Source organism: Ruditapes philippinarum, unplaced genomic scaffold, assembly GCF_026571515.1.
Source record: "Ruditapes philippinarum isolate M1 unplaced genomic scaffold, ASM2657151v2 ctg4021_1_1_1_1, whole genome shotgun sequence".
Lineage (NCBI taxonomy): Eukaryota > Metazoa > Mollusca > Bivalvia > Venerida > Veneridae > Ruditapes > Ruditapes philippinarum.
The window spans coordinates 95056-167144 of NW_026867112.1; the positions used below are offsets into that span (position 1 = coordinate 95056).

Here is a 72089-nt window from a genome sequence, read left to right on the forward strand (position 1 = left end):
AAGAGTGATAATTGTGGAGTGTGAGTAACTTAGTTTTGTGATGGGTTGACAGTTGCATAGAAATTATCTCAACTTAAAATGTTGATGATAACAGAATGATGTTATAGTAACCCTACACTTACAACAGAACAGCTTGAGTACATAAAGTGGAGGCCCTCTTTGGTCAAAGGTCAGTGGATTGACCTCAGTTGCTACTAAACTGAGTCTGATATAAATTTTGCAGCTATGTACAAGTCAGTAGAATCAGTATCATTCTTGACAATGTATAATGACTTCTCTATTTCACACACCATGTTTTATAGGTTAGTACTTTCTTACTTTACATACAATAAGGATTTGATATGAATTTTTGGACTTTCAAATTGAAAATGAGGCTATACGGGATCTGAGTTGCCATTGTTTAAGATGTTTTGGAGTCTTTAATTGCGTTCATTGAGTGCCGCCTTTCCTTGTTGATCTTGTTTATCATATTTTAAAATTAAACCAAGGCAATATGGGGTATGATATGCATTTGATATGGATTTTTTGGACTCTGGCAATGTGAACGACATTGATAACTAAGGTTAATTACGGGGTCCAATAGTGATTTGTTTTAAAATATCACATAGTTCAAATGGAGAATGTTCATTGGTTATATATTATAAAGGGAGTGAAATAAAACTTGACGTATTTACATCTGATTTTTTTGATAAGTCAAGTTCAAAAACCCTCTTGTCAAGATAATGTCTAAAAAAACAACAAGCCAAATGGTGACCTTTGTAAGACAATGTTTGTGAGGCTGAAAACACCACAAATACACAAGACAAAACTCCCAAAAATCCAACTTAGTATCTTCTTCAAAAGCTCAGTTATTACCTTTTTTCCCCCAATATTTTTGATTGGCTTATTGTTTGCAATATTTTAGGATTGGGTTATTATATATGCCAACTTGTCTGTGGTGTGTTTAAATTTTCAGAAATGTAGAACATAAAATTTTAAAATATTGCTTGTTGGTTCTAAATACAACATCAAGACTGCAAATTTAAGATTAATTTTTTCATGTTTTTGTTTTTGTTTTTCAAAGATGAGTATTAGTCCATATTTCAGGAACGTTATCAAAGTTTTATGACGTTTAAGTGATGGTTTGATGAGCTCTTTAAACATGATTAATCTGTCAGCTATCAAACAAAACAGCCCTTGAAGCTATGTTTAGCTTTAATTTTTCTTGAAACGTCTTCATGCTGAGCCATTAATGATTCTGTTTTCTCAATCAATAGTTCTCAAGAAATGGAAGTATAGTAAATTATAATGAAGGTTTGGATAGTCTGAAGTTATTAGATAATTTGTTGATGTTTCTGATGAAGACTGGATTTTCAACAGCTTTTATTGACAAAAGATTACGGATGGCAGTAAATAACAGGTTGATAAAACACTCAATGAAATGTCCATCTCATCTCGTATTGATAACAAAATGACATAGAAAATAAGGGAAATATTGTGTCAAGATTGTTTTTTGGTAGGATTTTATATCTCACCAACCCTGTAAAGGTTAGCTAGGTTAATGATGCACTGAGGGCACCTCATCATCATCTGAGGTCTTCCTCGATCCACATTTGAAACTGGAAAGTGGCCATATGTTAAGCTCTATACAGTGTTGTTGCAACATAAAATCACACCTATATGAAAATTTAAAACCTTGTATTGTTAACAGAATATTTCCCTTAATTTTCTTGTTTATTGATGTCATACTCAACATTTTCAAAATGATCATAATTAAATCTTCAAAGTAACAATTATTAGATAGGAAGAATGAAAAAAGAAATCGGAAATTTGTATTGCCAAAAATTCTTTACAATTAAGATTTAATGAAAGAAAAAATTATTTTTTGAGTTATCTTGTTTTCTTATAATTATAATATAATATTTACATGGCTACATGGCAAAAACGGTCAAGGGAAATATTTGCTTTAATATGGGATGTCACTGGAGTAAAATGGTTACAGTCTTACTTGCCTAAGTGACCATGTGTATTAAGCGAATTTTGTCTTATTTGACCACTGTAATTTTCCCTGCTCATTTTTTCGCTATATCTTTAATGTGTTAAGTGACTTTTGCTCAACGCGACCATTGACCACTAATTCAAGTCAGCTAATAGAGATCTATCTTTTCATCAAACGACCACTTTTACCTGTCAAGTTTCTGTGTTTTCATCGAACGCCGCCTCATGCGATCACAAGTGTCAACAATCAAAACACAAAATTTTACATGTGTGAAAAACTTTAATTTCCATACTGTTTTTAACGTTACATATATAATAATGTAAATGATTAGTTAATAAGTATACGAGTGATGTGTATTATCCAATGAAATTGATGGATTCACAAAGTTACGCTCCGTTCCTCCACTTCGCTTCCTGTTGATATTAAGACTGCATCAAATGACTTTGAACTTGATTAGAAGTAAATCATTACAATTAGATGCTGGTTGTTTATTTCAAATGAAAAATACACAACAGAAAACATCTACACTAATTTGAGGTGTAGTGTCAGGGACAAGAAAAAACAAAGGAGAAGCTGAAAATTTCTGGAAAAATGTCAAACATGTGCACAAATTGGATCAAAGCCGTTTATTCAATAAATATCAGAAATTCATATTTTACTTTCATTTTAGTATCTATATTTAGATTAACAGAGCATTATGATTATTACAGGTATTTATAAATGAAGTTGAAAACTCCTGCACCCCAAAGGAAAGATATCAATAAATTTTGACTTTTTCTAATGTTTTTTCTTAAAAGACTGTTTTATTAAGCAACCATTTTTAGCATTTCCCTTGAGTTGTTGCTTAATAAAAGTTTGACTGTATATGGAAACACTGATATAAATAATAAAATGTAAAATTATATGTGATATTATAATTGCATATAATTGATCAATATTTTTTTCAAAGATAATTTAAATTACATGTATGTAAATTATGTTGAATGAAGTTGAAGTTGAATAACAACACAAGTCATGTAACTTAAGTTGTCTCAGTGACAACACAATGTACATTATATTGAATGACAACACAATGTATGACAACACAATGTAGTTTAAATTTAATGACACATGTAACTTACTATAATTGATTGACAAAACATGTAGCTTATATTGAATGACAACACAATGTACATTATATTGAATGACAACACAATGTATGACAACACAATGTAGTTTAAATTTAATGACACATGTAACTTACTATAATTGATTGACAAAACATGTAGCTTATATTGACTGACAACACAATGCTACTAAATTCAATGACAACACAATGTTTCTTATAATTAATGATAACACATGTAGCTTATATTGACTGACAACACAATGCTACTAAATTCAATGACAACACAATGTTTCTTATATTTAATGATAACACATGTAGCTTATATTGAATGACAACACATGTAACTAAAATTGAATGACAATACAATGTTTCTTATAATTAATGATAACACATGTAGCTACTATATTGACTGACAACACAATGCTACTAAATTCAATGACAACACAATGTTTCTTATAATTAATGATAACACATGTAGCTACTATATTGACTGACAACACAATGCTACTAAATTCAATGACAACACAATGTTTCTTATAATTAATGATAACACATGTAGCTACTATATTGACTGACAACACAATGCTACTAAATTCAATGACAACACAATGTTTCTTATAATTAATGATAACACATGTAGCTTATATTGAATGACAACACATGTAACTAAAATTGAATGACAATACAATGCTACTGATATTGAATAACCACAATAGTAACTAAAGCTGGATGACAACATATGTAACTAATAGCTTGAATGGCAACACATGTTTGTAAAGTGGATTGACAACATTTGCATATGTTAAACACTGTAAGAAATCTGCCCTGTAAATGTTTTGTAATTATTGAGTTATTGCCCTTGAGGTGATAAATAATTTAGAAAAAATATCAATATTTATAAGTAACAATTTGAGGGATGGATATAATTTACTAAGTTTAGCTTAATTAAAGCATTATATTTCATGCATTGGTACTATTCCTAGTTCAAAAAGTTAATTTTTTATTTGTTTTTATTTTATATGAGATGAGATGTTTATATTAGTGATGGAAATCGGATGAAATTTGTCTCAATCGATCATCGGTTCAATCGGATGGGACATAATCGATAACTTTTCGATTAAAGTCGCGTTAAAAAGAAATAGGGAAGAAACATTTTACAGTTTTAATCCTATATAGTTATAATTTTAAGAAATACATGTAGATTTAATTTTCCAATTGATGTCAAATAATAACATTCACATCACATTATATATCTATTGTTTACATCACGTATTGATCCTATTCAACTCCAAATAGTCTCTGAGATAATTTTTTTGCGATCGGCGAGGTGTTCCTAAAAGAAAATTAACGTCAGAATTAATTCCCTTTGATACTTTAAACATTTTCGACGACGTCGCGGAACAAATATATGTGAATCGATTATTGTCGCTTTACATAACAGTAACTGATTATCGGCAACTTGCGACAATCGGAACATCACTAGTTTATATGACTGTTTTTTATTGTCACGTAGACCTTGATAAATGTTCAACTTTACCTGAAAAGAAATGATCTACTCATGTATTATGATAAGTATAAAATTGTTCAAGGAAATTGATTTTTTCTTTCACCACTTGTACTGTCTCTTTTGATTAAACAATACCATGTTACTTTCTATCTTTAGCATTTACAAGTTATCTGCAGAAAGTAAATATTCTTTGAGAAGTCCTTCAGGCAGACAAAAGTAGGCAAATAAACACAGCTGGTCTGTCTTATACATGACAATATAACAGTATTTATTTAAATAAATTTCAAAAAAATGTAAAAGAATGGTGTATTTCTTTCAAACTCGGTTTCCTTTTCATGTGTATCAATTTTTGAGTTGAATAATATATGTTTTTTGAGGTCAAAGCTAGGTGTATTGAACTGATACTTGAAGTAATTAGTCCCCTACCGGTTTAACCGGAGGGGACTTTAGGTTTACCCTCCGTCCGTCTGTCCGTCTGTCTGTCTGTCCGTCTGTCTGTCTGTCTGTCTGTCAGTCTGTCAGTCCGTCAGTCCGTCCGTCCACAAAACTGGATCCCGCGATAACGCAAAAAGTACTGAAAATATTTTTATGAAACTTGATATATGGATAGATGGCAGTATGGAGATTATGCACGTCTTTTTTTTTTCTTCCTATGTTGAAAATTCTGGTTGCTATGGCAACAAATAGTCTGAAAATATGGCAAATTTAACACATAAACTGGATCCAGTGATAACTCAAAAAGTACTGAAAATATGTTTATGAAACTTGAAATATGGGTAGATGGCAGTCTGGAGATTATGCACATCTTTTTCTTTTCTTCCTATGTTGAAAATTCTGGTTGCTATGGCAACAAATAGCCTGATTTTCAAGATTTCTGATTTAAATTTTTCAGCTTTTTCACTATATGTTCTTTATTTCTTAAGGTGTTTACTTCAAACTTTAAATATAAGTTTCTGGTCATCAACCACATCATATGTGACAAGGTTTATAACTCTAGCACAAAAAATATCAGTATTACCTCCCTTGAACTTAGATTTTTTAGGGGAAAAAATGTTGTCTTTTTTAGCTCGACTATACGAAGTATATGGAGAGCTGTCCTACTCGCCCCGGCGTCGGCGTCGGCGTCCGCGTCCGCGTCCAGATTTTAGATTAAAGTTTTGGTGCAGTAAAATATTTTTCACTATAACTTTGTCATTTCTTAAGGTATCAACTTCAAACTTCAAATATATGTTCCTTATCATCAACCACATCTTATGTGACAAGGTTCATAGCTCTAGCACCAATATTTTCAGATTTATCTCCCCTTGAACTTAGAATTTTCCTTAAAAAATACTATTTTTTACTGACACTTCTTTATTTCTTAAGGGATCAAACTCATACTTCAAATATATGTACCTTATCATCATCCCCATCTTATGTGACAAGGTTCATAACTCTAGCACCAATATTTTCAGATTTATCTCCCTTTGAACTTAGAATTTTCCATAAAAAATATTATTTTTTACTGTAACTTATTTATTTCTAAAGGGATCAACTTCATACTTCAAATATATTTACGTTATCATCATCCACATCTTATGTGACAAGGTTCATAACTCTAGCACCAGAATTGCAAGAATTATCTCCCCATAAACTTAGATTTATTTACTAGAAAAATGTTATTTTTTATTTCAACTTTTTTATTTTTAAAGGTATCTACCTCAAACTTCAAATACTTATTCCTTATCATCAATTACATTTTATGTGACAATGTTCATTACTCTTGAAGCAATATTTACAGATTTATCTCTCTTTGAACTTAGGATTTTCTTTAAGAAATATAATAACTTCTTTATTTTTTAAGGTATCTACTTCAAACTTCAAATATATATTTCTTATCATTACACAAATGTTGTGTGGCAAGGTCCATAACTCTAGCATGACTATTTCTAGAATTATTCCCCTTGATCTTGGAATTTATGTTAACAAATGTTATTTTTTTACTATAACTTAATACATAATTATACATAATTGATTTTTCTTTCATAGTTTTGTCTTCCTTACTGCGTCCAGTATTTTATTAGTCGAGCTTCGCTGTCTCCTGTGACAGCTCTTGTTAAATAACTTCTTTATTTCCTAATGTATCTACTTCAAACTTCATATATATGTTTCTTATTATCACTCGACATTTTTGAGAAGGTTAAATACTCTAGCAAGACTATTTCCAGAATTATGTCCCCCTTGAACTTAGATTTTTTTTCGAGAAACTGGTATTTTCACTTCAACTTCTTCATTCCTTATAGGATTTACTTTAAAATCCCACATCGTATTAATATGACAAGGTTGTATAAACATAATTTCCTTACTAAGCATGGAAACTTAACACATTACTGTGATATAGACAAACTTATTTTATTATGTTTTGTGGTTGATATTTTCAAATACAGACTTCATCCTCAAATTCATTATAAATGGCAATACACAGGAGTGTATGACAATTAAAGAACTTTTTGAGGGACCGGTAGGGGACTACTGTATTGCCCGCAATACTATCAAATGCTTGTTTAATTTCATGTACTAAGGACTGATTTTGAGTAGGGGCGTAACATTAAATACGGTCAAAACTGTATTGCAATATATTGCCATATGTATTGTCGTGTATATGTTTTGATGTAAGAATGGAGAAACATTATATATTATTATTATATGGATATATTCTTAGTAGAAACTGAATAAAAATGTAAGGACTAATTATAGAAAGTAAAGTGTCACACAATTTGATGAACAAAACTAGTCGCACTTGACCTTTCACATCTGGGCGGCCTATGTAAATTATACGGCTGCTTATTGACTTTAAAGGATATTTTTATCTTACGTTGGCGCCAATAAACTTTGCCAGTAAAAGATTTTATGCGAAATTTGTATGAAATTAGAAGGCAATTCATTGAAAATTATGATTTTTATAAAATACTGGTTTTCCAAATATCGTATCGCGGTACAAAATTACTTTTTTTATATTGCAATATATTGGTAGACCGATAAACCTTTACAACCTTACTGATAAGGATATTAACTTCATAGTCGTTTCCCCAATTCCTCACATGGTGATTTCTCTGTGTTTGTACCATTTATGTGTTGACTTTTGTAAGTCATTCAGATCAGAATTGTACATGCATTTGAAAGCCATCTGTCTTGGTCACGAATGTAAATAGAAATTAAAAAATACCCTAGAAGACTTTTAAGGACTTACTACGGTTAGAATTTTCATTCCAAAGACATTTCTTGTTCAAAGGATATAATACATTCCAAAGGAATTCTCAATGTAGTGATCTTTATCTCATTACACATTGCGAAATCATTCCTAATGTAGTGACATTCTAGGACTTTTTATCGATTAAAATATGAAAATTTCTTTTAGTTAAGTCACATTAAAAGACCTTCTATTAGAAGTTCCAAAGGCTTTTTTAATGTAATGACATTATAAGATACATAGATTAATTTTTTTATTTTATTAGACATTCCAAAGAAATTCTTAATGTAATGACATTCTTTTACTATTGACATTCAAAGTGTCATTTTATTCTATTAGACATTTCAAAGGACTTTTTAATGTAGTGACATTCAAACATTGCAAATGTAGTTTTAATGACTGTATAGACATTGGAAAGGCTTACTTTTCCTTGAGACATTCCAAAGAAATAAATATTAAATAACAATATTGAAAGAGTACCCTTTATTCCATTACACAAATATCAAAGTTATTTTTAATGAAGTGTCATTGAAGTATCATTCCAGTAGACATTTGAATGACATTCTTTTCTTAATGTAGTATTAAATAATATTCAAATGCCTTTTATTTCATGAGCAGATATTTCTACCACCAGTGTGATGATACTTGTATTTTAATTCATTAAGGTCCCTTTAAAAGTTGCCATTAAAATTGCTATTCAAGGAACAATTTTGTTCTTAAAAAAACAAGTATTTTCCAGACAAAATATCATTGCAAATTAGCTGCCTTTGTTACTTAATATGCCTATATCTTCAGATGGCCTGTGCTTTTGTCTCAGTTTGAATTGACATTTATAGCCCATTGTAACCTGGCATCTGATATATAAATCTGTAGGTTTAATAGCAGCTTACATCATGTCTACAAGACATTGAGAAGAGAGAATTATTACATGATTTTGTGAGTCTGTAGACAGACAAGATATTATTAGCCTTCAGAATAATTATAATGAAGGTGATATGCAAGAATGTAAAAATTGCGACTTGTATGGAAATGATATTCAGCAGTTGTTATACAATTTGAGAAATAAAAGGAGAGAAAAATAGAGAAATTTAGTTGTGTTAATGCTGTTTTAAGTTAACCAATGATGGTCATGTAAACATGTTTTACTAGTTCACTAATAATGTTCATATAAACATGTGGGGCGTCCATGGCCGAGAGGTTAAGGTCGTTGACTTCAAACCACTTGCCCCTCACCGCTGTGGGTTTGAATCCCTACAGGGGTTTGGATTCTTTCATGTGAGAAAGCTATCCAGCTAGCTTACGGAACGTTGGTGGTTCTACTCAGGTACCCGTTCGTGACTGAAATAATGCACGGAAGGGCAACTGAGGCCTTCCTCCACCAGTAAAGCTGGAACGTTGTGATATGACCTATACTTTGTCAATGTAACGTAAAACCCAAAACAAACAAAATACTAGTCCACTATAAATGATGGTCATAAAAATATCTTATTAGTTTACCAATCCTGTTTCAGCTCCACATGATCTAAACTTTGTGTTTGTGCTGTAAAATCAATCAAACAAACAAACAAACAAATCATCATTAAAATTTATATCAACATATCATCCTAAATTTCACTAATAACGGTCTTATAAACACATCTTACTTAATTTAACTAATGATTTGAGTCATATTTATAAGCATGTTTTATGAGTAACTACTGATGATAGTCTAACTTGTTCACTTATAATGGTCAATTTAGTACAGTTTAAGTTTGTGAATCCCTCGAACTCAAATCACTGAAATCCCTCCCTCGCTTGAACTCATCGCCCAGTCCCGGCAAAATTCCTATATAATACAGAATGATTATTATTGTTCTACCTCTGATCGCTTGAACATTGATCCCTCGACTCTCGAATCTGATCACTGGTCCCTTCGGGAGAAAAAGACAACAAAAGTTGTGGGTGGACATGTTCTGAACTAGTGACAACCGGCAACATGTTTTTAAATACTTTTCTGGAATTATGGAATATAAAGCGATGAATAAATTAACGCCAGCATATATTTCTAATCTAATTTCGTTATCTCAAAATAAAACTTACTTACTAATATCAACACATAAAAAGACATTATGCATAAACGACCGAAAACAAATTATTTGAAACATACTTTTTTGTGTCGCCTCTACGGAGTAGTGGCGACATATAGGGATCATATGCACTTCTCTGTCGTCTGTCCGTCCGTCCGTCACAAAACTTGTCCGGACTACTACCTCATAAACTACTGGTGCAATTTCATCAAACTTTACAGAAATGAGCAGTACCAAGTCTAGTTTTGTGCATATTGTCAGCAATTTTCCGGTTTCAATATGATTTTTGTCAGAATTACGGCACCCTTTAGAATAATTTTTATTTTTAAAAGTTTTGTTCCGGAGATCTTTCCCTTATACCACTAAATGCAATTTCAATGAACTTAACAGATTGATCTGTAGCTCAAGTCCATGCGCATATTGCACGGGTTTTCCGGGTTGAACGATTTTTGGCTGAATTATGGCCCTTTGATAAAAAGGTGTTTTTTCTGTGTGTTGCCAGATACACCAAAAGCTTGTCCGGACTACTCCTCATAAACTACTGTGGCAATTTTCATCCAAACTTTACAGGAAATGATCAGTACCAAGTCTAGTTGTGCATAATTTGTCAGCATTTCTGGTTCAATGATTTTTGTCAGAGTTATGGCCCTTTAATAATTTTTATTTTTAAGTTTGTCCGGACTACTTCTCTTTACACCACTAATGCAATTTCAAATGAAAACTTTACAGGATTGATCTGTAGCTCAAGTCCTTGCCGCAAATATTGCACGGGTTTTTCCGGGTTGAATGATTTTGGCCGAGTTATGGCCCTGTTGATAAAAGGGTGTTTTTTTCTGTGTGTTGCAGATACACAAAAGCTTGTCTGGACTACTCCTCATAAACTACTGGTGCAATTTTATCCAAAACTTTACAGGAATGATCAGTACCAAGTCTAGTTGTGCAACTGCCCGTCTGTCTGTCCGTCTGTCACAAAATTTGTCCCAACATGAAATTGGCCATCATGAGGCGACACATGTGATCACTGATCGCTCTTGTATTATTCTAGTATGGAGTAATGGAACACTGTTCCTTTAAAAATATTTTTTTTTTCAAGTCTCAAGTTGTTTGAATCACATTTCAAACATTTATTATTATCTAAAGATGAATTATAGAAAATTTACCTATACTATAATATAATATTATGTCTGTGTTCTTTGTTGCTTAAGATTTACTGAATGTTGTAATCTTTATACTTTATTGCTTTAATATGTCCATCGTTATGTTTATGTTTTATTGAAGGCCTTTTGTTGAAAATAAGATTTTGCATTTATGTGTTGTATCTACTGCTTTGATGTATTGTCTTAATAAGTTACCTTCGTAAAATAAAGAGTTTATTATTATTATTATTATTATTATAATTATTATTATTATTATTATTATAACACCTAGTGATCGTAATAAAGGCAATTATCAAAAAATGTGCAAAAGTCAATAAATAAATGACATTTCCGCGGACAGCTTTAATAACAGCTGTGGTTCATGTAACATTAATTGTAATAGTGTGATCTATTTATAGAATGATACTTTTACGTGTGTTTATTTTAGTAAATGACTACAATTAGATGTTGCTGTAAAATGTTTTTTTTAATATTTTATCAATTCATTGTTTAAAATAAAATTTATCCCATAATAAACATGTAGATCTAAATTTGGAATAATGATTGCCCAATCAAACTCAACCAATTACATTATTATGCCCCCGCCATATAATGGCAGGGGCATATAGTGTTACCCTGTTCCGTCATTCCGTCATTCCGTCCTTCCGTTCCATCCACATCATCAGTTTCCGTTCATTATCTTTAATAACCCTTGCACATATTGAACTCAAATTTGACATATGGATATGTCATGAGAAAATACAGGTCAAGTTCGAAATTGGTCATGGTTCGATGATTTTTGGCAGAGTTATGCCCCTTTTACATTTGAAAATAATATGAAAATTTTTCAGTTTCCGTTCATTATCTCCCAAAACGGTTTAAAAACATTCAATTTCAAAAATTGACATATGGATATTGTCATGAGAAAATACAGGTCAAGTTCGAAATTGGTCATGGTTCGATGATTTTTGGCAGAGTTATGCCCCTTTTACTTTGAAAATAATATGAAATTTTCAGTTTCCGTTCATTATCTCCCCAACGGTACAACACATCCAACTCAAACTTGACATATTGAATATGTCATGAGAAAATACAGGTCAAGTTCAAATTTTGTCATGGTTCGATGATTTTTTGGCAGAGTTATGCCCCTTTTACTTTGAAAATAATATGAAATTTTCAGTTTCCATTCATTAACTCCCTAATGGTACAACACATTCAACTCAAACTTGACATATGGATACATCAAAGGAATGCGCAGGTCAAGTTCAAATTTGGTCATGGTTCAATGATTTTTGGCAGAGTTATGCCCCTTTCCACTTTGAAAAATGATATGAAATTTTCAGTTTCCGTTCATTATCTCCCCAATCGTACAACACATTTAGCTCAAAATTGACATATCGATTTACGTCAAAGGAATGCGCAGGCCAAGTTCAAATTTTGGTCATGGTTCGATGATTTTTGGCAGAGTTATGCCCCTTTTACTTTGAAAATAATATGAAATTTTCAGTTTCTGTTTATTATCTCCCCAACAGTAATTAAACATTCAACTCAAATTTGACATATTGATACATCAAAGGAATGCGCAGGTCAATTTCAAATTTGGTCATGGTTGGATGATTTTTGGCAGAGTTATGCCCCTTTCACTTTAAAAATAATATGAAATTTTCAGTTTCCGTTTATTATCTCCCAACAATATTACACACATTCAACTCAAATTTGACATATGGATATGTTTTTTGGAATGCGCAGACCAAGTTCGAATCTGGTCATGGTTCAATGATTTTTGGCAGAGTAATGCCCCTTTCACTTTGAAATGATATGAAATTTACAGTTTCTGTTCATTATCAACCCAACAGTGTTACATATTCAACTCAAAAAATTGACATATGGATATGTCAAAGGAATGCGCAGGTCAAGTTGGAATTTGGTCATGGTTCGATGATTTTTTTGGCAGAGTTATGTCCCTTTCACTTTGAAAATAATATAGATACATCTTAGGAATAAGCAGTTTAAGTTTGAATTTGGTCGTGGTTCAATGATTTTAGACAAACTTATCTTTCCTGAATGTTGGAAAAATTTTGAACTTTCAGTTTCAGCACTCATACTTTTGTGGAAATGTATATAGCCATTATGTTGGCTACAAATATGCAATATGCTATTTTTAAAAGGTTAAGACTGAATAATTTCAGTGCCTTGAACATTGTATAAAAATGGTTAAGACTGAATAATTTCAGTGCCTTGAACATTGTATAAAAATGGTTTGTGTTAACATTGAAAAGTTTTAAGGGCTTTGAACTTAGAATGAAAAAAATAATTTGTGCAAACAAATTTGGAACTAAATATTATAACATTTGAAATTTTGGCTGCATGCGGGGGCATCCGTGGCATGATGACACATTTCTAGTGCATGGATATAGATTAACACAGTGTACCGTTTATACTCATTATATTTACAAGTATTCAACAAACTGATGTACTTACAAACAATTATGTAGACATATTTATCATTTGACCAATGAAAACCCTTAGGACCCTTAGGCTTATTTCCTACTTGATAATAGTTCACTCTCTGTTGGCTCGAACTACCAATTTCTCAAACAAATTTGCACAGGTCCTCCTATTTTGAGCAAATGAAGATTGACTGCAGTTCATTTATGATGACTTAAATGGACATGTCTTACTAATTCACTAATAATGGTTATATAAATTTGTCTTACTGGTTCAGGAATGGTGGTCATATAAAGCATATCTTTCTAGTTCACAAATACTGGTCTATTATAATCATATAAACATGTCTTACTTCTTCACTAATGATGGTCATATAAACATTCCAAGGTACTAAGTATTTGCTTTAAATGTAAATCTATCTCCTATCAGCAGTTTCAGTGATGATGACTTTGATGACTATAGTTTTAATTTTGAACATAATTATTATAAAATCTTTGTGAGCATTAAATATTTTCAATGGCAATATTGCTTTCAGTGTCTAGGACATGGAATTTTCTAGATACACATTTTTTTCCTGACCTGTGAAGAAGTTGACATTTCTAATAGCATGATGTTCATCGTGCATTGTCTGTTGGTATCCACAAATTGTAGTCATCCACAATTCCTCTTTTGTCACATGGTAGATTTTGACTGAATCTCTTGATCTACAAATTTTTTAAAAATGGTTCCAGTCTGATGTATAAGTATTTAACAGGAGCTAAAATATCTCTGAACATCTTCTCCTTAGAAATTATATGTGTTTAGTTTTGATTTAGCTCGGCACCGGAAATTCCATATGTCCGAGATCTCAGCGTCCATGCCGGTCCACTTTAGAAGTCTCATCGGGGACGTCTTTTTCTAGTCGATCTTCCTTATTCTGTTCTTCGTTCGTTGGAGGAAAAGACAATACTGGCAAATCATCATGTTCTGTGACGGCAACAAACAGTTGGTTAACATTAAACAGCTCTTGTTAGTGCCTGACCCTTCCGAGTTAGTCATGACAGGTCAACCAGTCGTCTCTGGTACTTGAGATGACTTGACGTTGACCTGCTGTGTGCCTTCTTCGCGACGTGCACACCTTGGGAGGGTTTGGAGAAGTAGAAATTATAAAGTTGATATTTACCCCTGTAGTCAAAATTTGCTCTGCCCCTGGGATCACTTAGTTTACATAGACTTTTAAAGGAATACTTGATGACAATTCAGTCTTGTCTACTTTAGAAACTTCATGGGCATCACCTTAAAATTCTACAAAATTGATATAAAACATGGGTCACTTTAAAGGTTACCAACAAATGGTTCATGAACTGTTTTTTTAACAGTTTATGAGCATTTTTTTATCCAATTAAACAGCCGTGAACATGCCTGTAATATAATAATTACTAGGATTGCATGGTACATGTATTTATTAGGTTTGCATGGTAATAAATGTACTTAGGTTAAAATATTTCCATCGATAATGTGACCAGTTTCCATTTTATTACATCTACAAGGAATCAGATATTTTCAATGTACCAAACCATGGCATTTAAGTTGTATACAAACTTCTTATCGTAAACTATTTTATTTCCTTCTATAAAACCTACACATGCTGACATAAAAGCCTCCTTGAAATTTATTTTAATTTTATGATGATTTCTTGCCATTGTGTTTCCAGTACATGTGTATTCTATATCTGTATAATACAGTCATGATGGTTATTGTAATATTGACAATAGTGCACATGTTTTCTTCTTAAGTAAAATTTCCCTTCTTAGTATTAAAGCAGTAGATGGCAACACACAGACTTTGCTATCATTGCATTACCAATTGTCTTTGCATTCATGCCATTTAATTTCCAGTTGTTGTTGTCAGATGGGAACCAGTGAATGTATAATTACCAAACTCATATTTTTGTTATCGCTGTGAATTTTTGTTATTTCTCATTTAATTTAATTGTCATTCAAAACAGGAGTGACAGCGTGGCCGAGTGGTTAATGCTTGTGACTAGTAATCTAAGGATTGCTCTGGCCGCATGGGTTTAAACCCTGTCAGGGGCAAGTCGTTGTTTCCTTGAGCAAGAAACTTTACAGTCATTGCTTAGTCCTGGTTGGTTCCAGGAACATATGGGAGAGACTGTTTCAATAAGTTTCTAGCTTCCAACACAATCAAACAAAATTAAACTTTTATATAAACTAAATTAATTAACTGTGTTATCAGTTAATTGTCACCTGATTGCCAGCTTAATGTCAGGAAAGCTATTTCTTTATTGATGGGGAGTTTATTAGAATGGGGCATCAATATGGGACGATACGGTGAAAAATTGACAGTAGTTAAAGAATGTATTGGCTGTAAGAACACATGGCAGTTAATATGAAATGACAGTTCCACTTTATTGACATTATCTTAGTCCTACAAATAACTGTCTTCAGCGACTATATAATATAATAGCTTAGACTGGAATAAATTGGATGAGGAAGTTCATGATACGTAAGGTGTTTAAATGACGTAAGTTTATAATTTTTGTGGTAATATTTAATCAGTTGATAGACAACTGTATATATCTGAATATTGAAAGGATGTAAAGCATGAAGATGCTTCAATCACAGTATTTGTATCCTGCAATGGTTAAGACTTTCCGGTTCAACAGTATTAAAATTCTGTTAAATTAGACCAGACAAATTTTGATTTGCAAACTTGCAAACACTAATTATAAACTGCACGAAAACCAAAAATAAAAAAGTTAATATTCAATCATAATGGATATACAACAATGCAATGATTTATTAAGGGATAAATTATTTATATAGTCATACTGTATATGAGTGTAGGTAATTAGGTAATAATTGTTGAAGAGTTTTGAGTTTAAGTACTAGATATTATAATCGTTGAATCATGAGTGATAATACAAATGTATTAACAAAAAATAATAGCAACGGATCCAGTGATTCAGATTGAAACTTAATTATTTGTCCAAATTATTCAGGGACATATGATTTTATGCCCCTAAGGGTCATCTGTCGGCACTCAGGTGACATTATGGGATGAATGTCCATTGTTTATTCCATACATTAATGTGATAGTTGGGGGGAAAAAGTTGCTTTATATGGGGTGAAAAAATTTTGCTGATGAGGTTTTAGCGATCAAAGAAGATTAACAGAAATATTATACAATAACAACAATTCAGAAAGAATGTCCATCCACACAAAGAGATACTGAGGTGGGTAATTTGGAAACAAAAAGTTTCAGTAAATATTATTTTCAGAAAAGTGACATGGTGCCCACTCTGTAGTTTTTAAACCGATGGATGGAGATTTGACAACTTGGCAGAAATGTAAATAATAAGAAGATGATAAGCAGAACACATGTTTGGGTTTCAAGGTCAAGGTCATCACAATTGAAATATTCAAAGTTTTGTGTTAGCTCTGTATCTCTTGAACAGATGAAGGAAATTGAAACTATTTGGCAGAAATGTTAACCACCATTAGGAGATGATGTGCAGAGCACAGGTTTTGGGCTTTCCCAGATCAAGGTCATTCACAAATGTGAGAAAACCTTAATCAAGTAAAAATTATTGGAAATCATTAAAATAACTGATAGAAGCATGTCAGATGATATGTTCAATATTTATACCCAATATAAAGTAAATGTTTTAAACCAATATTTCATTAAAGTCATTAACTCATGTTTGTATAAAGCTTGAGGTGACTACAAGTAGTATTTGTTCATTTGTTAAAAGTTCTGAAATCATTGGCTAAATGCGTATTTTTATATAATTCAATAGTTTGAATAGTCTGTAACTGCACTTTTTTTATCTAGTCCAAAGTCTAATTCAGGACTGTTTTATCTAGTCCTTTTATGTCTTAAATTACCGTTCTATGTGATCATTTTAAAAAGGATCATCCGTGGTCGGGGGGTTAGAGTCGATGACTTCTAATCCAGTTACCTCTCTGGCGTGGGTTTGATCCCCGGAAGATGCTTTCAATTGGTAGTTTAGCGCGGAGGAAGGTAGTCTAGTACTGGTGTAACTCTCCAGGAACGATGGTTAGAAAACTATCCGCCTATATGACTGAAATACTGTTAAAAAAAAGGCGTAAAAAATGAAAAAAAAAAAACAATATAAAAAAGGAAAAGTTAACATAAATGCTCTTTGTTGAGATGGAAAATATATTTGCCATTGCAAAATGAATTAAGATGAACATTAACCTGCTGGTGGTAATTGATTTCACCAGTGTGTCCAGTGCTGCACCCATGCGTCCTCATGAGTGTTGTAAAGACAAAGGTCATTTAGCACTTCCGTGTGCCTTTTGTTCATGGTCTGCTCTGTTTGCTATTTATTCAGTACATAGTTCAAAATTTGCCCCCAAAAAATGATTAAAGGATAACTTAATCTTCCTATATTACCAGTGCAGCCCACGGTCAGCTGTCACCCTCCCCCTTGTAGTCTGATTATGGTCTGAACTGTTCTGGTAAATATTCAGTTATACATATTTCAAAATTTCCTCGTTTTTTTCCAGATTGAAAGTTGGACATTAGTCTATTTAAGATACTAAGCTTGGAAAGGGTTGAAACAATTTTTATTGTCAGTTTATTTAGGATACAGCTATTTGTTTGCTGATATGTCAGAACTGGAAATAATATACAGAATTCTATCCAGGAAGGGAGTTTTCCAGTCTGCTTTTATGGATGTTACTCAGGTGCTAATCTTAGTCGTGTCCACTTGTACTGGAAGGAGGGGGCGCAAGATTCTTATTAAGTAAAGCTGCAATTATAGTCACAATGACATTTACAGTTAGTAGGTGGGACTTTAAAGCTAATGGGATGGGGGACTATATGAATGAGGGTGCTAATAACTATTTTTTATTAATTATATTGTTGGAAAAATATACAGCAGGCCCAAACTGTTATAAGTAAATTGTTGTAGAGCTTTTATACAACTAGATGTGCTGTTATATTGTCTTCAAGAAGATATCAGTCTCAATTATTGTTGGTTAAATATGGCATCCTTTATAAATATTCAATAGCCATGATATTAGAAAAACAGTCATTGCATAGACTTGATAAACAAGAGTTTATTTATACAGACACAAATATAAGGAATGAGACAATCTATATTATGTATGAACAATTTTTGGTCTTTGATAGTAAACTTTGAAAGACATGCAAAGCTTGATTTTAAATTGCTTAACCAAATTAGCTTAAGAATTTTGTGTAACAAAAATGGCTTTAGAAACAAATACTGTATAAAATTTATTAATTGATTGATTCAAATAATATAAATAATTTGATTGATGGGACAGAAAGTAAATTAGTATATTTTATTGGGTAAAACATCTGTTGTAACTTGATTATATTAATGTCTGTAGCTTATAATGTTTATAATGTATATTCTCTGATAAAAATGATGGGTTATAATTTTTTCCAAACAGGGCTTTAATTAAAATATCAAAAAAAAAAGTTTGATATCTTCAAAATTATTTTGTTTTTACATGTTATTATCAGCTGGATTATACATGTATATACTAGAAGCACAAGCTGCATTATGATTCATGCTAATTTACTTGAATTTTAAATTTTTTAAAGTAAACAAGATGTAAAGGTATAGAAACACACAAATATACAAGTTATGTAGTTAATTAACAGCACATAAAGATTCGGCAACAAACAGCGAACATGAAATAAAGGGAAGCAACTCTTTTACAATGATACTCTGTTATACTCTATAAATGGGTACCATTCAGTAGGCTGACAAACCGTACCTGACTACACTTTGGCGAAGAGCACTGCAAAGGTAGGGCAATATATGCCAGAATGTACAGTCAAATCACACTTTTTTCTGCAACAGTCAAGACACTTTGTTCGGCAACAGTCAAGTCAGACTTTGGTCAATAACAGTCAAGTCAGACTTTGGTCTGCAACAGTAAAGCCAGACTTTGGTCAACAACAGTCAAGTCAGACTTTGGTCAACAACAGTAAAGTCAGACTTTGGTCAACAACAGTAAAGTCAGACTTTGGTCAACAACAGTCAAGTCAGACTTTGGTCAACAACAGTCAAGTCAGGCTTTGGTCAACAACAGTCAAGTCAGACTTTGTTCTGCAACAGTCACGTTACACTTTGCTCTGCAACAGTCAAGTTACACTTTGTTCTGCAACAGTAAAGTTACATTTTGTTCTGCAACAGTGAAGTTACCCTTTGTTCTGCAACAGTCAAGCCAGACTTTGGTCAACAACAGTCAAGTCAGACTTTGGTCAACAACAGTCAAGTCAGACTTTATTCTGCAACATTCAAGTCAGACTTTGGTCAACAACAGTCAAGTCAGACTTTGGTCAACAACAGTCAAGTCAGACTTTGGTCAACAACAGTCAAGTCAGACTTTGTTCTGCAACAGTCAAGTCAGACTTTGGTCAACAACAGTCAAGTCAGACTTTGGTCAACAACAGTCAAGTCAGACTTTGGTCAACAACAGTCAAGTCAGACTTTGGTCAACAACAGTCAAGTCAGACTTTGGTCAACAACAGTCAAGTCAAACTTTGGTCTGCAACAGTCAAGTCAGACTTTGGTCAACAACAGTCAAGTCAGACTTTGGTCAACAACAGTCAAGTCAGACTTTGGTCAAAAACAGTCAAGCCAGACTTTGGTCAACAACAGTCAAGTCAAACTTTGGTCAACAACAGTCAAGCCAGATTTTGGTCAACAACCGTCAAGTCAGACTTTAGTCAACAACAGTCAAGTCAGACTTTGTTCTGCAACAGTCATGTTACACTTTGCTCTGCAACAGTCAAGTTACATTTTGTTCTGCAACAGTAAAGTTACATTTTGTTCTGCAACAGTCAAGTCAGACTTTGTTCTGCAACAGTCAAGTCAGACTTTGGTCAACAACAGTCAAGTCAGACTTTGGTTAACAACAGTCAAGTCAGACTCTGGTCAACAACAGTCAAGTCAGACTTTGGTCAACAACAGCCAAGTCAGACTTTGTTCTGCAAAATTCAAGTCAGACTTTGGTCAACAACAGTCAAGTCAGACTCTGGTCAACAACAGTCAAGTCAGACTTTGGTCAACAACAGTCAAGTCAGACTTTGTTCTGCAAGAGTCATGTTACACTTTGCTCTGCAACCGTCAAGCCAGACTTTTGTCTGCAACAGTCAAGTCATACTTTGGTCAACAACAGTCAAGTCAGACTTTGTTCTGCAACAGTCAAGTTACACTTTGTTCTGCAACAGTCAAGTCAGACTTTATTCTGCAAAATTCAAGTCAGACTTTGGTCAACAACAGTCAAGTCAGACTCTGGTCAACAACAGTCAAGTCAGACTTTGGTCAACAACAGTCAAGTCAGACTTTGTTCTGCAACAGTCATGTTACACTTTGCTCTGCAACAGTCAAGCCAGACTTTTGTCTGCAACAGTCAAGTCATACTTTGGTCAACAACAGTCAAGTCAGACTTTGTTCTGCAACAGTCAAGTTACACTTTGGTCTGCAACAGTCAAGTCAGACTCTGGTCAACAACAGTCAAGCCATACTTTGGTCAACAACAGTCAAGTCATACTTTGGTCAACAACAGTCAAGTTACATTTTGTTCTGCAACAGTCAAGTTACACTTTGTTCTGCAACAGTCAAGTCAGACTTTGGTCAAAAACAGTCCAGTAAGACTTTGGTCAACAACAGTCAAGTCAGACTTTGTTCTGCTACAGTCAAGTCAGACTTTGGTCAAAAACAGTCAAGTTAGACTTTGGTCAACAACAGTCAAGTCACACTTAGTTCTGCAACAGTCAAGACACACCTTGGTCTGCAACAGTCAAGACACTTTGTTTTTGAAACAGCCAAATCACATTTTGTTCTGCAAAGTGTGTCTTGACTGTTGTAGACCAAACCATGACTTGACTGTTGCAGAACCAAGTGTGATTTGACTGTTGCAAAACAAAGTGTGACTTGACTGTTGCATAACAAAATGCAATTTCACTGTTAATGACCAAAGTTTGATTTGACTGATGTAGAGCAATGTCGGACTTGACTAAAGATGCACTTAACTGTTTCAGACTTGTCTTGACGTGACTCAAGATTTTGAATTGATGCAGACCAAAGTGATTACTTCTGACTAGATAATTACAGACTTGACAAATATTGAAGATTTAAATACTATTCATGAATCCATGAATTTATGAACTGCACTTTTTACAACTTTGTCACATTCATGAATTATGAATGAAATATTAATTCCTCTTTGTTTGTTCCTATATTTTACATGCCTTTGTTCTATATTTCTATATTTACACTTGCAAGAGTAGTTTGAAGGGCATTGCCCAACTGACAGCTCTTGTTCTGTCAAGTACTTGGTTATTAATGCTGTTAACTGATACTCAGACCTTAAACCATATATTTCCATTAAACGGAAACTTGTATACTGACAGTGCCATCCCTACTTATTTTAAGACAAGCTTGTCTGTTCTGGAAATAACCAAAGATAGAAAGCTCTTCCTGGAACATGTTACCTAATTTTAAGATGGTGCCAGTTAATGGACATTAGTTTCAGACTTCCAGGAAAATAAAGCAATTAAAGTTGACAGACAAAAAGCAATGGCAAGGGAACATAAATGCATAAGATTTTATCAAGATGATGACATCGGATTATTTAATGATGCAAACACTGTGAGGCTTCTACATTTCTCTATGAACACATGCACAGCTTTGAAATTGCCTGAAGTAATTAGATTTAGCTAAGGGAAGACAGTTTGCACTGATTCTGTCAGGTTTTAAGATATATTGAACATCAAAGATGAATGAAGCCAGTTTCATGTATGCAAAAGATTTATATACATGTATATCAGTAAACACTGACTTTCACATATCAGTTCATCAATATATATTAAAGCATATTTTTAACCAGGTTTTCTGAAAGAAAATAATGTCAGTGGGCAGGTTCAAGTGGAGTGCAGGTTGTTGTAAACATTATTAATGGCCCATTTTTTTCAGGCTTTGTCATTTCATCATATTTTTTATCAAAAAATCAGTGTTTCATATCGCACTTGTTATATACACATTTGTGACCAGTAAATAATATGACTTTTTTGGGATTCAAGACCAGAGAGCAGCATTATATAATGAAGGACTCTGTTGAGTTCCTGATAGGAAAGCCTGATGTTTATTTCTGTAATACAGATATCATATTGGATCTAGAATCCGGATCATTCTGTGTAGTAACTGTCGGATATGAAGTACTTGTTTTTTTCTAAATCACCGTGTTGCTAATTGAACATATTTTAATCAATTACATGTTAAAAAATTTGTGATCAGTTTCCATATTTGGCTATTTCTTTATAAATTTTGATAATTTAGTGGACAATACTTTAGCAGTTCTGGACATTATAAATGTAATTGTACTGAATGACAGTCTGGGAGCCATATGGAAAGGGGGAAAACAGATATGTCTCTTTGAATGGCAAAGTTACATGGTTGATTAAACTTCAGGGACCAGGCTGGTTTTATGTAGAGAAAAGAGAAGATGATGACAGGAAATTACAAAATTATTAGTTCCAGCCAGTGACTATCCTAGGCTGCCATGCACTGTCGTATTTCACTCACAAACGTTATCAATACTAGGATATTAACCACCTAAAAGCATAAGTATTGGTTGGGAAATGTCTTCTTTTTTCCCTTCAAGTCAATAGATTATAGATAGAGGATTATAAGGTGTTTTTTCCTCTGTCTTTGATCATAGTGTATTATAGATTAGAACAGACTCACATTATATTTGTATTTTGTTTGCGAACAAGTTAAAGGGGACTGTGTAACTGTTGATAATAAAATTTAGCCAAAAGCTGTTTAAGTGGACAGGTTAAGTGCTGCTATTTTTTTTAGTGGGCTTGTGTAATTATGGTATGATTGTGAATAGTTCTAAGTTTTTTTGGACTATATCTTTATTGGACCTATAGTTTATATAAAAGTGGATTTAAAGTTTTTGTGGATTACTTTTTTAGTTGCATTACATGCTTATACATGTATTTATAATGGCTTATAACTTTTAGACTCACAGAGTTTTGGACTGGTTTTCAGTTGACTAAAAATGCAATTAATAGTAGACTGAAGATGGATTATAAGTATATAGTTTTAATGAATGAGTTTGTTATTATGTGGATTATAATTATTTACTTCATGAGAATGATTTAGTTAAATATTGAAAATGTAAATGTTTTAAATTATATTTTTTTATGGACCACATTTTTGTGGACTTATTTCATTTATTGTAATGTTAATAGTAGCCAGATTTTTTATTAAGGGTGGCTTTAATTATCCCCCGCCGAAAAGGCGGCGGGGGATATAGTAATAGTCTCCGTCCGTCCGACCTTCTGTCTGTCCGTCCGTCCTTCCGCACTCACAGGACAGTAATTATGTGGCTAGAGGGACAATAGGTAACTGTTCTTTCTCTTTGATGTCATTCATTCCGTAATGCTTTTATGTGGCTATTTTCTTTTGTGTGGCTAAAAAGAACAATAGAGAGAACAATAGAGTAGCCACATTATTACACATTTTTGTCCGGAGCATATCTCTAAATGTATTTGAGTTATCAACTTGAAACTTCATAGGTGGATAGACCTCATTGAGGAGGAGTGCAGTGCACAAGAATGATAACTCTACCCTGCATAATTTTTGAGTTATTGCCCTTTGTTATTTTTCAAAATTGATTTTTGTCTAGAGCATAACTCAAAAAGCCTATGAGATATCAACATGAAACTTCATAGGTGCATAGATCTCACTCAGGAGGTGTGCAGTGCACAAGAATGATAACTCTACCTTTCATAACTTTTGAGTTATTGCCCTTTGTTATTTTTCATACTTAATTTTTCACCTGAGTGGAGCATAACTCAAAAAGTGTTTGAGATATCAACATGAAATGTCATAGGTGGATAGATCTTATTGAGGAAAAATGCTGTGCGCAAGAATGATAACTCTTCCCTGTACAATTTTTGAGTTATTGCCCTTTGTTCTTTTTCATGCTATTTTGTCCAGTGAGCTTATCTCAAAAAGTATTTGAGGTATCAACTTGAAACTTCATAGCTGGATGGATCTCATTGAGGAGGAGTGCAGTGCACAAGAGTATTAACTCTACCCTGCATAATTTTTTAGTTATTGCCCTTTGTTATTTTTCAAAATTAATTTTTGTCCAGAACATAACTCAAAAAGCCTTTGAGATATCAACATGAAACTTCATAGGTGCATAGATCTCTCTCAGGAGGTGTGCAGTGCAAAATAATGATAACTCTTCCTTTCAGAATTTTTGAGTTATTGCCCTTTGTTATTTTTCATACCTAATTTTTCACCCGAGTGGAGCATAACTCAAAAGTGTTTGAGATGTCAACATGAAATGTCATAGGTGGATAGATATTATTGAGGAGGAATGCTGTGCACAAGAATGATAACTCTTCCCTATACAATTTTTGAGTTATTCCTCTTTGTTCTTTTTCATAATATGTTGTCTGGAGCTTATCTCAAAAGGTATTTGAGGTATCAACTTGAAACTTCATAGCTGGATGGATCTCATTGAGGAGGAGTGCAGTGCACAAGAACGATAACTCTACCCTGCATAATTGTTTAGTTATTGCCCTTTGTTATTTTTCAAAATTAATTTTTGTCCAGAGCATAACTCAAAAGGCCTTTGAGATATCATTATGAAACTTCATAGGTGCATAGATCTAACTCAGGAGGTTTGCATTGCACAAGAATGATAACTCTACCTTTTATAATTTTTGAGTTATTGCCCTTTGTTATTTTTCATACTTAATTTTTCAATTCAATTTTTTTCTTAAAAGTATTTGAGGTATCAACTTGAAACTTCATAGGTAGATAGATTTTACTGAGGAGGGATGCAGCACACAAGAATGATAACCTACCCTGCATTGTTTTTCAGTAATTGCCCTTTGTTATTTTCAGCCATCAGTATTCACATAGGTTTCAAATCTGTAATCACTATAGCCATCAGTTTTCATTACCAAAAGACCTTAAAATGGAGTTATTCTGCTCTACTACATATACATTCTTCCAATGAGCAAACACATTCGGCAGGGGATGGCCATGTTGACATGGCTCTTGTTTTATTGGTCAGGCAACTGGCTTTATCGGACTGAAAAGGAGTGTTCTCACAGTGTATGTCAGTTTCAATATAATAACCAACAGTTTCATGCAGTAAGTGACTTGAAGATTAACTTTCCATATTGATATTTTATACACTGTCAAACCTGTTAACAAAGACCACCCTCAGAAAAAAATGAAAATTTTATTGACCGACGGCTTATCAAGAGTCATTTTTGTCAATATTATGAATCAGTGGTTTTAATCACTCATACTAACTTGACTTAAACTAGTTTTGCAGTAACTAATTTGATCAGTTTGACTTAGTTTACTTGAAATTTAAATATAATTATTAATACAAGGAAGTAATAATGTTCAAAATATTTTCAGGGATAAAGGGGTATTTGATTAGTTTTCAGAATTTATGAAAAAGTCCTTTTAGGTGAAATATTGACTTAGCTGAATTTTGCGCTGAGCCATGACGAATCATGTTGTTGGTTTCAATTCCAGTTGCCTTTGCTGTTGCAGTTTGAAAACTTTAACTTTGAGTTTCACTTGATTTTTGCTATAATTGGCTATTATAACTTTATTATTTATGTTTGGATTATCTTCATACTAGGACACATTACAATCCATTGGACAAGACCTTAAAGTAAACCATATCGACAGTAACATGATCAATGACCATTACTTTGAGAATCAAATTATTAAATTTTGCTTTTTTTTTGGCTCTAACTTTATTTTTGACTGGCATGTCTTTATACTAAGGCACAAGTAGGTCATTAAGGACAATGTTTTAAAGAAGATCAACTCAATTTGACCTTTATTCATAGATGACCTTAACCTTATGGTCAAATAATTGTAATTTAACTGTAATTGGCTGTAACTTTGGAAGTAATGAATGGATTGTCTTTATACAGCAATCCTTTGCAAAAGACATTAAAGAAGGTTTAATTGAACTTGACATTGACCTTAATTTGACCTTGACACAAAAGGTCAAATTAGTGAATTTTCCTACAGTTGGCAATAACTTTGATGTTTATTTATGGATTTGATGAACAAAAGAACACATAACAAAACTGACATGTTTAGTAATTCAAATATGACATTGACCTATAAATGACCTTGACTATCAATGTCAAATATTGAATTTAGCTTAGAGTGTCATAACTTTGTAACTGAATATATGGATATGATTTCTACTTGGACAAAAGAACTTTGATGACAAAACAAACTTAAATATAACCTTAACCTTTGAATGACTGACCATCAGTGTCATAATATTATGAGATTTGAGTTATATTTAATTGTACAAGAAATAAAGTGTTCTAGGTATATTTTTAATACAATATTCTTCCTCTGATGATGATTTTGACTAAAGAATGTTTTATTACAAGGTAAAACTATATATAAACAATGAAAAGTTTGAAGTTCCAAATAAAAAAAGTAAGTTGCTGCATGTGCAGTGTCCCCGCATGGGAATTCAACAGGGCAGCATTTTGGGCCCTAAATTCTGTGCCATTATAGTGGTTGCATAAATGTTTCAGGTGTAGCAAGCATTATTTTTGTAAGCTATATAATTGCAGGTCATTCGAGTTATTGATATGATCGAGGAAAATGTACTGACATAGGTTTGAAAAATTAATGAGATTCAGAATTCACATGTGTTTCACTGTTATCAACAGTTTTAACACATTTACTAGAGATGTATATTAATCACTTCTCCCACAATTTATAGGCCATGGCCTTTTTGAGACTACTACACTATGTAGATGAAATGAATTAGCTTCCTTCTACAAAAACCATGTGTGGTGTCTTTGAGATGCTTTCCATTGAAATTTAAGTCTAATGTTTCATATATATGAATACAGATCCATTAATCACCATAGAAAAAAGGGGTGAAGATAATTACAGATGTATGGTAACACTACCTCTATGGTACTGCCAGAACAATTCCATCCATCACTATGACAGGAGAATGATTTATTCATGGTGGTAGAGAGTTCGGTCAATTTAGAAATTTAATATCAGCTAATAAATGACAGTACTGCAATTGTGATGCTCTGAGAGATGTAACAAATTTTACATTTGAATAACAATTTTTATAAAGTGAACCCAATTTTCCATGACTGTGTTATCAATAAAATGTTATGAACTATTATGTGGAGCCAATACAAAATACCAACTGTTTAGATCTAAGTCTGTCACTTGTAGCTGCAGACTTACCTGGCACTATGCATAATTATACTGGTGGCATTTAAGGGTGCTTAATTAACTTTTGCTTCCAGCAGGTTTCAGGGCTTTAAGAACCTATGTATAAAATTAATGGTTAATTACATCCAGGCACTTATTAGGATTGTTGTTTTGGACATAAGGATTGTTGTATTGGACATTAGGATTGTAAAATGTATTGGACATTAGGTTTGTTGTTTTGGACATTAGGATTGTTGTTTTGGCCATTCACTGATATCAATTTTGATTGCATTGTTGTAGAGTTTAAATTCGAATGTAAAGACAGCCGTTCTAACAGAAAGACAGTCAATAAAAATGTGTTGATCTTAACCTTTAGAAGAGAGGTTATTTTCATGACATTATTTAATTTTTGATACTTTACAGTAAATTGCAATTTTTTGTTTAAATTCTTGTGGAAATGGTTTGTATACAATTAAGTTAAAAGATTAAGACAGATACCCCATTTGTATTAAAATGTTAAAGATAATTTATTGGCAGGGGGCTATCAGGCAAGGGGACAGGGTCTGACCCTCAATTTAAGTGTCTGTTAAATAAATTTTTAAATGTTAAATATGTTGAACTTTGAATATGTTGAGCACAGAGAAATAATTTTCATGACATCATTGAATTTTGACTTTCCCTTGTCATTTTGTAACTGTATATTAACATTCCTTTCCTAATATTGAGTACATATTATGTAATAAATGTACTAATGATTGCCCCATCTCAGTTTAAACATCTGTTTGATATGGAGCATAGTAAAATGAATATTTCATTAGGAAAATACTATTGCTAGAATAGCAACAGCTGTATGATGTAAGTTTATTCACACATTGACAAAAAATGTGTTGGAAACATGACAGTATTTGAGTGTCTGTTTACATGATGCTAATAAATTGTGAATTAATTGATAAGCAAAAGGTCAGTAAAACTGTGATATAAGTACTTGTATAATTATGTGCAGTAGTTTCAAATTGCTACTGAACAGGATCTGGTTCAAGTATATCATTCCTTCTGAATGTGATAAAATGTAATTTTGAAAAATTCTACAGAAAGTGAACTTCAATTTTTTAATTGCGTGTTTGCACAATTATTATAGATATATTCACTCTGTTTCTTATTAAGAAAAAAAAAGAGATTTTTTTCCAGAAAACATTTGTATGGGTTCCTCGCTAGAATTAGGGTGCTCTACAATTTAAGTTGCAGCAAAATATTAAACCAGATAACAGACTTTTGTATTCGTTAAATTCTGCCCGGGGCACCATGAAAAGCAGAGCTCTAGAGTAGTTGTTTGGTGGCAGTTACAATGTAGGTGTGATCAAAAACCTTAGAATTGTCACACCTGGGGTGATCTGCCCCCCCATCCCTCCTCCCACTTCCCTTAAAAAAAAAGAATAATAATTAAACAAGAACCGGTTGAACCGGGTGATGCTCCCCGAGAAGGTTCTGGACACAGGAAAGTATAAAAAAAATGAACAAAGGGCAAAAACTCCAAAATTAGGCAAAGCGGAGTTATGTTTTTTTGCACTGCACTTCTATTCAATGAGATCTATTTATCTATGAAGTTTCCTGATGATATCAGAGTTATGTCCCGGGTAAAAGTCAAAGTGTAAAAATGAACAAAGGGCAATAACTCCAAAATTAGACCAGGCTTTGTTTAGGTTCTTTAAGCATTGCAGTTCTATCCAATTATATCTAGTTACCTACAAAGTTTCATGTTGATATCTCTAATAGTTTTAAAGTAATGTCCAGGACAAAAGTCAAAAAGTAAAAATATACAAAGGGCAATTACTTCAAAATAAGGCAAGTCAGAGTAATGATTCTTAAGCAATGCACTTCCACCCAATGAGACCTATCTATCTACAAAGATTCATGTTGATATCTCTTATAATTTTAGAGTAATGTCTCAGACAAAGTTCAAAGTGTCAAAATGAACAAAGGGCAATAACTCCAAAAGTAGGCAAGACAGTGTTACAGTTCTTGTGCACTGCAAACTTACTCAATGAGATCTATCTACCTACAAAGTTTCATGTTGATATCTCTTATACATTAAGAGTTATGTCCCGGACAAAGTTCAAAGTGTAAAAATAAACAAAGGGGGATAATTCAAAAAGTAGGCAAAGCAGAGTTAAGGTTCTTGTTTACTGCACACCTACTCAATGAGATCTATCTACCTACAAAGTTTCATGTTGATACCTCTTATACTTTTAGAGTTATGTCCCGGACAAAGTTCAAAGTGTAAAATAATCAAAGGGGGATAATTCAAAAATTAGACAAGGCAGAGTTACGGTTCTTGTGCACTTCACACCTACTCAATGAGATCTATCTACCTACAAAGTTTCATGATGATACCTCTTATACTTTTAGAGTTATGTCCCGGACAAAGTTCAAAGTGTAAAATAAACAAAGGGGAATAATTCAAAAATCAGGCAAGGCAGAGTTACGGTTCTTGTGCACTGCACACCTACTCAATGAGATCTATCTACCTACAAAGTTTCATGTTGATACCTCTTATACTTTAAGAGTAATGTCCCGTACAAAGTTCAAAGTGTAAAATAAACAAAGGGGGATAATTCACAAATTAGGCAAGGCAGAGTTACGGTTCTTGTGCACTGCACACTTACTCAATGAGATCTATCGACCTACAAAGTTTCATGTTGATACCTCTTATACTTTTAGAGTTATGTCCCGGACAAATTTCAAAGTGTAAAATAAACAAAGGGGGGTAATTCAAAAATTAGGCAAGGCAGAGTTACGGTTCTTGTGCACTGCACACCTACTCAATGAGATCTATCTACCTACAAAGTTTCATGTTGATACCTCTTATACTTTTAGAGTTATGTCCCAGACAAAGTTCAAAGTGTAAAATAAACAAAGGGGGATAATTCAAAAATTAGGCAAGGCAGAGTTACGGTTCTTGTGCACTTCACACCTACTCAATGAGATCTATCGACCTACAAAGTTTCATGTTGATACCTCTTGTTGTTTCAAACTTATGCCCCGGACAAGAAAAGGGGACGGACGGATGGACGGAAAGACGGATGGACGGACAAGGTGGCGACTATATGCTCCCCCGAAATTTTTTCGGGGAGCATAAAAAAAATGTAATAATGAATAATCAATTGCATACAATAACACAGCCCACCTTCATTTGTATAGGAAACTTCGTAACATGATTGCTAATTGTTTTTCCTTCTCTCAGACATGTTGTATTTCCAAGACAAAGGCATTAATCAGATTTGTTTGTTAGATTGTGTGCAAGTTTTTTCTGAGCCAATAGTGTCATTGACGCTTGGAATAGTGGATTTCTTTAATTGAATATTGATAAAGAATGACAGTTTTATTTCTGTCCGTTTTGATCTGTTTTTATTTAGCTCACCTATTTTTGTGCCCCCCTTCAAAGAAGAGGCTGTATATTGTTTTGCTAATGTCGGTCGGTTGATCTGTCCGTCAATAGACCACATGGATTCCACTGATTATCTTAAAAACAATTTATCACAAAGTCTTCATATTTCTCATATTGATTGGTCATATGTAGTAGATTAACCTCTATTGATTTTGGGGTCACTATAGTTCAAAGGTCAAGCTCACAGGGGCCTTAAATGTCAGAATGGTTTCCGCTGATTATCTTGAAAACGATTTATCACAAAGTCTTCATATTTCACATATTGACTATTCATAACTAATAGATGACCCATATTGATTTTGGGGTCACTAGTTCAAAGGTCAAGGTCACAGGTGCCTTAAATGTCAAAATGGTTTTGAAAATTATTTGTAACAAACTCTTCATATTTCACATATTGATTGTCATATGTAGTACATGACCCTATTGATTTTGGGGTCACTAGTTCAAATGTCACGGTCACAGGGGTCCTAAATGTCAGAATGGTTTCTGCACATTATCTAGAAAACTATTTATTAAAGAGTCTTCATATTTCACATATTGATTGGTCATATGTAGAAGATGACCCTTTTTTTTACGGGTCACTATTGCAAAGGTCAGGGTCACAGGGGCCTTAAATGTCAGATTGGTTTCCGCTCATTATCTTGATAATTATTTATCACAAAGTCTTCATATTTCACATATTGATAAGTCATAATCGGGTCAATAATTCAAAGGTCAAGGTCTTTTTATTTCACATATTGATTGGTTATAACTAGTAGTCATTATTTTTCTTTTTTCCATAACTGAACACTTCCATGTACCCATTTATGGCAAAATTACCAAGGGCTAGAAAGGGGAGCATAATTGTCGTTTGACATCTCTTGTTGTTTATTTAAACCTTGACCTTTGAATTAGTGACCCAATTATGACTATAATCAATATGTGAAATATGAAGACTTTGTGATAAATAATTATCAAGATAATGAGGGGAAATATTCAGAATTTCACCTTTACTTATGTAAATTTTATGCTCAATAATGCTACTTTTAATTTGGTACTGTCTTTGAAACTGAAAAAAAAAACAACCAAAAAAAATCTCAAAACATTAAAAAAACAAGTGAAAACCCTAAAGAAAGATCAAAACAACAGTTTGAGTCTGTAACTAATGGAAAGTAAGTACTTAGTTAGTGCAAGCTACCATCCATGTCCCAGTAGCATTGGCTACAAAGATCAGGTGGAATTATGAAAAGAAAAATGTCAGAGGATGCAGACTGTTTGATTCAGTATGAGATCTCGAGTTTTGATGTACATGCCTTGTTCTAGACTGGTGACAGACTGACAAGTCAGTATTGCTGACTTAAAGCTTTTGTCCAGCATATGGTTGTTTAAACTTTTTATGTGAATGTTACCTTGGTTAAGTTAAACCCTTTTTCAGGTCAAAAAGTCAAAGGTTAAAATATCACTGGGAACTGTAATAACAGACCTTTAGATCAATTAGCTTTGATGTAGGAACTTCAAACATTGTATGTAGGAGGTCTACCTTCCACACCCATTTTTAGGTGAAAAGTTTTTATTGAAAGGTTACATCTTTATGTAGAAATTGTTAAGTACTCATGATATAGCACTGAGAAATGTGATGCACACTGCTTAAATTCTCAGATAGCTGACATGTTAACTGTTGCAACAATTAATTATTTAAAAAAAAAAAAAGGAAAAAAAAAATTATTATTATGTCAGAGCATTATTCCTGTTACTCACCTTCAGGCGTTTAGGTTTAAAATTTAAGTTAAACCTGATTTTCTTCAGGAAAGTACAAAAGTTATATTGCGATCTCTTTAAGTCATAAAGTGGAGAAATATAGAAATTTATTCGCTTGTGGCTCTGACAATATTCCATACTAGCATGAGGTATTGAGTTTTTACAAGAAACAGCCTTTAACCTTTGAAATTAAATATACAAGTAAATTACAGAACAAATAGTGTGTATATATATCATGTGAGCGGAAGAAATATTGACTGAAAACGTGAAATTTATATAGAAATTATAGATCTACATTAGAGACTATCAGGTTTCAGCTTTGAAAAAGAGGAAAACAGAGTTTTAACACATCAAAGCATTATAATTATAATTATCAAAGAAAAAAAAATTGTGAATGAAAATTGAAACCACTTACCTAACATATCCTGCAGTGACTGCAATTGACTGCTTTCCTTTTATAAAGTTATTATAGTTGTTAATGACCTGAACTTTGAACAAAGAATTCATCAAAGATTTGGAATTAATTATGGAGAGAAGACTTAATTTTAAAGCTTGAAATAGAACAATTGTGGTCTTGGAATAAAGGGATTTTTAATACAGTAACAAAGAATTCAATAGAATAAATACTGAATGCTATGGAATAGCTAGGATTGTCAAACATAGCATATGTGAAAGTGTTTCAAAATTTTACAAAATTAAAAAAAGTGTTGTTATAGTTTTTAATGTAAAAGTCTACAGGTTGCATGTGTAATTCAGAAGAACAGTATATATAGTCACATGCAGTCAAGATAGATTCTGATCCAATAAAGCAATGTATTCAAAGCTGCCGAGCGAAATAAAAAATAGTGAAAATTGTTCATAGATAATGGAGTTATTTCAACAATAGAAGATGATCATTCTACTTATAAAGTGATAATAATGGGCTGCGTGTTTAACATAAACCATTATACAACATATGTGGATTTTCCAGCCATGAATCCTCGGTTACTGATAAAAGCAAGGTAACATTACATTGTACATTTTTTATTGCTGTTATAATTATGATTATCTCTTACTATATATGTCACAAAGTAGACAGAGAATAAATATTTCTGGTCAAAATTGTGGAATATTGTTCTTTGAAATAACATAAATGGATATCAGGTATTTGAAATAAAGTTTGTTTGATTTATTATAGTTAAATATTTGTTTGATAATTACTTTAATCAAATGCTCAAGGGATTTACTTGTAACAACTTGATAAATCATACCTTTTAAAGGCTTTATGGTGGTTTCTCAAAACAAAGTGTTTATCAAGAATTTGTTTAAACAGTAGTGTGTCAAAAAAGTTTTATCACAGAGTTTCTAATAAAATTAATTGTTTCAAAGAGTGTACAAAGAGTTTCTCAAAAAAAATGTTTTATCAAAAAGTTTCTCACTAGAATTTAAATCAGAGTTTATCAATAAAACTTAAATCAAAGAGTTCATCGATAAAGTTTCATTCAAGCCAGTGAGTTTCTCAATAAAATTTAAATCAAAGACTAATGCAATTTTAATGTTCTGTAGCTCAAGTCCTATTGCGCATATTTCACGGGTTACTAATGCAATTTTAATGTTCTGTAGCTCAAGTCCTATTGCGCATATTTCACGGGTTTTCCGGTTGAATGATTTTTGGCCGAGTCATGGCCCTTTAATAAAAATTTGGTTTTTATTTGTTTGAGTCGTCAGACCAAACAAATAATGGTAGCGAAATTTCAGAGCCTAATGCTGTCAATTGCAAATGCCTAAAGTAGTGCACTTTTTTGAAGCGGTTACTTCCCTTTATATGTACACTAACGCCAAAAAATTCAGGGGAGATCAATGCGTAAAGATTGTCAAATGACAGGCGCATTAATTTTCAAGCAAAGTTGTTCCCAAATGGTCGAAGATTTCTAATATTGTTTCATTCTTTATAGATATACATGCTTACAGTAAGCTCCATGATTATTTACATCTGTGTTAAACAACAGGTTTAGCGTCGAAATAATAAGAGTTACAAACAAAATGGTTTTCTTCAGACCGTGAACAATTAACTTCAACGTGGCCGAGGGGTTTGCACGCTCGCTTATGAATCGAGAGGTCTGGAGTTCAAATCCCAGTTGAGGCTACTCAATTATCATGTCACTTGTTATTGCACTGGCCTGCCTGTATAAGCTTGCCATTATTGTGCCATTTGTTATTTTGCTCGCCTGACTGTATAAGCTTGCCATTATCAATGCTATAGCTTTGACAAAGTTTAGATTGGTACATTTTATAGCAATATTGTGATGAAGTTTTGTCTGTTGGTTACATAAATACCGTATAAGTGGTTTTTTCTGCGGGCTCCAAATTCTGCGGTTTTTCCAAATTTTGGCATGTTTTAATTTCTGCGGACTTTATTTCTGCGGCACATTCTTTGAACAAAACGTGATTTAATTTCTGCGACTCCTCTTATCAAAGTCTAAGTCACATAACTCTATTTTATTTGCATGTACATATTCGCATTTGTTTATCGTCGTCACCACAAAACTGTACAGTAATTACAAACAATTATATTGTTTACTTGCAAACAAATATAATACGCAACAATAGAAAGGTATGCATCTTTTGATCAGCGTGAAATGACGTGTGAAAAATATACCCCGGTAGTATCTTTAATTTAATAAATCAGATGTCAATTAAAGTATACGACGATTATCTAGCAGTATAACAGTTGAAATGGTTTGAATGATTTAGTGATAAACAAATCTTTAGCATATCTGCAAACACTATATATGCTGTTTAAATTTCTTTTTTCTTAAGTTAGCATAATTAACAATAAGTACATCCTTACAAACACAGAATACATACTTAGCAGACAGCAGTTTTATTCAACTTGAAAACCCGCTAACCGTTATAATCCGTTAGTCGTTATTACTGTAGACGAAACAGATCATAATGTAGTACACATATAGTACCAGGTTAAAAAACAAAAACATGGAGAAATATTCTGCGGTTTTTATTTCTGCGGTGCTGAAACTGACCGCAGAAAACGCAGAAATAAAGTCACCGCAGAAAAAACCACTTATACGGTACCTTGTCCTTTGATGATATTTTTTTCATTCCTTTTATCTTAGGAACATGAAATAAATGCAAGACATTTAATGGATGCTGCATTTCATGTTGTGTTAATTAAACCACTTGCAGTATCTAGTTAAATCTTGAAAAAAAAAAGAAATCTTAATATGGGAATAACGAAGCTAATGAGATTTCCTTGTTACGGCTGATTGATGGATGTTAAATTATACGATTCTGCAAAATTTGAAAAGCGTTTATAATTTGTTTATCTCCTGAATTTTACCAAGCCTTGAATTTGGTATTTGATTTTGGTATCACCCATTTTTGTCACAGTTCAAGGGATTGCAGTGTGAAAGCAATGAACATTGGGTAGCGTCAATTTATAAGTTCAGAGCCTGCTATTATAAGAATATTCACATGCAGACTAACTTGAGAGATAGGTTTAAAGTATATTGAATATTGCAGCTAATGCAATCAATAATTTAATTATATCAAAAATTGGAATAGCATGCATATCCTATTTGACTTAAAGCTTGCATGTTTTTTAAAAGTAACTTTCAGTTGCCAAGACTCAAAAGAAGTCAAACAAACTTTAAATGTGCATAACTTAAAAGATTAAAAGACTCTTGACATACCTAAGGAGGTTATAATGACTTATTGGTTGACACATGTGGAAAAAATATCAGCATCCGAGAGATGTTTTCAGGGGAAAATTAACTCCCTTGTGAAGTATTGATACCAAATAGCTTCCGTATAAATCATGGTATAATCTCAAGTGGTAATAGGTCTTTTGAATAAGATGCTATAGACTTTGCCTCAGTAAGTTTTTTTTTCCTGAATGGCACGGAATTTTCACCCTATCATCAGGGTTATATATATTTAAGGCCAAGATTTCCAATTCAAAATAACCTTTTTTCCCTCAATTCCAAAATAAAAAATAACTATTTAAACTTCTGAAAAATTAAATTGTTTTGACTAAATGTTTCTTAGAAACTTTGACAAACTATGTGATCATGCACATGTATAAAACTGAAGTGTCATGGTGAAAGGCAGTTTTCAAAGTTTTTCAACATTTCCCAGGGGCTTATTCGTAAAGGCCCCAGAATGGAGTAATTTGCATACCTTTTGTACTTTCCTTATATAAATTGTAAATTTGTAAATTATATCTGCTGCTTTATCCTCCAAAATAATAAACTTTTAGTTTGAGTGTCTCCTCTATGCGTTCCCTCAGGTGACTATAAAATGAGCCGTGCCATGAAAAAACCAACATAATGGGTTTGCGACCAGCATGGATCCAGACCAGCCTGCGCATCCGCGCAGTCTGATCAGGATCCATGCTGTTTGCTATCAGTTTCTCTACTTATGTTATAGGGTTTGTAAGCAAACAACATGGATCCTGATCAGACTGCGCGGATGCGCAGGCTGGTCTGGATCCATGCTGGTCGCAAATGCATTATGTTGGTTTTGTCATGGCGCGGCTCAATTTAATGTTAACCCTTATAGTCTTCTAGTTGCCAAGCAAGATCAGCTGGCACATCTGTGCTGAATGATCATAATCTACACTAACTGGATACTCTATACTTATATTGAATGGTTGTGTCCAGATTTAAAGATGGACAAGTCTATTAAGGATATTGTAGGTAATTAAAGGTTAAAACATGCACACATAACGACTTTGTCAACATTGTTGTTTATGTAGGAAACATTGAGAGGAAACTATTAAAGCCCTGACACTGAGATATACAAGTGCCCTTAAATTATGAACATTTGTGAATCCCAATTCTCCAACTTCCCATGAAAGCAAAAAAAGAAGCCATAATTTACAGTGTTGATATTGTCTTCAAGTCCATTTTTTTATGATCTTACTCCTACATAATCCTATGTGTACAATAATGGCAAATTTGGTTGTTTGACACTTTCCTGTGAAAAGACTAATTTGAATTTAGAGTGATTAGTTTTAACAGTATTGCAACACCTACACAATGTCATGCTAATCTCTGAGCTGGTTGTTTTCTTAATTTAAATGAATGAATTACTTGTCTAAAGTTATATTAGATTATATTTTACCACTAATAACATTATACATGGCTACGCAACAAATTACACTTTCTCATATGATCATTAACCAGGTTTTACTAAGGAAAAAACTTGTTATTAGATTGAGGTATGGTGGCGGGCGGACGGGCGTAAACAATTTCTTCTGTGCTCAACTCCTCCTACATTTCTCAAGGGATTTTGACCAAACTTTTACAGAAGTTTTGTCATCATAAGTGCCCTGGTGCATATTGTTAGGGGTTTTGTGATTGGATAATATTTGACCTTAAATTATGGCCCTTTGTTTTTTTTCCTTAAACAGAATATAAAGTGAGCACTTCTTCTCTGCGCAATTCCTCCTACAATTTATTCATGATTTTATACATTGCACATAGTTACATTGTTTGTTGCTTGTATTTCAACATATTTATCTACAATTGTGATAATTGAAAACCTGCAGTGCCATGTTCCATGTGTTGGATCTTTTTTTTATGTTCCTGAAGGGAGGCATATTAAAATTGCACCATCCATCTGTCCATCCGTCTCTCCGTGCGTAACACTTTTGTGCCCGCTCCATAACTTTTAAACCGCTGAAAATATTCTAAAATAACTTGGCACAAGTGATCACCAAAATGACATGATGTGAAGAGCACAAAAATTAGGTTGCTACCCCCAAGGTCAAGGTCATACTTATAGGTCAAATGTTAAAAAATAAAAAGTCTACATTTCCTGTCCGCACCATAAGTTTTAAACCGCCGAAATTTTTTTGAAAAAAAAAACTCGGAACAAGTGATCACCATTATAACAACATGTGCAAAGGGCAATAACTGAATTGCTACCACTAAGTTCAAGGTCACACTTACAGGTCAAATGCTAGAAAGTCTACATTTCCTGTCTGTCCATAACATTTAAACTGCTGCAATGTTTTTATGATAACTTGGCAGAAATGATCACCATTATGACACCATTGGCAGAGCACAATAATCAGATCACAACCCTGAAGGTCAGGGTCACACTCAAAGGTCCAATGTAAAAACATCTATCAGCTCTATAACTTATTGACAATTTAAAGGTTTTAAAATTACTTGGCACAAATGATCCCCACCATGACACCATGACACAATCTGCAGAGCTCAACACCCAAGGTCATTAAGGTTATATGTTCTCCATAACTTTTTGACTTTATGGAAGATTTTAAATGACTTGGTACAAATAATTGCCATCGTGAGACCATGTGCTTATGATTTGCATGACACAACATTAAGGTCATGGTTGGTAAAAGGTCAAGAAGTACACATTCATGTTCAGTGCAGAAGTTGATTTAGCTGTCCTATATATATACAGACTGCTTTGTACATATTATTCTGATGTGTTTAAATTACTTTTTGATAGCTAAAAGTCTTCTTAAAACCAAATTTCAAAACATAAAACTTATAGCTAATCCCCTGTCTGCCAGCTTATCCTAATAGTTATAGCATCTAAGTAGTGCAGGGGTCACTGGTTTGATCCTCTGGTGGGGGCGTAATTTCTCTATGACAATATTATTGGTATAATGGTCATTTGTCTCTCACAGCTGATTCAGAAGTCATGTGGCATAAATAGTTGCCCACATTCAGGTAGCTTACAGAGAAATTGGTAATTAATTGTTAGTTATCCAGGAATGCTTATTTGGACTGGACTGACCTCTGAGATACAAGATATTACGATTATTACCCCCCCATAAAAGTGTTAAAATCATTGTTAAAAACAAATATTAGCTGTCCTTAGTATAATGTAATTATAAATACAATATTTATGCTTAAATGTTTGGCTTGTTCAAGAATTATCTTATGAGGCTATATATCATTGTTTTGTTAATTACTGTTAATACTGATATAAATGACTTCAAGAAGTAAAGGGCGCTCATGGCATTTACCAAGGTAATAATGAAGAAAAATGGATGAGAAAGTAATAATTTGTAAATAATTTACTTACCAGACTTTATCTAGCTATATACAATATAGTACTGCAATTGCCTGCTTTATAATTGTAAAGCAGGCAATTGCAGTCTGTAAAGGAAAGTGGTAGGTCTCTTTGGGCATTGAGCTCTAAAGGAGCAAGACTTTAGACTTTTTTCAGCAATGTGGTGTCATTCAGACTCCTTTAATAATTCAGTAAGAAGGGCATAAGGTGTATAAACTTGGAGCTCAGGAGTTTTAGAGCAGCTGGTATAAGGCAAGCAGTTTTGTCAGTCATTTCTCTCTTTAGCTGGCCTTGCTTGGTTGTATCAGCAATGGGACAAGGTAAAGTGTGTTTGAGTGTTATAGATATCATGCAACCAAAGGCATGCATATTTTCAGAAATTTTCTTCAATGGTTCTCAGTTATAATGAGAAATTTACATCTTAGGACCTACATTTGTGAGTTACAGTCCTTTGGGAGACATATGTCTTTCCGTGAACATTACTTTGATGTGATTATGTCTTAAATGGCAGTCATTCTAACACCACAGTTAAGAAAGTAACTGAGAAAGAAGAACTGCACTATGATCCAGTTATGCAAGTATAATTAAGGCAGGGTAATGCAGACTAATATAACAAGGGAAGTCACTCTAAACATACTAAAATTTATTTAAATTTACTTATTAAAGTATGTCAGCAACGGCTGTTTATGATTTCTTCACAAAATTAAATTTGAAATATTTCTTACTTTACATATTATAATAGCATCTAGAAGAAGGAAATTAAGTTTGAAACTTGATTAAGATTTTCAAATACGTTATAGACTTGATTAAAATTTAAATGTTAAGCTTTTCTCTGTTAGAACTCCTACGCTTTAATAAATTACATTGAGTCCCAGGTGTAACGGTGTAGGTGTATTTACTTTAATAAATAAAGATTTATTAGCATCATCTTCCTAGTAATTTAGTACCACAGTTTCTCTTTTCAAGGAAATTTATAATCACAAACATTGTGAGATTGTTGCCATGCATTATGATGAAGTTCTGTTTTCTGACCTATATTCACAGAAATACTCTTTGAATGTTCTAAACTCAGGTGCTTTTTATTTTGTGTTTCAAGATCAAAGCAATGGAATTAAAGTTGTTTATAGGAATATATGTAGGAAAATTGTTACAGTAAACCTTTCACATCAAATGACTTAAATTGAGTTCTGTTTTTCTATTATATATATATATATAATAAATATATTATATATATTTTACTTAATGCATTTTAGCTAGCTTCAATGAAATTTATGTAACAATAGACCAGTAAACACAATGCCCAATTTGTCATTTTTAGCTCACCTGTCACAAAGTGACATTGTGAGCTTTTGTGATTGCTTTTCGTCTGGCGTCCAGTTGTCCATCTGGCGTCCGTCCGTAAACTTTTCTTTAAACAACATCTCCACATAAACTGCTCAAACTTCACAAGAATGTTCCTTTGGTTGTCAACTTTTTCAAAGAATTTAATTCCAAGCAGAACTCTCTCTAGTTGCCATGGCAACTGAAAGAAAAAACTTAAAATATCTTCTAAAATAAATCTGTCCTGGGCTTGAGTCGTTGAACGTTTCCAACCTCCGGCATGGCCCTGCAAGACATTTCCATTCATTTGGAATCCAGTTCATTCCACATCCTGGAGACAACGCTCTGGGATACCCCAAGGACATGGGCAACATGTCTTTGTGAACAGCCAGCCTCCAACATTCCAATACCCCTGTTCATCTCATCTTCACTAATACAACGTCTAACCTGTCGATTTGCCATAGTTTGTTAATTTCAAACACAGTTTTACAATAAAACGCGAGAAGTCTTGCTGGTAACGTACACATTTAAGTGAAAGCACATGGCCATAAAAGACCAAATTTCCATGGATATGCTTTTCCACGTGCTTATTGTGCAAGGTGTACATGACAAAATGATAACTTAAGTACACAATTATAAGGTCCCTGTACAGGTGTAACGTTAGCAGGAATATGATTTTAATATGATGATAATAGGACTGAAACATAAAGGTGATCCTTGGCAAATTTTGAGTTGTATAGTTGAGCATGCTATCGTACTGACACCTCTTGTTTTTGAAACCCTAACAGAGAAATCATCGTACACAATAAATACATCAATAACCTTACCCCTCTAGTTCCCCAGAGTTTTTATGTAACATAATTGTCAAAACTTTACAGATAAAGATGTGGACAAAGTGAGAACCTCCTGTTTTCTGCCAGGACTTCAACAGCCAAAAGATATTTCATTTGTCTCAGCTGTTGTTAGAGTCACAACTAATTTTACACCTACTCTTCTAGTGGCATGAATTATTAAATTCTTCCTCAAGGTTTATTTATATCTTTTTCTTTCTTAAAGCAACAATCACTATAAAGCAATCAGGTAAAATGATATTAAAGTCTCTTTATTAATTTTGAGCTATTTCTGTTTATTTTTTGTTGTGAGAAAATGTGGGGTTTAACATTGTACTTTAGAGAGCATCATGTGTTTGAATGTCGGTCACCTAGTTGATTGCTCACTTTAAGTGCCTTCTTGTATCCCAGTTGGTTGGCCTTTTAGGGCCTTAGTTGGTTGGCCATCATTTAGGGCCTTTGTTGAGCTCATATTTAGTTGGCCTTTTAACATTGGTTCATCTTTTAAGGCCTTCATTGGTTTGACCTCTTTTAGCTCATACTTTAAAGTTGGCCTTTTAGCTCATGGTTGGCCTACTGTTAACTCTTACCTGATTGTGTTCCTTTAAGGGTCCTAGTTGATTAACTTATATTAGAATCCTTGTTGATGGACCTTCTTTTAGGGCTATAGTAGGTTGGCTGGCTTTTTGGTTGTTCTCCTGTTGGGCCCTAGCTTGTTGGCCTACTTTTATGATCCTAGTTAACTGATCTGCTTTTAAAAGGTCCTTGTTTGATACCTGCCCTGGTTTTAGAATGCAGGTTGGTTGGTCTGGTATAAAAGTCAAAGTTTAATGGCCAGCTTTTTGGTTTCTTTTTGATTGGTCTGCTTTAAAGATCAATATGTCAAAAGCATGGGTAACCCTTGCCCAGACAATTAAAGTAATATTCTTGAGTGATAATGGAAGGCATTTATCCTTTTTTCTCAAACAGATTTCCCTGATGTGTGAACTCATAATTGCTTATAATTTAAAGTATGTTAATCTTATTTTGGTGTATATAGGTGGTATAGAAACAATTCTAAATATAGCAATCACTCTGATTTTACTTGGTACAGTTTCAGATCAGTTATTTTAACCTTTGTCCAAATTAATTTGTATTTCAGTGGACTTGTTCAACTTTTAATTGTCATTGTGTACAAGGGATATAGGGTGACCATCATAATGCCACAAGCATTCAAGGGTTTATTCTGTTTTCACTCTCTTTAATGTTCAATGGGAATCACTTTTTGATGATTAAAAGTTTAGTCAAAGATCTGATACAGTTTTATATGAGGCTTGGATATTTGAGACATAACTGTGATATTGTATGATGATATATCATAATGAAATCTATTTGCCTCATGGAAAGTGGTCCCTTGTGCCTGAAGGGTTGCCTTTAATGGTTGAGGCATAAGAATGGAAGCCAACATTTATCCCAGCGTGATTGTAAGAGACAACTAAATGGGTTCGAATTACTGGAGTCTCTGACAAACTCACCGTCTCTTAATTCTCCGGGAGGGGAGTTGGTTTTGACCCCTGGCATTCCTTTAAAGTTTGTAATGTGGAAGCTTTTTTGTACCAAACACATACTTTCACACATTGAATCCTTATGGTTATAATTTTTATGATTTTAATTCAAATTAAACCAGATTAGTTATTTACTATACTTGACAATGTTTGTTTTGATCTTGCAGACCAAGTGAAAGAACAGGGGAAGATTTAGATATCATCTATTCTAGATTGAAGGATATAAAGGTATTTGAAAAGTTCCATCCCATGTTACTACAACAGATCTGTTACTATGGTTATTATGAAGATCTGGAAAAAGGTGTCACCTGTAAGTTATATTTTATTTTTATTTCCTTGCAGAACTTTAGAGGATAATTGTTTGTTTTCAGTAGATTCAACAAATACAGTCATATCAGTCCCCATGTTACCATTGGGGGCATAAGATATTTCAAAAACATAAGAATATGGTACATGTATAAGTTAATAAACTTATAAACACACAGTTGCTAAAAATAGAAAATTGGTTTCCTGTCCATAACTAGAGTTTGGAATTAGATATTTGCTTGACATTGCTTTTGGATCCCTCAGGGTCATTTAGTTCACTGTTACTAAAAATAGAAAATTGGTTTCCGGTCATGAGATGTTTCAATGAAACTTAGGTTATAGCAAACTTATGTGATGACCTTGTTTTGCTATTGCATTTGGGCCCTTTGGGTCAAGGTATCTGTTACAAAACTAGTGTTTGGAGTGAGATATTTCAGTGAAACTTGGTGATTGAAGAATTTTTTTGCTCGCTTTGGATTGCTTTTTCCCCCCAAAGGTTAAGTTTAAGGTCACATTATTTAACTTCAATTTCTGATCAATAACTGGAGGTTGGAATAAGATATTTCAATGAAACTTGGTGTATAGCAAGCTTATGTGAAGACCTTCCTTTGATGTGTTTTTGGGTGCCTTAAGGGTCAAGGTTATGTTTACTAAAAAAATAGCACATTGATTTCCAGTCAATAACTAGATTTAGGAATCAGCGATACTTTAATTAAGCTTTCCTTTTTGAAAGCCACACTTTGGATTGGTTTTTAGTCCCATAGGATCAACTTCAAGGTCATTTTTACTAAAAATCGAAAATTGGTTTCAGTTTGATAAGTAAAGTTAATAGATTAAAAAAAAATACCTTACTAAATGTTATAGCAAGCTTATGTGAAGACCTCATTTGGGATTGCTTAGGCCCAGCTCCCCTAGGATCAAGGAATATAATATTATTATGCTCCCCGAAAAATTTCGGGGGAGCATATAGTCGCCGCCTTGTCCGTCCGTCCATCTGTCCGTCTGTCCGTCCCCTTTTCTTGTCCGGGACATAACTTTAACAATAGGTATCAACCTGAAAATTTGTAGATAGATAGATCTCATTGAGTAGGTGTGCAGTGCACAAGACCCGTAACTCTGCCATGCCTAATTTTTTAATTATTCCCCTTTGTTTATTTCTTTGAACTTTGTCCGGGACATAACTCTTAAAGTATAAGAGGTATCAACATGAAACTTTGTAGGTAGATAGATCTCATTGAGTAGGTGTGCAGTGCACAAGAACCGTAACTCTGCCTTGCCTAATTTTTGCATTATTCCCCTTTGTTTATTTTTACATTTTGAACTTTGTCCAGGACATAACTGTAAAACTATAAGAGGTATCAACATGAAACTTTGTAGGTAGATAAATCTCATTGAGTAGGTGTGCAGTGCATAAGAACCGTAACTCTGCCTTGCCTAATTTTTTAATTATCCCCCTTTGTTTATTTTCACACTTTGAACTTTGTCCAGGACAAACCTCTAAAACTATAAGAGGTATCAACATGAAACTTTGTAGGTAGATAGATCTCATTAAGTAGGTTTGCAGTGCACAAGAACTGTAACACTGTCTTGCCTTCTTTTGGAATTATTGCCCTTTGTTCATTTTGACACTTTGAACTTTGTCCGGGACATTACTCTAAAATTATAAGAGATATCAACATGAAACTTTGTAGATAGATAGGTCTCATTGGGTGGAAGTGCAGTGCTTAAGAATCATTACTCTGCCTTGCCTTATTTTGAAGTTATTACCCTTTGTTTATTTTTACTTTTTGACTTTTGTCTTGGACATAACTTTAAAACTATTAGAGATATCAACATGAAACTTTGTAGGTAGCTAGATATAATTGGATAGAACTGCAATGCTTAAAGAACCTAAACAAAGCCTGGTCTAATTTTGGAGTTATTGCGCTTTGTTCATTTTTACACTTTGAATTTTACCTGGGACATAACTCTGATATCATCAGGAAACTTTATAGATTGATAGATCTCATTGAATAGAAGTGCAGTGCAAAAAACATAACTCCGCCTTGCCTAATTTTGGAGTTTTTGCCCTTTGTTCATTTTTTTTATACATTCCTGCGTCCAGAACCTTCTCGGGGAGCATCACCCAGTTCAACCGGTTCTTGTTTTTTCGATCTGCTGTTATTACAAAAAGCTTACTTATATCTTTAATTTGTTTCTTCATTATTTATCATTTACATTGCACATAGTTACATTGTATGTTGCTTGTATTTTTATTCTGACAACAACAAAACTTTCCACAATGGTGATAATTGAACACCTGGTTTTGTGGCAATGCAACATTTCTTGTTTATTTCTCTTTCAGTGTTTAGACAAGGTGACATAGGGACAAATTGGTATACTGTGCTGTCAGGATCATTAGAAGTACAAATTTCTGAATCCGGCGATCTTGCGGTTAGTGTTTGTAAATCATGAGAATCCAAAAGATTAGTGTTTCAATTCATTTATATATTTGGGTTTAAAAGGAGCTTAACTGAGGTCAAAAACCTAAAAAAAAGTAAAGTTTGAAATTTCTACATAGATTAAATGAAGCACTTAATATAGAAAAATCTGCTGAAGCGCTTAATATAGAAAAAATCTGCTGAAGCGCTTAATATAGAAAAATCTGCTGAAGCGCTTAATATAGAAAAATCTGCTGAAGCGCTTAATATAGAAAATCTGCAAATGATGATGAAGAAAAATTCTCAGAAATATCAATATTTTTTGCAACTAAAAGCTTGGTTTGAGTGAAAAGCAATGCAACGTTTTTCATTTTTTCGATCATTTTGTGCCATAAAAATGATTATTCTGGTAATACTGGTAGAGAGAATGATCAGAAAACTTACACACAAGTTATTGGTGCCGACCTATATTAAGTGGAACACAAAAGTCTGTCATCTGAAAAAAACAAACTTGAGTCGAGTCACTTTAAGTTACATCAACACTAAGTGAGCCGCGTCACGACAAAACCAACATAGTGCGTTTGCGACCAGCATGGATCCAGACCAGCCTGGGCATCCGCGCAGTCTGATCAGGTTCCATGCTGTTCGCTTACCAACTCTATTACAAGTAGAGAAACTGATAGCGAACAACATAGATTCTGATCAGACTGTGCGGATGCGCTGGTCGCAAATGCACTATGTTGGTTTTGTTGTGACGTGGCTCAAATGATCATTGTTGCTCTAGGATGCAAACAAAACAGTTGTATAGTAAGGGGCAGGCGAACCCCAGTAGATTCCCTTAGCATGATTGTTAAGTTGTATACATTGTCACATGTTCGTGACACGTTAATGAGTAAGAAATATACCAATGAAAGTAAAACCTTACATAAACAATATGTTTACATGACCATAAATAACTGAACAAAACAGTGAGTACTATTGCTGTTTACATTAATATCAGGTTTGTAGTACTTTTATCATAACTGGGTTCACAGTACTTTTGAGACCATGTGTTTGACAGCTGTCACAATTTTTAATTAATTTCTTGTCCCATATATGGTCAGTTGACTATCTAGTACATTACCCTATATAAAGTAAGCATATTTTTTGTAGCACAAATGGAACTTAAAGAGAAACAAAAATAGTACTGTTGTAAATTGTACACTGTTCTAAAGACTCCCTGCATGCTCTTGTTTTAAAGGTGTGGAGGATGCCAAATACAAATATTTGGAGCCAATCCAAATGCCAAACATCAAAAGTGGAAGTTCTTTAATTATTTGTCCTTGTTTGCAAATATAATGTTATGTTTGTACATGCATACCGTAGTTTGATAGAAGTTGAAATACCATTATCGTCTTTAGAAATTTGTTGGCTTTTGTGTAATTATTTGCTATAATTGTGATGTACAGGACAACCTCTGTACAGCAACCATCTATCTGAGACAAATATATTGGTTCCATACTGCAGAGAGATCTTAAAAAAAAATAGAACAAGCAAATTTTCTTGTCCGAAGAACGAATCCCAACATGTCAATATCCCACACCTCATTGACATAATGTACCCTGACCTGGGTAATTATCTTTGTTTACAGGAATCTGTGACATGACCAGTAGGGCCTGGATAACTATATCTGTTTACAGGAATCTGTGACATTATGTACAGAAGGACCAATTATCTTTGTTTACAGGAATCTGTGACATTATGTACACTAGAACCAATTATCTCTGTTTACAGGAATCTGTAACATTATGTACACAATGACCAATTATCTCTGTTGACATTATGCACACAAGGACCAATTATCTGTTTACAGGAATTTGTGACATAATGTACATAAGGACCAATTATATGTTTACAGGAATCTGTGACATTATGTACACAAGGACCAATTAAATGTTTACAGGAATCTGTGACATTATGTACACAAGGACCAATTATCTGTTTATAGGAATTTGTGACATAATGTACACAAGGACCAATTATCTTTGTTTACAGGAATCTGTGACATTATGTACACTAGAACCAATTATTTTTTGTTTACAGGAATCTGTAATATTATGTACACAATGACCAATTAATTTTGTTGACATTATGTACACCACGACCAATTATTTGTTTACAGGAATTTGTGACATTATGTACACAATTACCAATTATCTGTCTACATGAATCTGTGACATTATGTACAATTGGACCAATTATCTCTATAACAGGAATCTGTGACATTATGTTCACTAGGACCATTTATCTCTATTACAGGAATCTGTGACATTATGTACATTAGGACCTGGGACTTCATTCGGAGAGTCTGTACTTACTAACCGACCACGTCATGCTACAATTATAACCAGGGACAACACTGAATTGATCCGTGTCGAACAGAAGGATTTTAAGATTCTCTGGGAGGTATATTAATATGTTTTTATATCCATTTATCTATATATACATGTATAATTATATAACATGCATATTGGGTTTTTTGATGGGTTATATGATAGATATAGTACCTGATGAAGCCACTAGGCAATTAACCAGTTATAACCTGTCAAAAATCAGTCTAAGAAATGTCATGTAGCAGAATTTCTTCTGTTAGGGAAAATTGAAGATTAATTTATTCATAAATTTACAGCATCAGTGTATATAAATTATAATAATTGTGATAATTGTAAGTATGATTATCAAATGAAAATTGATGTTACAGATTTAAGTATTTAAACTTTAAGTGCCAATTATATAAATATTACATATTTGATTCCACTACTTTAACATGCAAAAATAAGACAAGGCTTTTGTACAATGATGTCAGTTTGGCACCAATTTGATTAAAATGAAAATTTGCCTTCTTAGTGTCAAAAGTTACAGAACATTCTTGAAAGATTAATAGGAAAATACAATTTTTTTGAAAGCAGTGATTTTTATGTGGAGGGTGGGGGTCAGAGGGGAAACAATTTCCAGCCTAGAATTAAAGCAATTGATGTAATATTTGTTTTTATTCTCCCTATATTTAGTTTATTGCTGAGTTAGCCTCCTGCTAGTTAATTGAAAAGTTATTTATGCAGACATAACAGCCTGTCAAATGTGTCAGTTACACTTATTGGAACACTTATACAACTAAAATAAAAACAAAAACCTATTAATATGTTTTATGAATTTTCAAAATAGATTTAGCTGATCATAAGAAAAAAAGGGCTGTTAAAAAGTTTGTGAAATGTCATAACGTCCTTAAATTTGATGAATATTTTTACTTCAAATTTGGTCAAAGTCAACATGCCATACCATAGGCACATATCACCTAATTCTTATAATCTATCAATTATTTAATATACTGAAATTTATATGTGGCACAAGTAATGCATTTTCCCCAGGCTCTTTTCCTTGGGTTATTTCAGAATTATTAAATTATTGTAATATTAACTCTAAATTATTATAATAATAAAGTTTATGCAGTGCTTCAAGTAGCATGAGAATTTTAGAAAATGGAAAATATTGACTCCAAGACAATTGGTGTGATGGAAGAATAGCTGAACTTGTCAATAAAATTAATGGTGTCTATCCTGATATAACATTTTAAGTCAGAATTGAATAGTATTACTTTATCATATGCTTACATCCGCCCTCCTCATGTGTCCATTGATGCTGATATAACTCTAAGAGACAACTCAAAATTAAGATCACCTCACTTTAAAGACAGTCACATTACTTGGGAACTTCTGCATATAAATTATTACATAAATTGGTTGGAATTTTTGATAACATGATAAAATTCCATGGACTTTTTGAACAGTCCCCATGTGAACTTCATTTATAACTGTGTTTCAATTACCCACGGCATGTTGCGTTTCTACAAAAGATTTCATGAGTTTCCAAGATTTATTTTACAGATATGTCACGAAAAATGATTAATCTTACTTTAAATTTTTTTTTATCAAAAAATACAACCATGGCAAGTTGCTTTTCTTTGCAATTGTCATGTAGCTACATTCACATAATTTGAATTCTCATCATGTAAGTTAAGTAACTTATCTATTCAAATGATAATTACATTTACAAAGGAGATAATTTCAGTGTGGCGTTAATGAGATTATTTTTGAGACTGTCACAAAATGCTTGTGAAGGTAGATGTGCTGTAAATCTTTAAGATAACTGCTAGTCAGAACTGTCATTAGCATTCACTAGTTGTTCTATATATAGAAATATTATCCAAGGAGATTCTCACGCTAGACGATGATTAAAGAAATTAGGACTGGTTAAGTAACACATGTAGTGTAAACAAATGTGCCATAGCGTTACGATGACATATTTTGAAAAGTTTCGATTTTCTTTGAGAAAGGTAATGATTTTAATTTTCTTTGTAATTCAGATTTCTTTATATAACAATTTTCTTTTAATATGTTTCAATTTTCAATATTATATGTTTTTATATATTTTACAATTTTCTTTCTGAAAAAGGGAACAATAGTGATTTTTTCTTAATGATTTTCCTATTTTTTTTTTATCTAAAGAATTTTTTTAAAAGTATGATTATGGTGTTGGGTAGTTATAAAGGGGGGTAATCATTCTTAATAAAGGACCTTGATTGACAGAAGATTGCCTTCAAGTAATTAGTTATACATCAGCTCTAAAATTAAGATATAGCCTTCATAAAACCAAATAATTACTTTAAAAATATTGCTGATTATATTTAAGCCTGCTAATTGCAACAAAATTAACCAATGCAAAAAGTTCTGATTACCTTTTCACTAATTGCGTCAGCTACGTGTTTTTATAAATTTTCCTTCAAGTGATGAATGGTTTTATCCAGCATGTGAGATGGACAAGTCCATGTTATGTTTTTAGGATCTGTAGCATGGTATAAAGGGTTAAATGAATAAAGTTTGTTGATGATAAAAGGTTCAAGCTTTGAAATGTGAACTATAAAAAGTTTTATGCTTTACTTAACATAATACTATAAAGATTTTTGACAGAAAAACAAATAACATTTAAATATATTTTAGAAGCAAAAACTAATTTATTATTATAGATTCAAAACAAAATTGATTAAATTTAAAAGCAGAGAGAAGTTTTGATGATTTTCAGCTGCAACCTTCACCTACCCAATTATTTACGCTTTTTAGATGCAAAAAAAAAAAGATTTTAAAATCAGAGTAAAATAAATAATTCAATGTGAATCCACCAAGCAATTGAATGATTCAAAATGGATGCAAAAACTAATAACTATTTAGTTTAAGTGACATAGTCAGGACATTTGGGAATTTATGTACTGTACCGTATTTATTATTAAAAAGACTTTACTAGATATGGCATAATTGCAGGTCATATGTCAAATATATAGCAAAAAAGTTGCTACACGTATCTATGATGTATAATTTAATTTTTAACTACAACCTCGTGTAGAAGGCATAATAAATTACTACAAAAATTCAATAAAACTTTTAACTAGTATTAAAATAATTCACAGTGAATTTATAAATAAAATAAATGTTGTGAGTTGCATTCATAATTAATTGATAACCTATATCAACATCTAAATTTATTTAATTGACTGATATAGTCCAGATTTAAATATTTGAGACTGTCCATTACATTTTTAAAGGGGTTACCTATGCACACTTAAATGTTTTGAATTGAATTCAGTCTGGCTTGCCTTTATATATACTAGTGGTTACAGTTGCAGGTAATGTATGTTCCCTGCTGCTATTATTATACATGTAGAATCAATATGAAATTTGATGAAGAGTTGATATACAAATATATATTGACAAGTCAGGTGAATGCACCATAGTTCAAACCAAGTTTAAAATATATCACCTTAATAACTTAGAAGTGTGTGTGTAGTTATACTGTAGTGAGATATGGACTTTTTCTTTAAAAAGGTTGGTAATGAAATATAATAATAATAATGAGAAAAATCAAATTACAGTTGAGTTTTTTAAACACGACATATTACACTTACCTGTGAAATGAAATATGTAATAATGAGAGAAAAAAACATACAGAAAAATATTTTTTAATGTACTTCTTGACTTTTACATACAACATATTTATATGAGACAAAAAAAATAAATATAATCACTTGATATATATGTAAGTCTTTTGTATTGGTATAATTATGTCACCCTAAGTTTCCTTTAAGGACAAATTTAGAGTGAAGTTAAAAAGTTATTTTCTCTGTAACTTAACCACTTAAGTCTTATATAGGGCCAGCAACATGTTACCAATGCAGTTTGACCAATAAACACCCATATAGTGTGACCAATGAACACCCATGTAATACGACCAATGAACACCCATATAGTGTGACCAATGAACACCCATGTAGTACGACCAGTGAACAATCATGCAGTATGACCATTCACCCATGCATTGTAATCAGTGAACACTCGCACAGTGTTACCAGTGAATACCAATGAGGTATGACCAGTGAACACCCATATAGTATGACTAGTGAACACTAATGCTTTATGACCAGTGACCACTTTTGCTTTATGACCAGTGAACACTAATGCAGTATGACCAGTGAACCTCCATGCAGTATGACCAGTGAACACCCATGCAGTATGACCAGTTAACACCCATGCAGTATGACCAGTAAACACCCATATATCATGTAAAAAATGAAAACACATGCAGTATGACAAATGAACACCTATGCTGTATGACCGGTGAACACCTATGCAGAATGACCAGTGAATACTTAAGCAATTTGACCTGTAAACTTCCATGCAGTATGTCCAGTGAACCTGCATGCTGTATGACCAGTGAACACAATGCAGTATGACCTGTGAACACCCATGCAGTATGACCAGGGAACACCCATATAGTATGTCAAATGAACACACATGCAGTATGACAAATGAACACCCATGCAGTATGACCAGTGAATACTTATACATTTTGACCTGTAAACTTCCATGCAGTATGTTCAGTGAACCTGCATGCAGTATGACCAGTTAACACCCATGCAGTATGACCAGTAAACACCCATGCTGTATGTTCAGTGAACACCTATGCTGTATGTCCAGTAAACACCCATATAGTATGTTAAAAAAGAAAACACATGCAGTATGACAAATGAACACCCATGCAGTATGACCAGTGAACACTTATACATTTTGACCTGTAAACTTCCATGCAGTATGTCCAGTGAACCTGCATGCTGTATGACCAGTGAACACCCATGCAGTATGACCAGTGAACACCCATGCAGTATGACAAGTGAACATCCATGCAGTATGACCAGTGAATTTTCATGCAGTATGAGCTTGCTCAGGGTGAGCTTTTAGGATTGTTGAATATCTATCGTCTGTCCACATTTGTTTGTTAACACTCTAGCGGTCACATTTTTGCCTCAATCATCATCAAACTTTGTTAAGATGCTTGTCTAGTTAATTGCTCGGATGGTCATCTGGATGAAAAACTAGGTCACAGGAGCTAAAAATAGAAAAAAAGTCTTCTTCACACTCTGGCTACTGTTTTGATCCAAATATCCTGGAAATTTGTCTGAAAATTAGTTTTGATGATTTCTAGGTCAAATTTGAATATGGGTCACCTGGGTTCAAAAACTAGGTCACACTGCTCAAATATGGAAAAACCTTGTTAACACTCTAGTGGTCACACTTTTTGTGTCGCCTCTACGGAGTAGTTGCGACATATAGGGATGACTTCTCCCTCGTCTGTCTGTCTGTCCATCTGTCCGTCCGTCCGTCACAAAACTTGTCCGGACTACTCCTCATAAACTACTGGTGCAATTTCATCCAAACTTTACAGGAATGATCAGTACCAAGCCTAGTTGTGCATATTGTCAGCATTTTCCCGTTCAATGATTTTTGTTTGAGTTATGGCCCTTTAATAATTTTTATTTTTAAAGTTTGTCCGGACTACTTCTCTTATACCACTAATGCAATTTCAATGAAACTTTACAGGATTGATCTGTAGCTCAAGTCCTTGCGCATATTGCACGGGTTTTCCGGTTGAATGATTTTTGGCCGAGTTATGGCCCTTTAATAAAAAGGTGTTTTTTTTTCTGTGTGTTGCCAGATACGCAAAAGCTTGTCCGGACTACTCCTCATAAACTACTGGTGCAATTTTATCCAAACTTTACAGGAATGTTCAGTACCAAGTCTAGTTGTGCACTGTCCGTCTGTCTGTCCGTCTGTCTGTCACAAAATTTGTCCCAACATGAAATTGGCCATCATGAGGCGACACATGTGATTACTGATCGCCCTTGTTACTCATTTTCTGTCATGAAACTTGGTCAGGATGCTTGTCTAGGTAATTGCTTGGATGAGTTCAATGGGCCAGGTGAGCAGTCTAGGGTCATCTTGACCTCTAGTTTAATTTTCCATTCTACAAAAAAGCAAAAACAAAATAAAAAATGATAGAGGATTTATTTTCATCTAGTTGTATGAAAATAAATATAAATTTCATGAGGTGCAGTACGAGACTTAATATAAATGTTTATAATAAACAAGATAAAAATAAACCTTTTTTTATGAAAAAATTAATTTTTTTTTATTGAAACATCTAAATATTTAACCCCTTAAATTTAGTTTTTTGGGTGTTAAACCCACAAGACACCGGGAAAAAATTTTTGAAAATATGTTTAGTCATTAAAAAAAAAGTTATGGAATATAAGAATATTCATTTTAAATACACAGAATGAATTTTCAAACTGTTCTTACTCAAATATCTATCAAAACTATGCAAAGCCAATTTTTAACCATAGAACGCCCATTTTGAACTAATCAATCTCCAATCTATATTATATAAGATTTGATATATGAATAACACTTGGGATTGTAAAAAAATATATAAAAAGTAGGGCCACCTAAAATTCTGTATGCATATAAATATGATTTTATAAAACATATCAGAAATAAACCTGAATGGTAAATGAATTGATGTTGATTTAAAAATTACTTCCTTGAAAGTCATTAAAATTGTTGCCTAAAGTCTAAATCATAAACATTTAATAGAATTCTATTTATAAGTATCAACCATTATATATGTTTATTTTCATTAACTCATGTTTATTAATATTAATGATTTTTCTAAATATAGATAAACATTGCCATAATTAAAAGGGGGCTCAAATTGTTGGACATGGTAGAAGTTTGTTTATGTAAATATTATTAATTAAGTGCTCCTTTTAATATCACTATATTGTCCTGATCCTTCTGTCCTTCATTATACTATTGGCCTTCCTTTGATCCTACATAATTATGTTACCCTTCTTTTCATCCCTCTACATTTTGTTGCCTTCATTTCACCCTTCATCACTTTGTTGTTCATTCTTCCATCCATCAACACTATACAACGACGATTGTACTTCCCTCCACCCTTCATCACAACAATTGTCCTTCCTTCCATCTTTCATCACAACAATTGTCCTTCCTTCCATCCTTCATCACAACAATTGTCCTTCCTTCCATCTCTCATCACAACAATTGCCCTTTCTTCAATCTTTCATCACAACAATTTGTCCTTCCTTCCATCTTTCATCACAACAATTGTCCTTCCTTCCTTCCTTCATCACAACAATTGTCCTCCCTTCCTTCCTTCATCACAAAAATTGTCCTTCCTTCCATCTTTCATCACAACAATTGTCCTTCCTTCCATCTTTCATTACAACAATTGCCCTTTCTTCAATCTTTCATCATAACAATTTGTCCTTCCTTCTATCTTTCATCACAACAATTTTGCTTCCTTCCATCCTTAATCACAACAATTGTCCTTCCTTCCATCTTTCATTACAACAATTGTCCTTCCTTCCATTCTTCATCACAACAATTGTCCTTCCTTCCATCCTTCATCACAACAATTGTCCTTCCTTCCATTCTTCATCACAACAATTGTCCTTTCTTCCATTCTTCATCACAACAATTGTCCTTCCTTCCATTCTTCATCACAACAATTGTCCTTCCTTCCATTCTTCATCACAACAATTGTCCTTCCTTCCATCCTTCATCACAACAATTGTCCTTCCTTCCATCCATCATCACAACAATTGCCCTTTCTTCAATCTTTCATCACAAAAATTGTCCTTCCTTCCATCTTTCATCACAACAATTGTCCTTCCTTCCATCCTTCATCACAACAATTGTCCTTCCTTCCATTCTTCATCACAACAATTGTCCTTCCTTCCATTCTTCATCACAACACTTGTCCTTCCTTCCATTCTTCATCACAACAATTGTCCTTTCTTCCATTCTTCATCACAACAATTGTCCTTCCTTCCATTCTTTCATCACAACAGTTGTCCTTCCTTCCATTCTTCAACACAACAATTGTCCTTTCTTCCATTCTTCATCACAACAATTGTCCTTCCTTCCATTCTTCATCACAACAATTGTCCTTCCTTCCATTCTTCATCACAACAATTGTCCTTCCTTCCATTCTTCATCACAACAATTGTCCTTCCTTCCATTCTTCATCACAACAATTGTCCTTCCTTCCATTCTTCATCACAACAATTGTCCTTCCTTCCATTCTTCATCACAACAATTGTCCTTCCTTCCATCCTTAATCACAACAATTGTCCTTCCTTCCATTCTTCATCACAATTGTCCTTCCTTCCATCCTTCATCACAACAATTGCCCTCCCATCAATCCTTCATTACAAAAATGTCCTTCCTTCAATCCTTCATCACATTTATAATTGTCCTTCATTCCATCCTTTATTATGGGATTATAGTTACAAGATTGCCATCCCTTCTGACATTACTTTAGTGTTTATACTTCTACCAAATTGTCCTTCTTCCATCATTTCTAAATATACTACACATCATTATTCTCATAATAATCTCCAGGACATGTATATTTTATAAGTACCTTTTTAGCTTTTGGTTGAAATTGTTGTTCTTTTATTTATAGATAAATATGTATGGTACAAATATATAAAGTTATATCATAAATATGGAGTATATCATTTGGAATACTTACATTTTAGTGTTTCAATATCATAATCCCTAATGCTACTAATGGACTGTTTCAGTTGAAAGCTGGACAAGTCCATTATGCCATGTTTTAAAGAATATACCTTTTAACAGGAAAAAAATAAATAGATGAGTATAATATAAAAAGTATGACAAAATAGTTTAAGAATGTCATCATTTTTTTTTATCATAAACAAACACTTCTACAATAATCATTTGTTATCATCGATTGAATTTTAAAACAATTAAGATATAAATGTCTACAATGTCTACAAATTACTACCGCTGACTTAATTTGTATCAATATTTACTTTTATTCTTAAGAAGCACTCCAATCTTTTTTGTAAAGTATACATTTTACATCTAAATCCGGTTATAAATTTCTATGCAAACAATTGAATTTATCTCATAGAAAAAAATCTTTTACATACAAGTGCGAAATAAGGTAAAACCGGGTATAGAAAATCTCCGTGCAAATATTTGTAAAAGGCAATCGTAAATAGATTGCTTTTGATTAATATTGAAGACATCCTGGCTGTAAAATTACAAATGTAATTAAATTGGATTTATCAAGGGAGACAAAAAAATGGTGAAGTTGTAAATAAAGTAAGGGATGATTATGTTTATGTTTTTGGTGTTTGACGGAATTGGAGAAAAAAGTATGTTAATTGTAAATTAGCTGTGAACAAAAGGAAGGAAATGTTTAGCATGGCGTACTGCCTCGCAGCAAATCTCTCACATATGTTCGGTGATGTTAAACCATCAAAGGTTGGTGATGTTTTCTAATGCTATATTTTATAATATATTGATGCAATGTTTATCAATAGTAAATTAAATGTTTTTTTCAGTGAATGTATTAAACTCAGGATGATAAGATATTAAGAAACCATTATGTGTGGTCGAGATTTTATTGGCGACCTACATGCTTTGAACCTTATCGTTAATCAAGATGAAATGGCAATGTCAAATTAAATGTCAAAAATACAATGTCAAAAATCTAATTTATAGGCTCATAAATAAATGCAATATTTCCAACAATTTAAATTTATATAAATCTAAGAATAGTTTATTTCTGTTTCACATTTGGGAAGGAACTTGGAATACTTTCAGTGGAAGTAATTTTTCAAGAGTAAAGTAAAAGCTTACAGTGATGATTGTAGGCCTAAGGTTATAATTACAAACCATGTGAGTGTGAAATCACAGATTGTGACAATAATGAATAACAGAACTTAGTGCACAACAGCTGTAGCTCCTTCATATCAGTCATATATTAGTTACAATTTTTTAGCGCCAAGCTCTTGATAATTACTTATTTTGCTCACACAAATTTGAAATTTATATTCCTGAATCTTTCTTTGGTAAGAAGGAAGAGAATTTATGACTAAATAAATTGTGGACATCAAATGGTTAATTGAAATCATAATGTCTGCATTATGTTACATCAGTGATAGACAGTCTCATAAATACTGGTTTTGTTTAAGAAAAAAACTTTAAATTATTTAAAATTAATCTTGAATTTTTAGCAAAAGATATTATTCCACAGTAATTTAAAAAACAAATTGTAAAATTTAAATCTTACTTGACTGAAAATTACCCCCTGCTAATCGGATAATACATATTTTGGGAATTTACCCCCAAAAAATGTCCAGATAAAAAAAAGGACATCCCGCTTTTAAAAATTCACAAAGTGGAGGGGTTAAAATTTTAAAAATCTCATTTAATTTAGTTTTTGTAAGTGCCCCCGAAAAATACATTGAAGGCACCTTAAAAACTTCCTTACCAGTAAGCTGGAAATCCCCAAAATTACCCCTTTTCTTTTTTGGGGCGACATAAACCAACAAAAAAAAAAATTTCTATAATGCATGTGGGGGACCATTTTACAAAAAAATAAGAAATTTTATTTTTTTACAAAATGAAAAAACTTCAAACATAATATAAAATTAGGGTTAAATGGAAAAATCTAATGAGCAAAAAGACTAAATATCAAAATTAAGCATATCATGCTGAATTCCTGAAATGGACTTGTCCAGTTTCTATTTTATTTAGTGATCTGTCCATTATGAAAACATAATCAAAAGTTTTGAAATGATGATAGTGCAGCATCGTTGTCTTTGTCATCATGCAAAAACTTTAATGTAGCTTATTACTCAAACAAAGTAACGATATGAAACATGGAATACTTGCTTACAATGACAAGAGACAGTTGTAAGACAAGGGACATTATTCTGAAAGCTAGATATTTTTTAGAAGAGTTCTGCCACTTTTTATCTTAGACTTTTTTTCAAAAGTGGTTATTTTAACAGACTACGTAGTGTTTACACTGCATGCCCTTGTTGTATTTTGATATAGAAATTCCTTAAACTTTGAATGGACTGATCCAAATAGAAGCAGGGCAAATTCATTATTCAGCATGCACAACATTTTTATCATCAGAACAATCTTGAAACATTCATAAAATTTGGAGGCATGTTGCTGAAAATAATGAATCATTGAAAAATAACATATTCCTGACAGCTTTAACCTTGGCAATTATAACATGTCAAGTAAATTTATTCATATAATTATATGTCAGAAAAAAAAATCTTAAAGGCATATAATGTTATGAACATTGAAGCAAAAATATGTCAAGTGATAAAATCTGAAGAAAAATCCATTAAACAATAATGCCAGGGAAAGTTTACTTTCTGTAATGCTTTTAAAATTATAAGTAGCTCCACTTCAATTTTTTTTTAATCACAGTTTGACATGAAAATTTATTTTCATTTTAAGTGTCATTTCTTATGGCAAGTCAGACAGCTATCTTCTAAAATATTAAAGAAATTTATTGCACAAGTCACTTTATGATATTGATTAATTTGTAGATCATGATTGAACTTCAAAATATCATCTAATCACAAATAGATTAATATAAACATTTCAAGGGGGACAACTTCTCTTATTATGTTATAAGAGTGATCTCCCTTTTCCAATTTTTTGATATTTACCATGTGTCATGTGCATTGTTGCACATGACAGCTGTAATTCTTAGTAGTTCTAAACTTCATCTCAGTGGTAAAATATTTCAAGGGGTGCGTTGCATAAAGAATCGTAGGATGTAAGTGCAAAACTAAAGACCTAATTTCTTTATGGATCATTTATTCCAGTACATTTCTTAAGTGTTGAAGTTTATAGTGATCGTTAGGAGAGGGGATTGAGACATGTTTCCAATACCAATAATAGGTCTGCACTCTGAATCCAGTAATGGATGGTTTATTTAATGACCAGGGTCCATAGTTAAACCCGTATCTTTTACAGTGAGTGTTTGCTATTATGAGGTTATTATATGTTGATAAGTACAATACTGAATTCTATTGGACGAGTATGCAGCTGTCAAATCTATATTGGATGAGGCACTAGTCGAGTCTGATACACAATGTAGATTTTGTGTACAAGTCCAATAGAATCAAAATTGTACTCAACAATGTATAATGACCTCTTTTTTTGACATTTTTTGTAAAATTTTGACAGAACTAAATTGTTAAGAAATTTATATAAATTTTTTGATCCTGAAAATTGAAATAAAGCAAAAATTAGGAGTATGATATGCATTAAATTTTGATATTTTTAGTTTGGACTCTGGAAATGAGAACAGTGCTATATTGGGGTGTGATATGCATTTGATATAAACTTTTGGACTCAGTGTGAAATAAATAATATTTATAATAGAAAACTGCTCATTAAAAAACCTCCTAATTTTATGGCACATGTTATTGGCATGGGACCAAGCCCTACCCCAGGGTACCACTCCCCTAGGACCCTCTATACTACCCAAATAAATAATATACTTCAACCCATTCAAAATACATGTCAGTACAAATTAAATCAGACAATTCTAATAAAAATATAATTATATACTGTACTTTTGTGCAGAGCCATTAAATAAGAAGCTGATATTATATATAAATATCATAAATGGACTTGTCTGTTTTTCATTCTGGACTAAACCATTCATCATTTTAGGGAGAGTTTTGAAATATGCACTGACTGAATAACAAACATTTATTTGCTGACCATGATCAGATTTCATGGAAGTGCCATCTTGTGGTCTACACTGGTCATATGGGTAGTATCAGTTGTCCACAGCAATATAAGAGTTAATATTACAAGATAATTTTTTTATGAGCCGTGTCATGACAAAACAAACATAGTGCGTTTGCGACCAGAATGGATCCAGACCAGCCTGCACATCCGCGCAGTCTGATCAGGAACCATGCTGTTCGCTATAAGTTTCTCTACTTGTAATTGGGTTTGTAAGCGAACAGCATGGATCCTGATCAGACTGGGCGGATGCGCAGACTGGTCTGGATCCATGCTGGTCGCAAACGCACTATGTTGGTTTTGTCATGACACGGCTCATATTTTCTTTATAGAAATCTCTGAGCTGACAAGTTTTTGTTGACAGTCTTATATATTTACCTACTGAAGAATATTTTCTTAGATTTTTCTTATTTCAAGAGAATTATAGTCCTTTTATTATATTCCTCCAACATGACAGATGCTGTGTTTAATATAGATATATCATGTCGGAAAGTGAATCTCAAATAAATGAAAAACAGCAGGTATAACTTTCTCTTAAGGTCAGTCACCAGACTTCAGAGAAAGATGAAAAACAAAACAAGGTGTTATTAATGTTTTTTTCATTATGGAATATCATCTCACAGAAACTCATAAAAGCACTGTGTAATATGATAGAGAATGGAAAGACTAGGAAATATTAAATCAGACATTAAACCCTGATGTACAGGAAATTACAAAAGCTGATGCATTTTTCTTAATGGGTGATTTTTTTTTCATGTTACTCTATATATGTATCTATATAACACTCACATTTACTGGTTTTGACTATAATTATTTGATGACAAACTTTTTTTTATTGAAAAAAAAAACAAACAAAAAAAACATCTTTTTCTTTTAATATTCAAAATGTATTGTTATAATCATTATACACGGACAAACTTTGAAAACATATCATTTGGGTGTTTGCTTTTTTATATGCAAAAATCTTTAAAAATCGAATATGCTCTCCTCTATAAAAAAAAGCAAATACCCTACTGATCATGCCTTTTCAAAGTCTGTCAGTGTATTATAAAATCATTTTATAAAATCATTGAAATAAGACTGTATCTTTTGTTTGTGATTTAAGTAGCACGGATCATGTAAGTTGTTAAAATCACATGTTTTGCATGTTATGCTACTTAAAATTGAATGAAGTTGAGGTTTAATAAAAGGGAAGTAATTCATATGAATTATATTAATTATGATAAAGTTACTGACATGATTATGTACAAGTCATTTTCTGTTATTTGTGTTGTTGGTATAAATGTCTTATATATTTATATATTTACTCATTTGATATTTTCAGTATTTCTGTATCATATAAATTTTCATTGACATAATCTTTTATGATGTTAGATTTTCAACAGGACAAGGGAAGTAACTGCAGAGAGCATAACACAATAAGCGTTGAAGAGTTGCACAACTTCACTATATAGCATAACACATTTTTGTTTACAGGTCTTTTCTTTAATTGGATACCAGCATACATGTATTATTTACTCTTTAGGGTTTTGTAAACTTGATATTTGCATTCTTTGTAACTTTTAATAAATAAATGTATTATCCTACTCCAGATTTAGGTCAACTTGATTGCTGAGAATGGATAAACAGACCTCTAAGATTTGTCTCCTTTGTTGTTTTTACAGGGCAATTAATGTTTTAACAACTACATGATCTGTTAAAACCTTCATCTTTGTATTAAGTTAATCTTAATCTATGCAGTGTTAAGGAACTTTAAGCCCTTAAAGTTGTCTCCTGTATGAAATTCAAGGGAAAAAAAAGAGTTTTTTTAATGGTTTTAACTCTGAATTTGTATAATTCTGAAAACTTTTATTTAAAAACTAGCTGCTCAAATTTTTGAAAAGTAAAAAGCTACAACAACATGAAGTCAACCAAGCATTTTCACTTTTAATTAATTTTTTTTTTCAAAATGCCTTTCTTTAAAGAAAAAAGAATAATATTAGAATGAGTAAATAATCATATCACATTATATAATTAACATTTTATTGACAAAAACAACAAAACTTATAATAAAAAACAATGGTTTTAAAATAATTCATTTAGCAATATTGTACAATTCAAGAAAATATGTTTCTTTATAGACCTATTATTAACAATTTATTATTTAGAGTTGCAGATTGACCATGACAATATTATGCCAAGTTAGATGCTTCTGTTAGACATATGCTAAATGTCATTTCCGTTTTATATTATATATATATGTATATTATTTGTACTGAAGAAGCCTGGAGTATAGTTGAATCATGTTTGTTATAGAATTTTTTTTTTTAATTCAACAGGAAAAACTTGTTTATAATTACTCAACATCATACAAAAACAATGCAACTTTTAACTTCCTTGAGGAAAAAGATTAAAGTCCAGTATGATACAATGATGAAACTTTGTCATGTATTAGCTTAAACAATCTGTCTATATAATTGCCTTGAAAAATACTTGAAGTTATGATAATTACAAAAATATTTTTTTATAAAGATTTTGTTATTTATAGAAAATAACACTGCACTCCCACTTTGACAGTTTACATTTTTAAAGGCAAAAATAGCCACAGGTGTCAAATTTACATTAACATAGAGCAGTCTTTTTCATTATTCATCAAAACATATTTATATTTATTTCCCTGTCAGACGAGTAAAAAAAGTATATGGATCAAACATTTTACATTAAGTGTCTTAAATGAAAGTAAAAGTTGAATGAATGTTCATCGAAGTGAAAAAATTTATATCTTTCACATGTTTGAAATATTAAGACTAGTATAATATTATCACACTACTATATGAAGAATTAGGCTAGGTAACTCCAAAGCGGAGTTAACCACGCGACCTAGATCGGTTAATATACACTATATCAACACTGAGATAGAGTGCGATATTGGGGCAGTTTAAAAACCCATGTGCTATTTATTTTCAAAATAAATAGACAATGGGGATTATGCACAGGAAATTTAACGATTGTTTTGAAAGGAAATTATATGAAAGAAAGAGACTGCATTTAACAACAGTGAATCAGACCTTTTGAATTAAACAGCAGCTATTGTATTTGTATGATATTACAGCTGCCACACAGTCAATTTGTATGGATTTTAAACGTTTTACTATCAAATTTCATCAGAACGGCATGTAAATATTGAAAATTGTAAATTTTGGCGGATAATTGCAGAAAATTTGAAATTGTTGATGAAAGGCTGTTTCTGCAGACTGAGATTTTGGATTTTTTAAATTCATCTGGAACAGAAGAGGGCTTCAGTAAACAAATATCTATGGATTATATATACAGTTAAAACAAAGGTAAGTGTAAAATTTAATTTAAATTTTTGTTATGCATTTTATGAATTGTAATAATTGTTTTGTGTAGTTTTTTAAGAAAGAAAAACGAATAAGTTTTGATGTGGAAATGAAGGGTGCAGACTAAGAATAATATGGTGACTATAGGATGTTATGATTTAAACTTCTTACAATTTAATATATTTCTGTGTATGCTGGGATTTTTGAAACTGGCGTCATATATAAAACACAGAATAACAAAAAACAAAACATTCCTACAGCTGTGTGAAATATTTGCTGTATGTTTAATGGACAAGATTTAAAAACAGAGAAAAATTGACAAATCAGATATTCTCTTCTTTTTTAAAAAAAAAAAACAACTTCTAATTTGAAGTTTAAGTTTATTATACTAGTGCAAGATACTAGCAGGAGTAAAAATGACCATTGTCTGTAGTTTTTCATTTAAATATCTTGAGTTTAAAATGACACTTTGTTCAAGTGTTTAATGTAAGTCTTATCACAGTTCCTTTACATATCATCTTTATTGTTCATCATTTATAATATAAACATCTAATATATGTTGACAACTGGCCCATCTTTTGTATCTGTCTGTCTTTTGTTAAGTAAAATACACTCCAAAAAAAGACATTATGCTTTAATTAAGTAGATGTTGTCAGGTAAATTGAGATAACAAATGAGCCGCGTCATGACAAAACCAACATAATGGGTTTGCGAGACCAGCCTGCGCATCCGCGCAGTCTGCATGATCAGGATCCGTGCTGTTCGCTTACAGACCCTATAACAAGTAGTGAAACTGATAGCGAACAGCATGGATCCTGATCAGACTGCGCCGATGCGCAGGCTGGTCTGGATCCATGCTGGTCGCAAACCCATTATGTTGGTTTTGTCGTGACGCGGCTCAAATAAATTATAGATTTTCTCAGATGATAATGAAAAAATGTTGAATCTTTTTATTCTCTCAAAATGTTATTGAACAATGGCTAGATATCCAAATTGTTATAAAAAAAATTTTTTATGATCTGTAAGGTCAAGAGTCCCAAGGATTTAGTATTGTAACTTGTTTGTTTAATTGTTTTTCTGGTTTTAATGCTGATTTTATTGAATCATATCATTCTCTCATAATATTATAGAACAATGACTCAGTATCCAAATTGCTTGTTAATCAATTTTTTTTCTGATGGATGATCATTAAGCCAAAGAGTTCCAAGGATTTAATTAGTATTATTACTTGTTTGTATAATTGTCTTTCCCAGGGTTTAATGCTAATTTTGACACATATTTGGTCAAATTTCGACAAACAGTTCAGCCAACTGGCTTTCCTTGATAACTTACCTGTAATTAACAATTTTCTACCCTGGTGACCATACAAATAATCATTGAACTCAATATGATATTCCATCTTAAATTGTCTTGGAGAAATTATATCTAGTCTGAAGCTCGAACCTGAATCCGATGTTCTCCCTATTGTCAGCTAACAATTATGACCAGGCAGGTTATTTAAAGGGGCTCTGCTGTCAGGTTCAAAAGCCTTTAAACATGTATAAGACTTCATCTGGGGCAATTAAACCAGAAAAATACACAACAGATAAAAAAGAAATATACTCAAAATTAAATGGAAATACTTTATTGGATTATTAGCAAAACTATAAGTTAAAAGCTGTATTCAAATTTTGGTAAGTTTGAAAAAAACAGGGTTACTTAATGCAAATTATCTTAAATTTTGTACTAAGTCAAAAGGAACACAAATCAAGGGAAAAAAAACAAACAACATTTTCAGGCAGTTCCCTCATCACGAAAAACCTCAGGGGACTGTTCCTTAAACGGTAAACCACTCTAAGGTTGGTTTTGTTGCAATGATAGACATACTGTGTTGGAAATTGTCTGTTTTAGAAAAAAGTCAGTAGAAATAAATATTAAGTTTTCAACAGTATAGGCAGAATGTAAGATTGCTCATTCAGATAGTTATGCTAAACAAGATTGTTTCAAGTTGAAAAAGTGTGTACTATACAATTGTTTTGAAAGAAGTTTCTAATAGAGGTGAATTTTAGAAAAGTTGTTAATTCCAATAATATTGGATGTGACACTTGGCAGCTGTAGCAAAATAATGTAAGATTGAAAATTTTTCCAAGGTCATATTCTATATACTGACCTTTGAGAGTAGGACTTTTACTATTAAGTCTATTAAAAGTATTTTATGTTCTTGTCTTTATTTTTGCTATACAACTTATGTTTTGACTGGCTTGAATCATTCACACCTCAAGTCGTAAGTTTAAATCCCACATTTAACTTTCAATTCTTTGATCTGTAATTCTATATACTGACCTTTGAGAGTAGGACTTTTATTAAGTCTATTAAAAGTATTTTATGTTCTTGTCTTTATTTTTGCTATACAACTTATGTTTTGACTGGCTTGAATCATTCACACCTCAAGTTGTAAGTTTAAATCCCACATTTAACTTTCAATTCTTTGATCTGTCAGGATGCCTGAATTAATTGGCTAAATGAGGGATTTTAAAGTGCATCCATCATGAATATATTAATACTGATGGGGTTCTAAGATTTTCAAAACTTCATGTTAAACATCAATGTGGATTTAAATGTGAAAATTTTGAAATTTTTTAATTTAAATTTTAAAATTGTTGGACTAAAACAGGCTAAATTTTATGGAGTACAAAAAGGGGTTAAATCTTTACCCCCAAATAGTTTAAATGCTTACAAATTAAATTTTTTAAAAAAAAATGAAACAAAATTAAATTTTTTTTAAAAATTTTTTTTGGGGGATTTTTCAAAAAGGGATTTCTGATACCCATATTTGAAATATATAAAAAATTTAAAACCCCTATTTTTAAATTCAATTGAATTGTTCTTAATTGTTTGTAATATTAAAGACTTTTGTTGCCCAAAAATTTCCCGTTTTTGTGACCTGTTGAAACTTAGAATTACCCTTGTTTTTCGTAATATTGTTTTGTATTTTATCTGTTTTTCAAGAAACTTTCCTCTAGAATAATCTTTTAAAGATATAAAGGATAATGAAGTAAATTTCAAAACTTTTTGGTCAAATTTCAGCTACCTATGGTGTCAGTTAAGCTTCTAGGCATTGTGATATTTACTGTACCTCTGTTTTAACATGATCTACCCTAAGATCATACACCACAAACATGTTTATATCTACCAGACATTTTATAATGAGCTACAGTTTTTGAAAATTTATTGTAATCATTTTCTCTAGCGGCTCAGAAAAAGATTGAAATGTGAAGATAATGAGGAGCCTGTTGTATGCTGATAGGCACGGATAGAGGCAAACTGCACGAGAAAATGAGGCAGGCTGCACGAGTAGCTGTTAAGATTCAGCAGAGACTAGCTGATACATGATATTGAGCCAGCCCTTCCTCCTTGAAATAATTAGGAAAGGCATATGTTCTCTTTATTTGAAAGGAAAAGTGGAGAAAAAAAAGAAGAAAAAAAAGAAAAATATTAATATTTGCAAGATGTCTGTGTCTGTTTTTATAGGATTATGTAGATCTTTGTTGTTTTAAAACGATACAGTTGAACTTGTTGAAGATGACTGTGTTAAATACAGTCAAACCTGTTACAGAGTTTATCTGACAAGTGTCGATCATTGTTGCGAAGTAATTAATCTTCTTGCCCATTTAACAGTCACTTGAAAATAATTTTTATAAAGCAAAAAATGATAGTTAATGCAGATTTATGTATTAAAATAATGATGTCAGATTACAAAAACTGATATTTGTAAATTCTTTGTTAATGAAGATTTTTTGGTTTTAACTGCAAAAAGTCCTTCCCCCTTTTCTCACCTTTCAAACTTTCAAAATTGTAAGATATTTAGTCACTGTGGCTCAGTTTTTATATCATCATTATGGCATATTGCTTTACCATTTACAGCTATTTAATATGCAGGGTTGCTCTTCAAAGAAATCAAGGTGTAAAAAAATCATAGTTGTTTTGAAGTTAAAAGCTGTCAGTATTGATCTGTTGAGTGATAAACAGTTTTTATTTATCTTTCATTCATTTAGGATGAATTGACACATTTTGAGTATATTATATTTCATTAATTTTTTAACCCTAGCTTAACCTGCTGAAGATGTAAAATGGATTTGCCTTACTTTTGAGTCAAAATTTAAGGGATTTTAATATCAAAATACAAAAGTTAAGCTATCGCAAACATATATTTATTAACAGAGCCTGCATGGTCAGACTTACGGTATGTGTAGGTGTGTATGTGAGTATAAATCTCGCCACCAGTTGCTCATATGGGCAAGTCCTTTAGAAAAGATTCTTTTATGTGAGAAAGCTATCCAGCTAGCTTACGAAATGTCATAGGTTTAACTCAGTTTGCAGCCAGTCAGTGCCTGAAATCATACACGGGAAGGGCCATCTGAGGTCTTCCTCTACCAGTAAAAGAAAGGAATGGCGCAAAATTGGTATTATGACCTACAGTGTGGTCGGTGTGACGTTAAACCCAGTCAAAACAAACAACTTCCCGATGAAGAGTATAATAAAGTCATTTTAGATATTAGAGGATAGTGCAAGATAAAGATACAGAAAGGTGCCCCAAATTCCAGATTTCTGCTCATGGTTTTTTAACGTGCCAAGTGTTTAAGCACTCATACACAGGACCTCCATTTCAAGTCTCATCCAAAAGACTGTTATAGTACTTTTAATTGAGTTTATAATGTCATTTGTTATACTATGAGTTTTAGACCCTCATGAACACCTTGTAATTGTGGTTCTGTTGATTTGTAATGATACTGGGACTGGCCTATGCAGGCCTCGACACTAACTTTTTTAGCAGTGGTACGCCGGACCACTAGATTTGAAAGTTAGGTGGTCCTTCCAGAAGTCAGGTGGTCAGTTATCATTATTATATCATTTTACTGCAAATGTAGAAAAAAATGTTTAAACTTTATGACAAAGATGTATTATTAACCTTTAAAGAAAACAGATATTTTTAGATATATATTTTTCATCTAATCAGAAAAGGGAGAGGCAAGTCAGTAGGTATTTTATCGTAGAGTTATTTGTTTATTTGTTTTTATCTCAGTCAAAAAATACACAACAGAGCTCTTATTTATGTTAACTTTTATATTAAAGTGATTTCTCCCTCAACTCAAGTTAGGGAATAGTGAAACCATTTGTGTCTGTTGTTTTCTTACTGTTTAATAAATATTCATTGCTGATACGTGGTACGTCTTATAATCATGATAATAACATAGCATCTTTTATAGATTAACATTTTTAATGAACTAATAAATTATCTTATTCTTGTCTTTGAAAACAAGGAAATATCTAAATTATTAAACTAATGACAACGTTATCATTTACTATATAACTTATCTTATTTTTCTCGCAGATTATAATACAGAATTTTACCTCCCTGTTGCTTGTTGCTTGATATTCATTTTTGACATTGGGTATTTTTAACCTTTTAAAATATTTTTAACTCTAGAAGAAACAGATCTCTTATCGTTAAACAGTTAAAATAAAAGATAAATAGCATAGAATTACTAGATGTATTTTTTCCAGTTCCCTTCATTTGCTGCCGTTATTCAAGTATCTGAAATTAACGTTTAGCCAATATCATATAATTACCATCATCGGATACTCACGGTTGATTAACATGTAACATAACATAAATGTTAATGGTTCCGCCGTGGTTATCAGACGATGCATAATTACTAGCACCATTTGAATGAATTTTGTACCTAAATTTATATCACAAATGAACCATATACATGTACATCGGACATAGATTTTAAACAAAATTATATAACATGTTTTTGACCAAATCGCCATTCTCCCAAATGAGCCTTGCATCAACCAGAAAATTCAAGTGGTCAGACGGACCAGTGGGTTTTAAAATTAGGTGGTCCTTGCCAAAATCAAGTGGTCTCGGACCAACGGACCACCGCTAATGTCGAGGCCTGCCTATGGGTTGTATTTAAGTTTTAAGATAATTTTTAAGTCGAAGTAATTGTTATCAATGACATCATGAACCTTGATCATTTACCTCTGTTTGGTTCAAATATTATAAATTAACAATACTGATGATCTAAACAATTATTCTATGGATATAAGGCCACCATAACTTCCTTTTGGACACCCAGAATTGTAGGTAACACTCAGCTTTGTACTATGGTCCGCCCAATATTTTGATCCCTTTAACAAACACTCGATAATGACTTTGTGAAAAACCATTCCAGTAGATCTTGAACTATGTAAATAAAGGTCTAAACTCTGATACATTTAAATTACACTGTAGGTAAATATTAGACCAGTTATGCGCAAAAATATTTTCCTTTGATGATTCTACCATTAGTGCAATATTATCTGGATTGTTTACGTCCATGTTGGGCATTTTGAGAATATATCTGCCCAAACTTCATATACGGTTACAAATCTTCAAACAAAAATTACATAATTCAAGTACTTTACAGTTTTGAAAAGCCAGTTTTAAGTGATCAACCTTTTGTTTTCAAATAATTCCGTAATCGGGGGATTAGGTTACGTTTTGATTTCTTTTCTATGAAAAGACTTTTCACACAATTACGAGATATTTTTTAGATAATCATTCCTTTAAGAGGATTTGGTTCATAATAGTTTTACCTAATTGGGGTAAATATTTCCTTTTCTTACAATTTAAGAATTAGTTTAACCATACAGAAGTGTTTTTCAAAAAGAAGAGTGTCTCCAACAAATGGACAAGTTTAAAAAGCTTGATGGATGACCAGCATGACATTCTATGGTGTTTCTGCATGGTAAATTTGTTACATGAAAATTGACGTCAAGGAAATTGGGTGATGAAGCTTTTAAAATTAGATATACTGAATATCCCTAATTGAGACTGCTTTATAAATTGGTGTAATGAAACATAATTATTTGTTAATTATTTAATTAACTTATAATTATAACCTGTTGGAATTTTAACATTAAAATGCCATGAGTTATATAGTGCTTATTAGGCCAACCTGCCTGGCAGTCTGACCAGGCTCAGCTGACTATTGGTAGCACTAGCTGGAATATTAAATTGATATTGAAATTCCTAAGATTTTTAATGGACCTAAAATTGTGCAAATCCGTTACAAAAATTTACCATGTGAAGTATTAAAAAAGAGTTCAATTTGTATCATGCTCAAAATAATTATGTAATACATGTCAGGAAGGTAGAAATAGAATATGATAAATCAGGAGATCCTTAATGGTTGGCCAATTTTTATGGTAATTATGCCTTCCATAGCAAAGTGGTACATAGATTGATGGCTTTTGATTGTAAATCAATATTAAACTAATGGTAATTAAACTTTTGAA

At 32.5% G+C, this 72089-nt stretch overlaps 1 protein-coding gene across 1 annotated transcript; it reads left to right on the forward strand.

Moving 5' to 3' along the window:
* Positions 1–33024: 33024 nt before the first annotated feature.
* Positions 33025–48847, forward strand: LOC132734892 (rap guanine nucleotide exchange factor 4-like). Its single transcript, XM_060721759.1, has 4 exons — positions 33025–33924; positions 43835–43977; positions 46318–46406; positions 48692–48847. Exons 1-4 carry the CDS (start codon positions 33842–33844, stop codon positions 48845–48847), a joined length of 471 nt encoding a protein of 156 aa, XP_060577742.1. The 5' UTR covers positions 33025–33841.
* The last annotated feature ends 23242 nt before the right edge of the window (positions 48848–72089 follow it).

Bases quoted from the DNA above. Each gene is read 5' to 3' on its own strand.
- LOC132734892 (XM_060721759.1), top strand. From the start codon at position 33,842: ATGGGCTGCGTGTTTAACATAAACCATTATACAACATATGTGGATTTT. The intron at 43,978-46,317 runs GTAAGTTATATT...TTTCTCTTTCAG, and splicing joins TCTGGAAAAAGGTGTCACCT to TGTTTAGACAAGGTGACATA. The intron at 46,407-48,691 runs GTTAGTGTTTGT...TCTCTATTACAG, and splicing joins CTGAATCCGGCGATCTTGCG to GAATCTGTGACATTATGTAC.